This window comes from Notamacropus eugenii, chromosome 6, assembly GCF_028372415.1.
Source record: "Notamacropus eugenii isolate mMacEug1 chromosome 6, mMacEug1.pri_v2, whole genome shotgun sequence".
NCBI classification, from domain to species: domain Eukaryota; kingdom Metazoa; phylum Chordata; class Mammalia; order Diprotodontia; family Macropodidae; genus Notamacropus; species Notamacropus eugenii.
In genome coordinates, this window is record NC_092877.1 from 147,526,678 (window position 1) to 147,598,766 (window position 72,089).

A 72,089-nucleotide genomic window follows, 5' to 3' on the forward strand; every position below is an offset into this window, starting at 1 on the left:
AGAGAGAATTCATTCCCTCTTGGTAATGTAGGCAGCAGAAATTTCCACACAGAGTAGTTAGTAATTCTCAATTTAGGAGAATTTTAGCAAAATGAAAAGAGCAAAGTCATTGATAATGACCCAAAATTGCATTATAAGAACATCTTTAATTTTGGTAATCAGCAAAATTGTCTTTGTTCCTCTGTCCCTTTAACATTAAAATAAATTTCATGACTCACTCACATTACCTGGCTTTTCATATAATTGTTTTTACCACATATAATCAAAATAGAAACCTGAAGGGCCTGGAAAAATAGGAAAAGGTGAAGGAATGATATTTTTCCCCCTGAGCTATCTTCCCTCTTAAAAAAGGGGGGAAATATGAATTTATTAATATTTATAGAATAATGAAGAAAGGTTTAATATATTTCTATATTGTTACCCATGCCTCACTCCCCAAAAATGATTTGTAAAAACCATACAGTTAAAGATTTTTATGTGTGTAACCTAGACCTCTTTATCTACCTTCCAGCAGGGGCCCCCTAAAAACCACCCCAAGTTGAAGCTACTTTTGGGGTTATCATCTATTTAAAAGCACACTTTTGGAGCCCACACTAACATTCCTTTTTACCAGTCAACCAGCAGACACATTACTTCAAAACAAAAGACATTAATTCAAACAGCATAGCAAAATAAATGACAAACAAAATTCCTCCCTCATCATTTTTTCCCTGTAACTAGAGCTTTTATTGTATCAGACTGTGTAATTCATGTCTGGATAAAACTACGCACTGAGACCAAAAGCCATTCCATACAGGAATGACTCTCATGTACCTCTTTGTCCTAGAGGCTCAATCAGATATCCAGGATGCCAGTCACCTTTGTGAAAGCCATTCCTGTGGGCATAGGAAACAAAATATACCTACAAGAGGTCTGTGTACAAAACCTAAACCAGGGTCCCATCTAGATATGAATTTTGATTCAAAAAGCAGAAAAGAGCTAAATGGATGCTGGTCAAAATACACCCAAGGCTACCTTCTCCCACATATTCCACAAGTATGAAGGCAAAGATGTGTAGGATACATGTGAAGCCAAAGAATGTGAATAAGGGACCTCCCATGTATGAAAGACATGTATAGCTAGAGAATATGTAAGGGAGAGGATATATATATAGATATGTAAACAAGTACACAAGACAAATCATACTCCTAGGACCATATACCAGTCAGAAAAAATCCTCTGCCTCTGATGTTGACACTTGCTCCTTCCCAATTGACTCCATGTCCCAACTAACTTGAAAGACTCCATCTTCTACAGGATATAGAATAAACAGACCCATGTTTGTAAAAATACCAAAGCAAGGAATAAATTAATACATGAATAAGTAAAAAATCTTGTCTCAATCAAGAGAGAAATCTACAAAGAGGGTAAAATGAAGTTGCAGAAAAAGCAGAAAATGCTAGTACTGAAAGTTCAGAAAATGAAACATTTCAAAAGTTGTATTTAAATGAAGTGTTTTTCTCCTTTTTCTTTTTTTATTAATTTATTTGCCTTCAGTTTTCTACAATCACTTCCGTAAGTCTTAGATTTTCTCCCTCCCTCCCTGAGATGGCATGCAATCTTATATGGGTTCTACACATACAATCTTCTTAAACACATTTTCACATTAGTCATGTTGCATGGAAGAATTAAAATGAATGGGAGAAACCATGAGAAAAACCCAAACAAAACAAAACACAACACAAGAGAAAATATTCTGCTTCATTCTGGGTTCCAATTCAGTATTTCTTTCTCTGGACATGGATGGCATTTTGCCTCAAGAGTCCTTTGGGAATGTTTTGGGTCCTTGCATTTCTATGAAGGGCTAAGTCTACCAGAAAAATTCCTCGCACACTATGGTTGTTACTGTATACAATGCTCTCCTAGTTCTTCTCCTTTCACTCAGCATCAGTTCATATAAGTCCTTCCAGGCCTCTCTGAAGTCTTCCTGTTCATCATTTCTTATAGCACAATAGTATTCCATTACATTCATATACCACACACAACTTGTTCAGCCATTCCCCAGTTGATGGACATCCCCTCAATTTCCGGTTCTTGGCCACCACAAAGAGAGCTGCTATAAATATTTTTGTACATGTGGGACCTTTTCCTATTTTTATGATCTCTTTGAGATACAGTCCTAGAAGTGATATTGCTGGGTCAAAGGGAATGTATATTTTTGTAGCCCTTTGGACATAGTTCCAAACTGCCCTCCAGAATTAGGATTAGCTCTCAGCTCCACCAACAATGAATTAGTGTTCCAACTCTCCCACATCTTCTCCAGCATTTAAAATCTTCCTGTTTTGTCATGTTAGCCAATCTGATAAGTGTGATGTGGTACCTCAGAGCTGTTTTGATTTGCATCTCTCTAATCAAGAGTGAGCTAGAGAATTTTTTCATTGGACTATAGATAGCTTTAATTTCTTCCTCTGAAAACTCATACTTTGACATTTATCAATTTTTCCTCCTTTTTCTTAACCTACTTTTCCCCATGCTGCCTAACACAATAAAGAATGTTAAATCCTGACGTCTCTCAATTCATACTCCCCCAAAATAAAGGTTTGTTTCTTATCACCACATCTCTGGCTTCAGTATTTCTGAAACCTTTACCTCTCCAACTTGAAACTTCAGATTAAGACAGACACTAGCTAGCGCCCACTCCAGAGAAACAGACCTAATCCCAAATGCTAGATATCAGAAGGAAGTTATTTGAAGAGGTGAAAGTAATTCAGAAGTCTTTGATGATATATGGAAAAGCAAATGAGGAATCCTATGGAAAAGCTTCAGGTTGGAGGATATATGAACAGAAAATTCCACCACAGGACATAAGAAGCTTAAGAAATAGTAGAAAGGACAAATAATTCAGAGAGTCAAAACAGACCCTACATTACTACTTTAAAGTGATATTAATTATTACATGCCATCCTTTAGTTGTGACCATCATCCTGAATTATGACTGCACTCCACTAAAGTCCTTTACTGATGTCTTACCATAGTATGAAGTTGGTCCTGGGCCTTTTGAGACAGAAGGCAAATTCCAGCAATCTGAAGCTGAAAAATCTGGAACCCTATAGCTCCTAGTGCTTTTTTAGCTCTTCTGTGAGTCAGGCCTGCAGCCAAAGAACTAATAATAGACTCTGTATCTGTCACCCCAAGTGCCAACCTAGCTATGGGTGAAGAGGTAGAAGGTTATCTACCAAGTGTTTAAGTTTTGGGGAGGTCACAGCAACTCTAGAAGATTATTTACCAAGATGGGTAGGCTTTTTGATTTGCATTGGCAGAGGAAGTAACTGCAATGCTGAAATTACTGAACTTTCAAAGTGGGAAAATAGCCAAGGATATACATCGTCAACTTTTCGCCTTCCCTTCCCCAGTGCACTGCCCAAAAAACCTCTGGAGATTCTTAAATAACAAAGCTACAAAAAGAATAGCGGTCTTTGAATCAAATCCTCTCATTTTACAGATGAGGAAACTGAGGCACAAAAAAGTTAAGTGACTTCCTCAGTGTCACATAGTAAGTATCAGTGGCAGGATGAGAATTCAGGACACCATCCAGTATGCCATCTCCCCTCCTGGTTGATAATTTAAAGTTACTTGCCCCCAAATCTCACCAAATCATGGGGCCACATTACAAGTAAAATTCCATTAGATGAACTTCTGCTTGTTACTTCCACCAACTAAGGCCCTGAAATGGTGTCCAAGTCAAATATTCAGCATACAAAATTATGTGCTGTGTTATGTTAAAGTCAAATGTCAAAATAGTGCAGACAGTGCAGACAAATGGGTCATGTTCCAAACGTTTGTTTGTAAGTCAGTTCCTAGGAACTCCAAACACATTTTCCTAAAGAGACAATGGTGATAAATGGTTGTTAGGGTCTTAGCAGAGCCTCAGAAGCCTATCTAACTCATAATTCAACTGAGCTATGATATAAATGCTTTCAACTTAGTTCTGAGAAAAAGGGAGGGGCTATGTGATGTAGGAGAAAGAAGATCATTTTTTTCCCTCTTTTCTAGGCTCCAGGCCAGCTCAAAGCTAAAATTGAAATAGATGGTTTGTCTTTGGTTCCCCTCTGTTCCTTCCCTTTCAGAGCCCTTTCCCCATTCCTTTCCCTAAATCCCTAGTGGACTGCCTTACACTTCCCAGGACAGCACTATCCCCAGTTCTGTCCCCCTTCATCAAAGCTCTATTCTTTCAGAGTAGAGGTTTACAATTCAGTGTGAGGAGGAAATCAGATCTCTTGAAATAAATCATGTCACTCTGTGAATAACCGATAGCCACTAACGCTAGCAAAGGTATTTACTTAAGGCAGGGGCTCTTAACCTAGAGTCTCTGACTTTGTTCTTTACATATTTGGGTAATTGTATTTTTATAAAATTGGTTTATATTCTATAATTAAAATATAATTATATTCTTACATTTAAGGACATTATTTTGAGAAAGGGACCATGGTTTTGTCAAATTGTACAAGAGGTCTAGGACCTCAAAAGTCTTAAAGATATAAAGCCAAAATGAATTTCTAATCTATAGAATTATCAACAGTGAAAAAATTCAGGTAGTAGACAGTATAGAATCAGGGGTCCAGAACCTGTGGCCTCGAGATTACATGGGTCCTCAAGTGTAGGATTGAATTTGACTGAATGAATCCAAACTTCACAGAACAAACTCCCTTATTTAAAGGATTTGTTCTATAAAACTTGGACTCAGTTAAAAGGCCGCACCCAAGGACTTAGAAGGCCACATGTGGCCTCAAGGCCACAGGTTCCCCACCCTTGGATAGATACTGAGGGGTTGGAAGCAGAAAGAGGGCACATTGAGCAGGTTTCTTTGCCTAGCAATTAACATTCCTAAGATATTTCTGATTTTTAAAATTTCATCTTGTTCCAACAAACATTTATAGGATCATAAATCCATAGATTTAAAACTGGAAGAAACTTTAGAGGTCAACTAGTCCAAATCAGCATTACCCATTATATTTTATAGATGAGGAAATGAAAGCTCAGAGATGTTCAAGTGATTTGCCCAAGATCTCAAGAGTCAGAGAAGGGATTTGAACCTAGGCCTTTGTATTTCTAAATCTAGCACTCTATTAACCCCACACTTCTGCTTCATCATTTACTAAGGAACTGCAATGTGCCAAGCTCTTTGCATCTCTGGCAATTACAAAGACAAAACGGAAATATGTTCAGCCCTCAAGGAATGCATATTCTCCTGAGGGATGATAAGGGATGCACAAATAGATTCTAAATAATACAAAATTATTTCAAAAGGAAGGGTGCACAATCATCTACTTGAGAAGTAAAGGGCCCACTGCCATCCTCAATTCAAAAGTACAATGAGGAGGCTGCGAAGTAATTGGGAACAAGTACTCCGAAGCACTACAGCTCTCCAGTGAGTCCCTGAAATCAATAATAACAGAGCATCTTGTCTTCCTCCAATTCTGAAGACACAGATTCTCTAAAAGATTCACTTATGTTCATAACTGTTCTCTAGACAGCTGCTTGTGCTCCGAGTGCTTATAAGCCAAGGAATTGCCTGCACAGCTCTATTTGATTAGGAAACATGGGTTCTGTCCAAGGAATCTGATTGCCCATGACTGACTAAAGTAGCTTTGATTTTTTGTTTTCATTCAGGTGACAGACCAAGTTGATTGCAGTTCCTCACATCAGATGTGATTATCTATTTAAAGCCTGGAGAGACTAGACCATGAACTCAATAGGAAACAATGGGATGTGCCAATGAGAAAAGAGAATGTGATTCTAGGCCAAAAGTGCCCAGCAAGGACAGGGTAATTGTTCCACTACTCAGAATACATCTGAAGCACTGCATATCGACAGAGCTGAGGAACATACATCTCTGTAGAGAACCGTGATCACCATGGTAGATTATCTGGAAAGCGTATTGTATGAGGGGTATTTGAAGGAACTGGGAGTGTTTAACCTGGGGAAGACTTAGTGGAAAGAGAGGGCAAAAAGAGGGGTAGAGACATGATGGCAGCCCTCAAGTTTCTGAATGACTGGTGCATGTATGGATTTGTTCTGCTTGATCCCAGAGGGCAGAACTAGTAGGTATTTGGAAATTTCAAAGAGCCAAATTTAGACTCACATCAGGAAGATCTTCTGAACAGAGTAGAAGTGGCTAGTGGGGTGAGTAATGAGTTCCCTGTCATGGGAGGTCTGAAGCAAAGGTTGGATGACCTCTTGTCAGGTCAGTGAATTATAGTGTTGCATCAGAAGGGGTTGAGAGGAGGCTCTTTTTTCAGGTGTGACTAGTGGGAGTAGGTGGTCTCTAAGGTCCCTTAACTCTAAGATTATTTTCTGAAAGCAAACACTCCATCAGGTCTTAGGGATACTTGAACTTGGTTACTTCAGTGAAAATTGTACCCAGCCAACTGAAAACTGACTAGAATTCTAATTCATTAAGTATTTACGGAGCTCCTTCCATGTTCCAGGCACAGCGTTGAGCTCTGGAAAGAACAGAAAAAAAGGGAAACAGTCTGACAGCTTCCATTCTATTAAGAGGAAAGTAACATGTACAAAGATAAGTAAATACAAAACAAATTCAGAGACAACACCAAGTCATTTGAGGGGATATGGAGAATACTCTCTGGAGATTGTGCAAGACTTCCTATAAAAGGGGGCATTTAACCTATATTCTAAATGAACCTGAACCAGGAGAGTGCAGAAGAGTGGGGAAGTGATGTGATCTGGAATCAGAGAACTTGGGTTCAAATTTCTGTTCTATTTACCAGTTTTGTGACCCTGAGCAAGTCATTTAACCTCCAATTTTCTCATCAATAGAAGGCACTGGGCTTTATGATATCAAAGTCTCTTTGAGCTCTAAATGTTGGATCCCGGGATCCTAAGATACCTGGACTTCTTCAGTTTCTAAATCTCTCCTTGAAAATTATTCAGTAGTATAGAGCAAGTCAAGAGGCCCCAATCTCCTTTGCTCATATCCTTTTCCCTTCTCATGGAATTATCTGCCTTCAGAAAACTCTATCTACCCTCAATTCTCTAGGTAGCTTTAAAAAAAATCTTTATTAAAAAAACAACACATGAATTTGACTGAGGGCCAGTGCTATATATTGGGTGAGGGAGTCTGTGACCAGGTAAGATTACTATACATGTAAAACCTTTCATTCATGCCTTTTCACAGGGATCTGAGGAGTATCAAATGCCCAGTTATTCACCAGATGCATTTCATAGCTTTCCTCAGCCTATTTTATACCTCCGGGTCATGATCCAGTGCTGAGTCTGTCTAGAAATACAATGATTTCTGGAAACTGGAGAAATGGCGGGGGGCTCTGGTCACTCAGTCAATGTTATTTATGGACTGCCCACAGACTGCATAGCACTTTTGAGGGTAAATTTCCAGTAGTCTTGCAATTTCCATTATTTGGAGGCTATCAAATAAATACTGTAACATGAAGGAATGTTTCATTCTGCATGAAAGATGGGCCTTTGAGAATGCAAGACATTGGAACAAATCTTGCTGCTTGACAGCAGGGGGCACTGGAACTATACGTGGGAAAGCTTGCTGCTTAGAAAGGAACAGAAAACTGTTATTTGAGTCTGGAATTCCAAGGGCTTATTAGAACTGAAGAGGATATTTATATTTATGTATGTACACACATCCGTCTGTGGACCCATTAGTGTGTTTAGAGTCAAAATCTCTGTGTGACTCACTATGTCAACAGTGTTTGGAGAAGACACTTCTTAAAAATGCTTCAATAAAGTCATATTAATAGAATTCTTACAAAATCTCAGAATTGGAAGTCCCTAAGAAATCAACTAGTCTGAACCCTTCATTCTACAAAGGTGGGAACCAAGGAACAGAGAGATGAAGAAACTTGACCAAAATAACAGCTAATAAGAGGCAGAGTGACTGGATAGGTGGAAGGTAAGCCTTGGAATCTCCCTGGGATCAAGTTCTATGAGACCAGGGGGAAGCCACTTAACTAAGTCAACTCTCTGAGACTATAAAATTGCCAATCTGTGATGGTGGAGGGAGTTTTCACACTGGGAGTTTCCCAGACTGGCAAAATCCTAGAATCAATCAAAAAATAAGCCCATGGTGTTGGAGATTAACCTCTGTTTGTCTCTGTTTAGTTTACTGAATATCTTAACTATATTTTTAAAACAACTTATATTTACAACTTAATTGTATTGGCCTCAGTTTCCTCAAGATATCTTGGGGTTAACGGGCTACATTTCTTTCTTAAGGACCACACATTATTACTATCTTACCTATTTCCTAACTCCCTGAATAAAAATTTCTTTTTGTTCTACATACCTCTAATTTCTTAGATTGCTTCTGATTATTTGTTAAATAATAATGGACCTTTAAAGTTTGCAAATATTATTATGTTATTTTCTCCTTTATGCTATCTCATTTGATTATCATGAGAACTCTGTAAGATAGGTCATGTGATAGCAGATGAATAAGCTAAAACTTACCAAGACTAAATTACTAAACCAGGGTCACAGTGCTCACTAATGTCAGACATGGGATATGAATCAGCTCTTCCTAACTCCAAGTTCAACAATCTGCATTATGACATTGAAAATCCCTTGATTAACATTTGATCCTCTCTCCAAGGTTTGACCAAAGCTTGCATACGTGCCCTGATTTTCAGGTCTATTGAAATATAATAATGATGGTGGTAGTGGTGGCGATGGTATATGTCTAGGTGTCTGGGTTTGTTTTTGTTTTTGAATTCTTCCATTTGCTAGAGTATTTCATGGTTCTCCTTCCTTGAATAATGCAACTAACAGCCAACTGATCATCATCTTGCTCATCTTTCACATTTAATAACATTGTGAACATAAAATGTCAGAAATCAGAGATCTAAGGCTGAGAACCAGGAGTTGGCACCTGGAATTTTCAGCCTAAATAGCCTGGGCTCTGCTTTCTGTATTACACTTAGGCTAGTGGTTCATTATCCAAGAGAGAACAGAATGGTCTAGTCTTCTGAATGAATTGGAGGGGAATAGGATTAAAGGGTTTCATTAATGAAGTCTTCTTCAAAAAAAATTGTTATGATCAATAAACAGTCCATCTGGTCTATCTGACCCTGGACAAGCCATTTTTCACCTCTAGGTCTCCGTTTCCTTATCTGTATACTCAGGGAGTTGTTTTAAATCATATATCTAGGGTCTCTTCCCACTCTCAATTCTACAAGATTCTTGAGCTAAAGATCATTGTTGACATTTGTGCCATGTTTTTTGTCTTTTACAAATGGATTTGTAAAACCATTAGCCCCCGCTCTTTGCAGAATATACAGAGGTTACATTAGGATCCCTTGAAAAGGCAGCCCAGTTGACTTTTGAAAAAGCAGTTGACTCTCTTCTAAGCTGATCAGCATTGGCTAAAAATACCTCTGTTTTCTAAATAAATGCTGAACAGCCCAGGCATCTGGTTGTTTCTGCAGAGTTAGGTATTTGCTCCACTGGAGATGGATGTCTGGAGTATTCATTTGTGAAGTTATTTGATGATTTACCAAAATACAGTGGTTCTGAGGAGGAGTGAGTACTCTTATCAGAAACCTTTTAGGGATCTCGCTCTTACTTTTGTTCTTAGAAAAATATGTCAGCAGCTACATGTTGTAAGTCAAAATTTCAATTAAATATTAACTGCCATTCAGAGACTCCCTATCTGTCTCTAAAGTTGGGTGGAAGCCAGGGTGACTTCTTCCCTTATTTGGAATCAGCCAAGTTCAGAAACCAGACTCAAGGAAAACACAACACAGTTACTCACGTTCCTTATTCCTCAATACTGTTCTAAGTATTTGCCTAGTTAAAATAACATTTCCCCTAGGTGGTCTATTAGATTAGTCTAGTCAAGGGGTGGGGAACCTGCTGCCTTGAGGCCACATGTGGCCCTGGAGGTCCTCAAATGTAGCTCTTTGATTGAATCCAAATTTTCCAGAACAAGTGAAGTTTAGATTCAGTCAAAGAGTCACACTTGAGGACCTAGAGGACCATATGTGACCTCAAGGTTTGCAGGTTCCCTACCCCTGGTAGTTTGATAATTCTTTTTTTAAAAAAACATAGTTTAGTTATAGAAATTAAAAACCAAAAGGATATGTGCATATGTGACATAATTAATGTATATTTCTATTTCCACTGAATCACTTTCTATATATCTAGTGTACCAAACTGCTACCCTGAAAATCTATCAGATTCAAGGTTCAAAATATCTAATGAAAGCTTTCAGGATGTCAGAAAGTCACTGACTTGCTATGCTTTTCGATAAGTCAGGATTTATCACATGACCTCATATCACGGGTCTGCCTTTAATTACCAACTCTTTAAAAAGAAAAAAGTAAGCACAACACACTTGTAAGTTTAATTTGCATTATTAACATTTTCTCCATCACTTTCTTAAGTCTAGATGATAAATAAAGCTATAAATCAAGTTGTGAATTGTAATATCCGCCAATTTCCAAGGTATAAATACTCATGCTGAAAATATTGAACTATTGAAAGTCAGTAGGTGCTGGCTTCAGCCCTCTTTGCCTCATGAGATAACAAGAATAATATTAGTTTACTTAAAATAGAAAGCATTATGAAAACTATAAAATATAACAATAGCAAATGTAACACCAATGTCCCCAAGAAAACCATTTGTTTTCTCCCCAGTTCCCCAAGGACAGGAGAATCTGAATGTAGTCTTGTCTTGGGATGGAGCGCACATCTAGAGATGGAAGGGACCTTATAGAATGCCTTCGTCTTACCAATGAGGATACTGAGGTCAAAAGCTGTTATTTACTCTAATAAAATAGTACACGATGCATTTATAATTTGCCCCTAAGGACTTCCAGGAGCCAAGATGGTGCAGTAAGCAGTAATTTGCTCTCACTCTCCTATATTGACCTTGAAAAACCACTCCATGAAAAATCCTGGAACAATGGGACCAGTAGAAAGATGGGGTACAGCAGTGTTTTGGTTCTTGAAGCTGGGGAGATTAGCTGGAGGGGTCCTTCAGGGACCAGTATAGGACAAGAGGTATCCTGGAAAGCCAGAGGCAAGCCCCACCTTAGGGGAAACAGCAGGAGATCCTGAACCCCAGGGTGGTGGAGTGGGCAAGGACCAACACCAAGACCCCCACATACCTTGGCACAGCCAGGGGAAGCAGCAGATGCCAGCATGGAGAACCACTACTCGTGCCAGCAGACAGGTGTCCACCAGGAGCTTAACTTGTCCATGCTCTAGCTCAGACCTGGCTGAGGAAGTGATCTTTAGTAGCCAGACTACAACACACTGTGAGCTTCAGTGTAACCCCAGGGAAATGCAGAAAAACCTCACCTGGCCTCTGCACACACCAGTCACCACCACCAGCTCCAGCTCAACACCAGATAAGCTACAGCCTTTATGGACTCTAGCTGTCAGAACCTGAGGCTCCAGCATACAAAGCCAGTAACCAGGCACCTAGCCCCCAGCACAAGTAGCCTGGGATAGTGCTCCCTGTGTCCCAGAAGCACAGATCAACTTTAAAAGCCAGGAAAAAGGCAAACACCATGAGCAAAAAGCAACATAGAAAAATAAAAATCATAGATTCTTATTATGGGGACAGGGAAGATCAAAACACAAATTCAGAAGAGGACAGCATTGTCAATATACCCACATCTGAAATCTCAAAGGGGAATACAAATTGGTCTGAAGCCCAAAAAGACTTCTTAGAAGAGCTCAAGAAGGATTTTAAAAGTCAAATTAGACAAGTAGAAGAAAAATTGAACAATTCCTTTTAAAATACAATTGAAAAAAATGGGGGAAAAATAACTTGCGTCTAGGATGTCTATGGAAAGTATTGCATTTTGATGGCAGAGATTATGTTACTGTCTGCCCTTGTGTGTGTATGTGTGTTTGTGTGTGTATGTATGTATGTATATATGTATGTACATATTTGACAAAATATTCTTAACATTTTCTCCATTGTGAGGAATCTAATGCTTCATTTAAATTTCAAATTTCCTCTAATTTTCCTTAGTTTTCATATTTCAATTGCTCTTGTCCCACAATGACTACAATCACCAATAAGTCACACCCAATCTCTAAGCACAAACACATACCCTAAATCATATAATGACTCCAGAAAAATAAAACTGTTAGATGATACAACATTACTGGGGACAGTTTATCTCATAAGACAAAGCTGTTGAAATCTGCATGTCAAGCAATTAGACAAATATGACCAAAGAGGAAATCCAATGAAGAATAGGAGTAAAAGATATTATCAAGAAATTGAATGATAGGAAGAAGAAATGGGCTGGTTGCATAGAGAAGATGAGGGATGACAGGTGGTAGGATGACAGGATGACAACAAAATAGTCCATTAATGAGCTCATGAGGTCAGGAGAAAACAAGAAAGGCTTCCAACACCTTGCATAGACTCTCATGCTTAACTTCTCCACATAGGTTCCCAAAGTGGATGATACCACCCCCTAAGGGGTACTGGAACAATACAGGAGGGGCAGAAGTAGCATCTGGTAAAATTGGGGGGGCATTGAATAAAAATAAGGGGGTAGTAGAATCAAAAGGAAAGAAGAGAACTTTGAAAAAAACTATTCATACATGTTATATCTGTTGTGTAACAGAATAAAAGTCATAATGATTACATTATTTTCCAAATAAACAAATAAAATGCAAGTTATAACCAATTAGTGACCAATTCCTCTAACAAGTCTAAGCAAGTGTTGGCAGGTAAGTATGTCGCTCATTGTTGGGAAGTCTAGCAGATATCAGCAGGAACACGTGCATGTGATGACTTGTTTACAACACAATACCAAACAGTTGCAAGATGCAGTATTGCATCATCAAAATTTCTATACAGGAAAAAAACCACAAATTTGCAATATATTACTAAACTTAAAATGTGTCAAATATATTTTATATATTTTTTTAAATGACACAAATTTCAAAAAAAATTAAAGGGTTAAAGAAAGTAGATTTTCAGGGTGACACTGAGTAACTTTTTTTTAAAGGGGGTAGTAAGCCAAAAAAAGTTTGAGAACGTCTGCTCTAGAAGGAAAAGATGAGTTACATAGGATAGGCAGGCACGGATGCTTAGCAATCTTCATCTTTGGAAGAGTCTTCCAGATCAACATTACCATAGAGTCATCTGAGTATCTGAATATATTCATCGAAAATTGATATTACTGAGAAACTATATTGTCCGGGCAATGCAGCATGGAGGTATTGCTCAAGTTTGAATCAAATTTAAATCTATTTTTAAACGTCCTTCAAAAAAGTTTATGTGATTCTAAGAAATAATAGCATACCTTGGCAAGCTCGAATTTTGACAGTCTTTAGCAATATATATCAATCAGACATTGTATGTTATAGTGGAAGAGAGAAATCAAGATTTCACATCCCAATTCTGCCACTTGCTACCTTTGTAACTTTAGGTAAGTCATTTTACATCTAAAGTGCTGGGGACTTAAAGCCAGAAGGGCTATCAGAGGCCAGCTAGGCAAATACTTTCTTTTGCTAGTTGAGGAAACTAAGGTCCAATATCAGGGACATGCTGCTCATAGATAATAAATGCTAAATTGTCTGTGTGTGCATTTGCACCTGGGAAATCAGCAAACACTATGAATCAGGGCACAATTCACTGTTGTGTGGATGGTCAGCTCTAGGCTTAAAAAAGTGATGGAGAAAACATTAATAATGCTGTTTAAATTTTTAAATGTGCTAGTACTCTTTTTTTTTTCCAGAGACCTGGTTGTTAAGCATTTGCCAGCACATTCCTGCCTTAGGGGTATCGAGTGGTTTGATAGACTGCTGATTATGCATTACGCTGGGTGTGAAAAGTAATTTCTCTTCTATCTGAGAAGCTATGGGAAGAGGCGACACAGCATAATGGATAGAATACTGGAGTTGGAGTCAGAATAGATTTGGGTTCAAATCCCATCTCAGACATTTAAGTCTCTTCTCTATGCCTCAGTTTCCTCCTCTGTAGAAGAAGATTGGATTTGTTCAGGGGTAAGCTAGTAAATGTTTGACTATTGGGCTTTATGTGAGAGGGTAAAAATAAATATACATATATATTCATATAATATATATACATATATATATACACCATACACTTTTAAATGTTTTAAATTAAATACAGTTAAAACTGAAGATTTTAGATGCATTATTAGCACTTTTTAAAGCCTAGAAATCAATACAACAAATAAAAACTAAATCAAGCCAATATGTAGCTGATTTCAGAGACATCCACACTGAAAATTCAAAAATCAGCTCTAGTAAATGGTTAAAATTGCTGTTACCACATTCCTGCACTTTCTAGCCTTGGAGAATCCTCCAGCTTTTACATCTACAATACTATGGTGCTAGAATCATGTTAGAAGAACCTTGGTTGTGGAGAGGGGCATTGTTTTATTTTAATAGTTTATTAGGATTTCTGATTGTGTTGAAGCTTTTTTAACACTATTTGGAAATTTTCTTTAAAATTCAATGTGTTATGATATAAGCTATGTTTCTAGATGGTACTGATCAACTCATTTCAATGTCCTAGAGTCGGTCATGAATATTAATGTTATTTCCTCCTCCCCAAGCTGAGTATCCATCAGTTTGGTGCTGAAAGCAGATAATAGCCACTAGCCGCATTTTTTTCTCCAAGTGCAATTCAAGGAGATGATCAGAATCATTCCTTATGATTTGGGCCCTGGCTATTTGAGGTCATCATTCTTCCCTGGATGCTTTACAATCACAACAAAGGACAAAAGGAAGACAGAAAGAAGGTCAGAGAACTGTGGAACCACAAACAATTTAAGGAGTCACTGGAGGTAACTCCAACACGGTGGAATGGAGACCTGAGCTGAAATCCAGGCTCTGCTATTTCATGGTGTGAGTGTGAGTAAGTTGCCTAAATTCTTGAGTTAGATGCAATCCCTTCTAGCTGGTCCCTGCATGCCCTTGACCCACCCCTTCCTTTCTGACCAGTGGTGACAACGTTGAGTTGTGCTTTTCCCGATGATCCTCAGCACTTCCTAGGGTACTTCCCAAGGAGAATCTGAGCCCTTGCTCCTCCTACTCAGCCCTGATCTGAGAATATTTGGGCTTTACTGACCTTCAGGTCATTTAACTAGACTAGACTGTTCAATAATAGCATGACTAGAAATGATTACAGTCTTTAAATAACCACAGAGTGTCATCCATTTTGCTCACATGGATTCCTGACTCTTGAAGAATTTTTAATTGAGAGCTTACTTATGTAAAAATTTTAAAAGCCTTGCCATTACCCAAGGGCACAACCAGCTCTGTGTGTAGCTGGAGGAGAAAATCATATATATGATAGGATTTGAGTGGCATCAAAAGCCAGAGAGACTAAAAATGACACCCCACACATGTGATGATTTCCCACGACATACACAAAATTGCCTGTAATTCCCACTATTAGACCTATTCCTTCAGGACTTTTTGGAGACATGCATTTTAATCAGGTTAAAACATAATCTTACATAAAGATAAAATCTAGAGACAATACAAGTAGAAGGAACAGATTTTCAAGGTAATACAAAGAAGTGAAAATTCCAAAAGAGTGGAAGAGGTCACAGAAAGTATAACTGTTCCCAAAATAGTTAACAAGAGACGCTATTAATATCTGTGCAACAGTCTTTTCTCAGTTCTGTCCTTCCTGACTACTCTGCTATGTTTGAAACTCTTGACCAACCATCCTCACCCTCAGAACCATCCCTTTCTGTCTGGTTTCTGGAACAACCACTCTCCACTGGTTTTCCTACTACCTGTCTGACTGTACCTTCTCAGTCTCCTTTATTTATCATCACCCATCTCCCACCCTCTAACCATGAGTGCTCTGTTATCTTTTTCCTCAATATACCCTTGCTCTTATTGGGCTCATAAGTTTCCATGGGTTCATTATTCATCTTGACAAAGACGACTCTCAGTTGATCAATCCAACCTTCATCTTTCCTCAGTTTTTAATCCTGCTGCAATTGCCTGCTGAACATCTCTATCTGGATGTCCCATCTCAAACAGGTCCAAAAATGGAGCTCATCATTTCTCCAACTCTTTCAAATTGCTTTTCTGTTGAAGGTGCTGCCATTTTCCCAGTCACTTACAGCCTCCGTGTCAGCCCCTGTTCTTTCCTCTCCCTCCTAACCCACATTCCAGTAATTTCCAGGTCCTATCGATTTTGCTTCCACAACATCTCTCACATCCATCCTCTACTCTCCACCCTGTGTCCACCACCCTAGTTCATACCCTTATCATCTCTCACTTCACGATAGTAAGAACTTCCTGATTGGTTCCTCTGCTTCCAGTCTCTACCTATTTCAATCTATCTCTACACAAAGTTTCCAAAATAATAAAAAAATAAATAGTATGAATAAATAAATATAATATATAAATATACTATAAATAAATAAATAAAAGTAAATGATATAAGTAATAAATAAAGCACACACTGACCATGTCACTCCCCTGCTCAAAAACCTTCCTTAGCTCCCTATTTCCTCTGCTGGCATTTACATCTCCTCTCCCACTCAACCCTCCATATAACTCTAACTCACTCTTCCTGGTTTATTTTGCATTACTCCTTTTGACACGTTCTATCTTGTGCCCCCTGTGCCTTTATACAGATTTTTTCCTATGTCTGAAATATCCTCTCTCTTCATCTTCATCTTCACCTCTCAGAATCTTTATCTTTCTTTAAAGTTCAACTCAGAGGCCAACCCCTGCAGGAAGTGTTCCCTGCCTCCACCCCAATTATTACGACCCTTTTCTTCCTTAAATTATCTTGTAGCATATTTATTTGTGTACATGCTATATCCCGAAAGCAGGATCTAAGCCTTTTTAGGGCAGGGACTATTTCATATTTGCTTCTTTATCCCCAGTACCTAGCCTAGTGCCTTGCACCATCACACTACAAACTCCTTAAGAGCAGGGACTGGATTTTTATTTTATTTTACTGACTTTCTTTATAGCCCCTGTGCTTAGTGCACAGCCTGGCACATTGTAAGCACCTCATAAATACTAGCTGACTAACAAAATACTGGTTAGCTACCTGGGAAAAGCAAGCAAAGGCATAAAGCAGGAAGGCATACACTCACCTTTGTCATGGAAGGTGTCTTTAGTCTTTGTACATCTTGTGCAAAGTCCAGATAGGAGAGAAATCCACAATGGAAGTCAAGGTCTTCCAGATGACAGATGATGTCATCCATCACTTACAGATGACATTACACTGATGACATCAAGCCTCAGAATGCTACAGATGCTTCTCAATGAGAGCCAAAGTCACTGAAAAGAAAGAGAGGCAAAACAAGAAGGATCTGGAGTATACAAGGGTTGCCCTCAAGTCATGACACTTACATGGTTTGTTAGTCTCTCTAGCCACATAAGGTTTGCTCTACCCTGAGGCAATGGTATGATTTATGACACTCAGGGGCACAGGGCCCCTAATGAAAAATTCCCCAAGTCAGGAAACTTATAGCAGCAAAAATGGATTGCATGTTGTGGTTATTTAAAGTAGCATAATCGGTTCTAGGCATGCTATTATTGAACACTTTGGACTCACAAGGTGACCTAAAGGTCAACAAGACTGCAGCTCTGCAGCTGAAGACCCTGGGTAGCCAAGGAGGGAGGGGGGAGTATCAAAGGATTGGGAGTGCTCACAGAGGAGGGCTAAAGGGGCTGGCTGGCATCCTGCCACCTTCCTTCTCTTAACAGCTTATCCCTCAAAGCCCAGGCTCCTCTGGATATTCAGATTCTATTATGGTAGCACACCATCCAGGTTTAATACCTATGTAGAGAAGATGGGGTCCAGTGAACCAGGAATCAGAAAGGCCAGCCTCAGATAACTTACTGATTTTCTGACCTATGGACATCATTTAACTTCTCTGAGTCTCATTTTCCTCATCTGTAGAATGGGAATAGCAACGGCACCTACTCCCTTAGGAATGTTGTGAAGATCAATTGAAATCATATTGGTAAGCCGTAGAAGATTATATAAATGCTATTCATTATTATTGCTCTTTCCCTCCACCCCCACCAAACAAAGCCCTAACTAGCAGTTATGTAAGGCTAGCTTCACAAAATACACCTATTGTAAGTGGCACAAAATCAAATCTACTTGGTACTCCACAAATTCAGTTGGGTAGAGGAAGGGGTCATGGGGCAACAGGACACCAAAAGATTTCGACCGGGGAAGCTGAAGTGGGGGAAAAGGAGGAGCAAAATTAGGGCAGAGGCCAGGCCAAAGAAAACCTCATCTGAGTCTACTGGTAGGGGTGGAGAAAAGAGAAGCACAGCCTCCGTTAGCTTCTCATATTGTCTAATTAGTCTGGCTAACAACTTGCCGTGTTCCTTTGTTTCTACACTACAGAAGGGATTGGAAGTGCCATCAGAATTCCCTCGATTTTGGTGTCCTGGAGCAAAACCCGACTCATCTCCCCCACTAACCATGGCTCAGTCAACAGCACACTCTGAAATAATTCCTCTGCCCAACCAAAGCCATTTTATTATCCCTTGTGCATGAGGTCATCATCAGCAAACTCTAAGTAATACTTTGTATGTGTACACACGTGTGTGTGAACATGTGATATTTAAAACTCAACACCTGGAAATCATTTTTATATGTTAAAAGTTCATTTGGGAATTTGCATGGTCCTTTCAACTATCCCAAGCTGCTCTTTGACTCAAGAAGTCCAAGTTTTTAATAATCTGTATTCCCCAGAATATATGATGGCTATGAATCAAAGAATACACCAGCCTCTGAAGAATCACAGATCACATATCTGGAACTAGAAGGGATTTCATAGGCTGTCTAGTCCAATACCATCATTGTACAAACGAGGATACTGAAACCCAAAGGGATTAAGTGATTTTCCCAAGGTCACAAAGCCAATAAGTGTCACAGGCATGATTTGAGTTGAGGCTCTCTGTCCCCTATACTAGGCTGCCTCAATTATGCAAATGGTGATGGAACCATGCATGGTGGCTGGAAAGCCACTAGTGATGACTTGTGAGATCAAAGCAAGTCAGTAAAGTTGGAAGATGAAGATGAAGGGGGAAAGCATGAGGGAGAGTCAGTGAAAATGACCAGAATCAGGAACTGGAATGTCTTGTTCAAAGAACAGCTAGGAGGCTGGGGTCACTAGATTAAAGAATCCATGGGGGAGAGGGGGGAAGGAAGAGGATTGTAAAAGATGTAAGAAAATGTAATAAGACGGGAAGGGACTAGGTTATGTAGAGCTTTGAAAAACAAAGGATTTTGTATTCAGTGTTGGAGGTGATTGGGAGTCAATGAAGCTCAGTGGGTAGGAAGGATGACACGGTGCTTTAAGAAGCTCATTGACAGCTGGCTGGAGGATGAATTAGAGTAGAGAGAGACTTGAAGGTCTGTACCAAGATAGTAAGTGTTGGAGAAGAGGTGTATTAGAGAGACACAGTAACCCTCAAATTCTCTTAAAGTCAAAAGAGTAAATCAGTTGAACAGGAATACAATCTCCCCACTCACCATCTTACCATTTATGCCTCTGCTGATGTATTTCTACTCACATAACCAGCAAATCACCATTATGACACTTTTAGATCATAAAAGAACCATTTGCTAAAATATAAGGCAAAAGAAAAAATATCATCATAGATGCATATATTAAAACTAGTGCAAAAATGAAGAATAAAATCACAAGCCTTGCATAAACCAGGGTCACATTCTCCCACCAAGGTGCTCAGTATTTGTAGGGCCAGAATAGACACACTTAGCAGAAAACTGGAAGGGAGGCATGTAAAGGAGGAAGACCAGCACACAACTCTAGGCTACAGCTCTGATGTCATTACTCCACTCAGGAATATCTATGCTACATAAAACCACTTCTGTGCTAATTGCTTATTTATTAGTCTGTACTACTCCAGTTCTTCTGTACTCCAACAGCAAATTTGGAATATCCACCCCAAATATTCACATGGACTATCTGTGCCCAACCTGTGGTAAAGCATTCCAAGCTCATATTGGTCTGATCAGCCACAGTCAGACACGCTGAAATTTCACTTTACAATAGTGACGTCATTTTGGTCCTCTTTGAAGATGAAGAATAACCACCAGTACCACCACCACTCCAACAGACATAACATTTACCATTTAATTTAAATTTTTTTAAATAAGCAATTTAATTTCATTTACAAATGATTTAATGTAGCGATTAAAATCACCCTTAGAAGAGTATTTATAAAGTGCTAATTCTTTTTTTGATATCTGATTGAATTTAATAAATGCTTTTCAGAGGTTATCCAAAATAAATCTTAACAAGTTTTCACAGGTGTCATAATATCATAGATCTATAACTGGAAAAGATCTCAAAGGGCATCTATTCCATCCCCCTCATTTAACAAATGAGAAAACTGAGGCTCAGGGTACTTAAGTGATTTGTCCAAGGTGATAAGGCTGACAAGCATCAGAGGCAGGTTTCATGTAAAAGTTAAAGTGTTGATTCTTAATTTAGATAGCGGAACTGAAAAACTCCTCAGACAACTTACCTCTGGGCTATACAGACCAATAAATATTTATTCATCAGTGGATTGCATTGCCCAGTTAGCGCAGAACTCACAACTAACAGTTTAGATCAATTCTCCATACAAAGCAAAACAGTGTAGATAGCTCTTTTCATACCACAAAGCAGCTGCAGTACCTGTGTTTCCTTCTCTCTCCAATTAGAGCCAGGAGTCACAAGCAATTCTGAGACCACACCTCTCTTAAGCTCTAGGGGGCAATGAAGGACAATAACTGGAACTGCTGGTTGTCTTTAGTTAGCCAGTCAGGAACTAGTCACAAAAGCCCTCTGGAGAGCTAACTGATATTGTTCTCTTAAAATAGCTGCAAGAAGCTGCTTTTGTTTCTCTACTGTTTTTTCCCCTCTTCTCTTCTTCTCCAGTCTCTTCATCACACCAATCTTAACCTTTCTCTTATCTGTTCTATAATCTTTGAATGGTCTACATCAGATCGCCCTGGCTCTCAATAATTTTCCTTCCACTTAAAAGGTAATAACAACAAAATTCCCCTATGAAATCTTTAGTTCCTTTTAAAATAAACCTCAGTCTCTACTGCAAAATGCATGTTTTCCTGGAAAGAAAAAAAATTCAAATAAAAAGAAAGTACTACCAAGAGAAATAAATATCTCAGTCTCCAAATGCTTATATGATTTTTCTTTTTTTTGTTGTTTATCCTTATCATTAAATAGTTATATACAAATGAGAGACCTGATGCCTTGAAGTTCTTAAGTCCTAAAACAAGTTCACTATTTCATTTCGCATCCTTGAAATTGTTTCTTCAAAATTAAAATTGTTCCATTTTTTAGTAAAGAAGTTCTCTCTCTCTCTCCCCCATTATGCCATAAAATCATTTACACAAAAATGAGGGATCTTTCACAAGAAAAGGAAAAGCATCAACCAAAGAGAACAGTTAGTTTATTAGTTTTGGCAATGTTTAAGATAACACTTCTTCATAAAGAAAACTTAAAGAGGTATATTTCCAAATATTCCTTAACTGTTTTGATAAGATGTCCCAAGTTGTTCCAACTACTTTTCCCATTTATGCATCTTAAACAAATAATAGTTAACAGACCAGGCAAGGCTGTTTTCTTCTGCCCTTGCTCCTCTTCCAAATCTCTCAGGTCTTTGTTCCTAAGGCTAGTATAAACAGTTTTAAATCCATTTTTGTGCTGTTAGCAGAAAAACTAATCCCACTAGCCTAAATCCCACAGCTCTGACCATTATGTGCAGGGTACTGGTTGGGTCACTTGGGGGAAGGGAGAAAAATTACTGAAGTGATTTAAGTCTTTATATTTATATCACAGTTGATTTTCTGTCTAAAACTTTTCAAATCCCATTTGAAAGCTATGTTTCTTCATATATATATATATACATACTTCATATATATATATACTAAAATATGTACATATTTTAGCAGTTTTATTAAATTAAATTTCCTTCCCTCTATTCAGGTTTCAAAATGTTCATCTGTAGCAAAATGCTTATCAGTATTAACCTTACATACTTCAACAGTTGATTTAAATTTTCTTTCTTTATGTACGAGTAACTTTTCTGTCCTTTTCAGCACTAAACTGCTCCATATGAAAAAGGTCTTAAAAGGACTGGCTGTACCTTACATTTACATGAAAGAAGTATAATAGAGGCATCACCCATGAAATATATGATCAGAAAAGGACCATGGACCAGTCATTCACAACAAGAATGAAAGAGAACAAGCAGTAAGATATCCATTGAGATATAGCATTGTACCATATTCATAAAATATTTAAAGACCCCAAGAGGAAGACTTCCATCACTGAGAGGAGGCCATCTCCCTGGAGAATCAATGAAAGGTCAAAGACAAGAATTTTCAGGATAATAAGGTTGGGATGAGTTGTAATCTGAATAAATGGAGAGTATAGACATGCCACTGATATCAAAGATTCATTAAAGTCATGAAGTTGAATAAATCAAAAATAGTTTTCTCATGTTGGATTACCTTACCTTCCTTAAATCAGAAAATTCTCAAGCCTCTCTTATTTCTATTCAAATCCATTCATACATCAAAATCTAATTAGGTAAGCATTTTCTTCTTGTGAGTTCATGTTCTGTTTAATTGATTCTTTAGGACTGACCTTTTTTCACTGAGAATAGGACAAAAATTCCTCCAATTCAGTATTTAAGAACTAATTCCAACAAGTTACATTTAGAAAATTGAAAAAAAAAATAAGTTCAAAGCTATGAATGAGGACAGAAAGGGAGAGGTTTGCAGTGCAGAATGGGGAAAGGAGAAAAAGGGGGACAAGAAATAGGATGAGGTGGCGTAGAGTAAGGGCAAAGAGAGATAGAGATACAGTGCCTGAGAAAAATTTGCGAACAAGGAGAACACTTCTAGCTAGGAAGCAGAAGAATGAACAGAACCTGAACTGGATGAGCAGAATACCCTGGGAGAGCATTCGCATCAGCCCTCACACTTTCCCCCTCAGGCAATAGGAATGTTCCACCAGGGTATGAACACTCTGGGACACACACTCAGCCCAACCTTTATCCATATCTGTACCAAGCAGGATGGCAGCTAGGTGGCTCAGTGGAGAGAGTGCCAGGCCTGGAGTCAGGAAGAATTATCTTCCTGAGTTCAAATCTGGCCTCAGACACTTACTAGCTATGTGACCCTGAGCAAACCACTTAACCCTGTTTGTCTCAGTTTCCTCATCTGTAAAATGGGCTGGAGAAGGAAATATTTTTGCCAAGAAAACCTCAAATGGGGTCACACAAAGAGTTGGACACGACTGAACAACAACAACCAGTTGTTGTAAGGATTGCATCAGCATGGATTACAGAAATCTTCATGAAGGAGGAAGTCATCCAAGCACAGTCCTGAAGGAAGAGAGTGGCTCATTAAGCCAGAGATGAGGAGGGAATGCATTTCAGGAATAGGAAATGACCTTGTATCCTTAGCAGCTGATTTAAATATTTTTTTCTTTATATACAAGTAATTTTCCTATCCTGAATTTTCAGCACTAAATTACTCTATATGAAAAGGATCTTAAAGGCACTACATTATATTTGCATAAAAGAAATGTCCTAGAGGCATTATCCATGAAATATGTGATCAGAGTAGGATAGTGGACCAGTATACAGCAAGAGTGAAGGCTGGAGATGATAGACCCAGACATGAAAACACCTAGTGGTCCACTCTGTCTAGAACAGTAGTTCTCAGTGTGATTGAAGAATCTCTGGGGGTCCCCAAGACCCTTTCAGGGATTCCATGAGGTCAAAACTATTTTTATAATAATACTAAGATGTTTTCATTTCTCTTATGGTAAATGTTGATAGCTGAAACCCACATAAACAAAAGTCCTTGGGGGGGGCTCCTCAAAAACTTTTAAGAGTATAAAGAGTTCCTGAAACCAAAAGATTTGAGAGCTCTGCTATAGAAAAAAGTAAAGAGGAAAAGTGTAAAATAACACCAGAAAGGTAGATCAGAACTAGATGGTAGAGGTCCTTAAATAATGGGCTAAGGAGTTCATATGTTGTCCAATATATTCTATAGAGCCATTTGATGGAGGTACCACCTTTCTCTTCTTTGCTAAACTCCTTCCGACTGTGACTTAATTTTATCCTTTACTTTGGTAGCAACTTGCTTTTTCTTCATCTATTCCTTGTATCACACGGCACCATTCTTTACCGCACGGCTCCTTCCTTCCACTAAACAATTAGACCACCATTTCTTAAATGCCTATTATTATGTGAAAGGCATCAGACTCAGCATTGGGGATACAGAATGAAAATGACATTCTGAACCCTTGAGGTCAAGAACTAACAAGGGAGACAGAACATGCAAAAGTAAGTTTCATGTAAGGAAAACGATCAGAACAAAAAAGAGGAAGTGCAAAGTGCTCTAGGAAGATTTGAGGAAAAAAAGATAATTTTCAGATGGAAAGATTGTTGTTAATATTGCTGTTTGTCCTTCATTTTTAAGGGGGCCAATGACATAATGCAGTGATATCTTGACTTAAAAGTGGATTGGAGTTAAGTGAAGCTGAGTTGCACAAAGTAATCAACCTTACTCTCTCTTTCAGAGTCGTCCAAGTCCAGGGGCAGGACAAAAGTCAAGTCTACAGAAGGATTAACAGGGGAGGTGGGCCCTGAGTCTTGGAAAAAGAGAGGATTTAAACAGATGGATATTTGGGGGGAAAACATTCTAGGTTAGGGAAGAAAAGAAAGGTGGCCCAAATTCACAGAGGTGTAAGAAGCCAGGAGAAGATAAGGGAATAACTAAAAGTTCTGTTTGACTAGAATAAAGCATGCAGAGAAGAACGTATTGGGAAATGAGGCTACAATAGTAGGCTCAGGGTCAGAAAGTTAAAGTTCTAGTTTTTAATTCAATTAACAAGAGTTAGAGAGAATTGTGAAATATAAAATAGATCATCTTGATTACATTATATTTATAAGATTTTGTACAAATAAAACCAATATAACTAGGATTAGAAGGAAAGCAGAAAACTGGGGCAGGGGGGAATTTTATAGATGGTTTCTTGGATCAAGGTTTCACATCTCATATTACAGAGAGCTTTGTCAAATCTATAAGATTATAAGTCATTCCCCAATTAACAAATGATCAACTGATAGAAACAGGCAGTTTTTCAATGAAGAAATCAAACTACATATAGTTTTTTCCTTTAAAATTTTGGATGCTATAACATTTGGTGCATATAGGTTTCATATTGACATTATTTCATTATCTATGGTAGCTTTTATCATAATATAATGTAGCATCTCTGCTTATCTCTTTTAATTAAGTCTATTTTAGATATAACTTCATATGAAATCATGATTGCCACCGCTGCTTTGTTTTTGCATCAACTGAAGCATAATAAATTCTAGCCCAGCCTTCAGTTTTATTCTATGTGTAGCTCTCATTTTAATATGCATTCCTTGTGAACAGCATATTGTTGGAATCCTGATTTTTAACCCATTCTGCTATACATTTCTGTTTTATGAGTGAGTTCATCCCATTCACATTCAAAGGTACAATTGCTAGTTGTGTATTTCCCACTATCCTATTTTTCCCCATTGTTTATTCTTCTCTCCCTCTCTTTTTACCCTATCCCTTCTCAGGCAACTAATTAACTTCTGACCACTGCCTCCCTAATCAGAACACCTTCTAAGAATCTCTACCTTATCCTCTCCCTTTAACCTTTTTTTCTTTAATCTACTCACCTTTGTAAGAGTTCCTCTTTTATCCTATCTCCTCTCTCTCCTTTTTCTAAGTTAAGAAGACTTTTATACCTTTTTAGATGTATGTATTATTCCCTTTTTAACCTAGTTCTGATGAGAATAAGGTTCTAACACTGGCAGCCCTCTCCTCCCTCCTGCCCTCTACTGTAGCAGTTCTTCCACTTATATTTCATTTGTATGAAATAATTGCTCCATTTTACCTCTACCTCTTCTCCAATTTTATTTCTTAGGATCACCCCCATCATATTCAACTTAACCCCAAGTCTTCTATTAATGTATGCTTTTTCAAAATACCGTAATGATGATAACATTCTTAAGAGTTACAAATAGCATTTTCCCATAAAAGAAGTAAACAGTTTGACCTTATGAAATCCCTTCTATTTGTTCTTTCATGCTTACCTTCTTATGTTTCCCCTGATTCTTATGGGTCAAATTTCCCATTCAGTTCTGATCATTTCCTTACAAATAACTGAAAGTCCTTTATTCATTCAACATCCATTTTTTTCCGTGCAGAATACTGCACTCAGCTTTGCTGAGTAAGTTTTTCTTGGTTGCAGATCTAGCTCCTTTGCTCTTTGGAGTATCCTGTTCCATGCCCTTGGGTCTTTGTTATAGAAGCTAGTAAGTATTGTGTTATTCTGACTGTAGTTCCATGGTTTTTGAATTCTTTTTTCTAGTTATTTGCTGTGTTTTCTCCATGACCTGAGAGCTTCAAAACTTAGCTGTAATGTTCCTGTGAGTTTTCATCTTGGATCTCTTGCAGGTGATGATCAGTGGATTTTTTTCAATTTCTATTTTACCTTCTATTTCTAAAATTTCAAAACAATTTCCCTTCATAATTTCTTGAAATATAATGTCTAGACTTTTTTTAATCATACCTCTTAGGTAGTCCAACAATTCTTATACTGTCTCTCCTCAATCTTTTTCTAGGCCAGTTGTTTTTCTAATAAAATGTTTCACATTCCCTTCATTTGTTATTCTTTTTATTTTGCTTTATTATTTATTTATTCATTTATTTGTTTGTTTGTTTTATTATTTATTTGTTTGTTTGTTGTGAAGGCGTTAGCTTCCCCTTGCCTGATTCTAATTTTTAAGGAGCCATTTTCTTCTCTAAGTTTTTGGATTTATTTTGCTAATTGGCTGACTTTCCTTTTTTAATTATTGTGATTTCCTTACATTTTCTTACATTTTTTCCTCAAATTTTCCTCAGTCTCTTTTATTTGATTTTTAAAGTCCTTTCTAAGCTCTTCTAAGAACTCTTTTTAGGCTTGTGAGCATTTGAATTTTTCTTTGAAGTAGAAGTAGATGTTTTAACTTTATTATCTTCTTCTGAGTTTGAATCCAGTCTCTATTGCCATAGCAGCTATCGATGCTCATGTTCTTTCTCTTTTTTTGTGGTTTATTTCTTTGCTATTAACTTTATGTTAGAGTTGAACTCTACGTCCCAGATTTAGGGGGAAAGGTCTCAAGCTCTTGGTTTTTTGTGCTGTTGATTTCTGAGCTCTCTCTGGGGGACTAATCTCAGGTACTCCTCCCGTAGCAACACTGTCGCTGCAAATGCTCTTCCTCCCTCAGTTCCTCCTGCAGTTGTACCCTTCTTTGTCTTGGTACTGAAGCCAGGGACTCTGCTCTCCTATGAGTGCCCAGAGTTAGCAGGGTCCCTGCCTCTCTGCAACCACATTCACCAGATATGCTTGTTCTTTGTCACCTACAGCCAGAGTCTAGGTCCAGCTGATTAGTGCACACAGGCCCCACATTCCACACTTGCCATCTGAGGGTCCTGCAATCTTCCCCTGATCAGCTCTCCAACCTCCACACTGTCCATGGGGCAAAAGTTCCTAAAACTGAAGTTGCTGCCTACACAGTTGCTTCCAGAGTTATTTGTTTCTTGGTATGTGCACCTCAATCAGGCCAAACCACTGCTCAAGGAGGTCAGGTCCTTCCTAATGTCCTCCCAAGTTGTCTTAGGCTAGACACCTGCTTTATCCTGACTTTTAATTATTTCTCCCACTCAAAATTCACTTTGAAGTATTATTTTAAATTGTTTGAGGTGAGGAGGGGACTGGAGAAAGCCAGGTAATTTCCTGCTTTATTCTGCCATCTTTCCAGAATCCTCTCCCAAAGTTCTTAAATGCCAGGCCAAATTTGCGTTTTAATCTAATGGAGATATTAATGGATTTTGAGCAGTGGAGTGACATGGTCAGAACTGAGTAGTAAGGAGATTATTTTGGCAGCTGTGAGAAAAAGGATGAATTAGGGAAGACGGAGAATGGAAACACATCAGTTATGAAGCTATTATGATGTTTTAAGGGAGAGTTGATGAAGACCTAAATTAGGACAATATCAGCAAATCAGTGTGAGGGGAAAGGAAAGGATATATATGAAAGAACCAGCAGGAACTGGTCAATAAATAATAATAATAGAATCTATGCGGGGCCTTAAAGTTTGCAAAATGCTTTAACAAATGGTACTTCATTTTATACTCATAACAACCTTGGAAGATAGGTGCTATTAGTATCCCCATTTTATAGATGAGGAAACAGAGGCTAAATGACTTGTCTAGGGCGACACAGCTGCTAAGTGTCTGAGGCCAAATTTAAACTTAGGTCTTAGTCAGGATGACTTCATCGCTCTATCCACAGCACCACGAGAGCAGGTGAAGTGTGAGGATGGTGGTACCAGTAACAGAAATAGAGCAACTGGCAGTTTGAGTGGCAAGACAATGAGCTCGAGGTATGTTATGTTTGAAATTCTACTGGGATATCCAGATGGTGATGTCCAGAAGTCAGCTAAAATGGCAGAATTGGACCTCAAGGGAAAAACTGGAGCTAAAAGGAGACCCTGGGGAAGTACCTGCTTAGCAATAATCATTGAAGTCACAGAAGTAGATGAGATCAACAAAAGAAAGAGTGCACAGTGCAAAAGTAAGCATGTCAAAGATAGAGCCTTGTGGAACACCCACAGGTGGGAGAAGAAAAAGGAGAATAAACCAATGAAAATGATCAAGAAGAAGAAAACAGGAGGTAGGAAGAAAGATAGGAAAGGGAGGTGGCAGAATCAAGAAAGGGTTGTCTATAGTTTTAAATTCTGCAGAAAGATCAAGGAAAATAAGGAGTAAGAACAGGCGATTGGATTTGGCAATTAAGAACTCATTGGTGACCTTGGAAAGACAAATGTCAGTAAAATAATGAGGTCAAAAGTCAAACTGCAAAGCTTTGAAGGAGACTGTGAGTGGTGAAGTATCAAAGAAAGAGGAAAAGGTCCTGTGCATATAAAAATATATATGTGTAGATATACACACAGCAGTATTTTCTTTGTAGTGTCAAGGAACTGGAAATTAAGGAGGCACCCATCAATTTGGGAATGACTAAACAAGTTATGGTACATGAATGTAATGGAATACTATTATCCCATAGGAAATGATGAAAGGGATAATTCCAGTGACTTGTGTGAACTGATAAACTGAAGTAAGCAGAACAAGGAAACCCAATTATACAGTAACAATAACACCGTAAAAACAAACTACTTCCAAAGCTTTAAGAGCTCTGATCGCTGCAATGACCAGTCAGGAGACTGATGGTGAAACCTGCTACTGACTCCCTGACAGACAAGTCATAGCCTCAGGGTACAGAATGAGATAGATAGATAGATAGATAGATAGATAGATAGATAGATAGATAGATAGATAGATTGATTGATTTTGAACTTGCCAACATAGGAATTTGTTTTGCTTTACTATGAATATTAGTTACAAGAGTTATTTTTTTTCACCCCCAAGGTAAATGGGAGAGACAGTCAGTTACTGTTCATTGAAAAAACAAATTTAATTTTAAAAAAGAATCAGTAGTTTATGAAAAAATGCAATTAGGTAAGGTAGACTACTCTGTTCAGATATTTAGCAGTCAAGAGACAAAAACATAAGAGGTTAGCACCTTCAAGGGAATGTTTTTAGGATAAGGAAAAACTGAGCATGTTTGTAGGTCATGGATTGTGAGCCAGCTACTGTGAACCAATAGAAAAGGAAAAAATGAAAATTGGAGCAAAAGAATTATCAGTGGAATAAAGTTCAGGAGGAGCTCAGAGGTACAAATGAAGGGGTTAGCCTTGGAAAGGAAGTAAGCCAATTCATCCTCTGAGACTGGAGCAAAGGAGGTAAGAATAGAGAGGTTATTAGATGTGGAGAATGAAAAATGAGGGAGCACATGATGGATGATATCAATCTCAGTAAATTAGGAAGTGAGGCCATTTGCTGAGACAGAAAAAGGTAGAGGAAAGAGCCAGAGGAGAGAGGAAAAGGTTTGGAATACTCAGAGTGTGGAGTAGAATAGGAAATCAGAGGTGGATAAGAGGATTGTTATCCAGCAATGAGCACCCAGTTAGATTCAGGGATGGGGAGCCTTGACCTGGAGGCCACATCTGGCCCTCTGGGTTCTCAAGTGAGGCTCTTTGACAAGAATTTGTTCTGTGAAGTTTATATTCAGTCAAAGGGCTGCCCTTGAGGACCTAGAGGGCCAGATGTAGCCTGGAGGCCACAGTGTCCCCACCCCAAGTATGAATTTGTAGTAGACGTAGACAAAGCAATTTTATGATTTCCTGTAGCAACTCTCAGTGGTTGGAGGAGGCAGGGTGGATAAGGAATGGGCGAGGCAGATGGAGGCAGTAACCCAAGGTTGTGGATTACCAGCATAGGGAAGGACAAGAAAAGGGGATTCAAAATAGTAACACTGAAATACTTAATTGTAGGACCAAAGGGATGAGAAAGGAAAGGAAACAACTACTTTTTAAGCATCTATTACGTACTACTGACTGTGCTAAGTGGTTTATAAATATTATCTCATTTTATCCTCACCACATCTCTGTGAGGTAGGTACTATTGTTATCCCCATTTAACAGCTGAGGAAACTGAGGCAGACAGAAATTAGATGACATTTCCAGGATAATATACAGCTAATAAGTGTCAAATCTGAACCCAGATATTCCTGATTCCAAGGCCATCACCTTCTCCATTCTACCACATTGTTGACCAAGAGTTCAAAGAAAATGTAAACAATATGTAACAAGAGGTTATGGACCAGGAAAACATGGAAGGATCCTTAGACAGGAGACTGAAACGAGAGTAAAGAGTAGATTCAGGAAAAATTAGGCAGATAGAAATTCAGAGTTGAGAAACTTGGAGGTAGAGCAGTCTGTAGGGTAACCAAGCTCAAGGCATGACCAGTCTTGGAGAGAGCTAAGGCACAGAGAAGATGGAGGAGATTACAAAACTGATGAGTTAGGAGTCCAGGGTGTTGCAAGAGTCAGGAATATGACTATGAAAGTCATTAGGGGTGAGAGCAGAAAGAGAGGCTGGGAGCTAGTAGCTGAAGTCATTGAGGAAGGTCGTAGAGTCATTTTTATACATCTCCTCTTCCCTGAGTTACCTCTCATAAAGTTTTATCAAATCTTCCGACTTCTCTTGAACTTCTGACCTCTCTTTCATTTCAATTCTTTCGCTGTGATTATTTTTTCATTTCATGGCAGCCTACCTAGCTATAATTACTACATATTTCAGCAATTCTAACACAGTGTTTGCAAAAATCCATCACATTGCTCAGACCACAAATTCTACAAGCATGTGATTTAAGGGTTTGGGAGGGATCTCCTTCTATTTCCTCTTATTACCCTTAGGTTCAGTGTGGCTATTTGGGGTAATCAATCACAAAGCTCGTGGCTTAAATTCCCATCCAATCTATTCTCTATTGCCGGATCATACAGGGGACACATCAATTGAATAGCAAAAATCATTTAAAAAATGAAACTATCTTAATAACAGGGAAGGGAATCGACTTGTAAAAACACTCTCAACACCTGTATACAAATGTCAACAATCTCCTACACCACCAAGGGAGTTGTAATCTAATTCCTCTTTAATCCCTCTGATTCCCCAGCTGAACAAGAGGACACATTCATTTCAGAACTCGTGGTTAAAATGGTAACCACTTAGAGTGTAATGCTAGCTGTCCCTTGGAGAAACAGCTAGGTGGGGCAGTACATCCAGCTGGACCTAGAGTCAGGAAGACATAAATTCAAATCCTGTCTCCTGGTTTTTTTTATTAAGAATTCTAAATATCCTAGCAAGAGTTTTCAGATATCTCTGCTACCAAATATTTGCAACTTTTGACTATGATAAATTGTGAACTGGAATCCAAAGAAAAATGTACATAGCTTTCCAGCATACTGGAGTGTAGAAGCCTCCATATAATCTTAGAAGCCTATTTAGCCTAAGAAGTAATGGTTTTATAAATTGTTTCCTACATAGCGGAATGAAGCCTGATCTCACAAATATCTAATGAATAATATTTGGGATTTCAAGAGGTTGAGGGTTGTGGGGTGGGGGTAGGTAAGTGGAGAAAGATTAGAGTGGGAGAGAAAGTTGAGAAGGAGACTGTTTCAGCCCTACTATGTCCAAAACACTATTAAGCAGGATAAAGATGAAGTGTGTATAAAATATTTTGTGATTGAAGAGAAAAAATATTTTCCAAATCTTGTTTGTATACAAAATAAAACTGTAGACTTTTCTGTCTGAGATCACTGGAGTTCCTGGAGTTTAGAGCTGGGAGGGGCCTTAGAAATCATCTCATTTTTTCAGAAGATGAAATTGATAAACTACATAAACCCAGAGGAGAGCAACCATACTGGTAAAAGACTTTGAATTCATAAGAAGGAATTCTCATTCTTAACGAGAATCAGTTGAAGAAACTGAGGATATCCAGTTTCAAAAAGGGAAACCCCAGGGGGCAAATGATAGATATCTTCAAGTATTTGAAGAACCATCTTGTGGAAGTGAGGTTATTGTTGTCCAGTTGTGTCCAACTCTTTGGGATTGCATGGACCATACTATCCCTTGAGTTTTCTTGGCGAATACCATTGGCAAAAACCATTTCTTTCTGCACCTCAATTTACAGATGAGGAAACTGAGGCAAACAGGGTGAAGCCCAAGTTTACACAGCTGGTGAGTATCTGAGGCCGGATTTCAACTCAGGAAGGTGAGTCTTCCTGACTCCAGGCCCAGCACTCTATCCTCTGTGCCACTTATCTGCCCTTGGACCATATTGTCCATAAGGTTTTCTTGGCAGAGATACTGGAGTGGTTTGCCATTTCCTTCTCCTGTGGATTAGGGTAAACAGGGTTAAGTGACATACCCAGGGTCACACAGATAGTTAAGTATCAGCCAAATTTGAGCTTAGCTCTTCCTAACTCCAGACCCAGTCTTTTATCCATGGAACCACCTAACTGCCTCTAGAAGTAAGATTAGACTTTTACTTGACCCTTGAGGAGCAATGATTGCTGAAAATTACGGAGAGAAGGATTTAAGAAAAACTTAGCAATGATTAGAGCTATCCAAAAGTTTAATGGGTAAAAAAACCCAATACTTTCACTCAGCATTGCCTGCATGACCTGCATTAATCAATAGCTGCATTAGAGAGACCAAGATCCACAGCCAACTGAATGAATTGATTACTGCTTATTCCAAATGGGAAAGCATTTAGGGATTGTGTTTCCCCCTGGAGAAATAGATTTTAAAAAATCCAACTCCCCTTAGTTTCTTCCCTGTGTAAGCCTCTATTCAGTGTGGTTTTTTTTCCCCGTAGACAAACAGAAACCACAGTAGGGGAAGGTCTTAACCTCAGGAAAGCACATTTAAGAGGTTTAAAGCTGCCACCTTTTGATTCAAAGGAGAAATCAGGTGGCATGTCTGAAAAGATGGACCTCCAAGCATTGCTAAGTAAATTTAAATCTCTCTCTCTTTACAGTGTCTGCCATTCTGAGGAGGGAAGTGAGCTTTCTTAAAGTGGATGCTACACTCATTCTCTACCTCCTTGTTCTAGTATTTCTACACTTAGCAGGAATGGCCTGTATCTTTTAAAAATAATTTTCCGTGTTTTTTCGGTCCCTTCTGTGGTTCATGCAGAGAATTCCAGTTGACCTCATTTTAGAGATGATGTGAAAATACAAAAAGACAACTTTGCCTTTAAACATGCAAGCAAGAAGTAAAGGCTCACTTTATTGTAGCAGAAGAGTTTACAAAGATCTCCACTGTTCACGTAGCAACTTTGCTACTTATAGTCCATTAGCCAGCTAACTGATGAACATGTATTAAGTTCCACCAGGCTTTGGACTCAGAGGACAGAGGTTCCAGTTGTACCACTGACACGTTTTGTCCATGTATAAGTCATTTGACCTCTCTATGCCTCAGTTTCTTCATCTGTAAAATAATTAATAAAATAGATGACCACAAAGGATCCTTCCAACACTACTTCTATGATCTTATAAAAGCAACATTTTCTGGGCTAATGATATTTAACATAACATATTTGTAAACCTCTAATATGTCTGGGATCCTGGGGGTTAGAGCTAGAATCATAGAATTTTAGAGTAGAAAGAGACCTTCATGACCATCTGGTCCAACTCACATCCTTCAAAAGAATCCCTATTTTAACACACCCAGAAAATCCTATACAACTTATAGATCACCGCTGATGGGGAATCCACGCTCTACAAAAGTGGTAGTCCATTCCCCTTTTGGATATCTAATTAGGAAGTTTTTTCCTGACTTCAAGTTTAAATTTGCTTCTCTGCAATTTCCACATAGAAGCTGGAGGTACAATAATACCTACATCACAAGAGTACTCTGAAAAGCAGATGATATAACAAATATAAAGTGCTTTGTAAACCCTAGAGCATAATTAAATGAGAACTACTACTTGTAGTAACAACTGTAGTAACAGCCCAATAGTATTGGTGGCAGTGGTGGTGGTGGTAGTAATAGTAGTAGTAATAGTAATGGTGTAGTAGTAGTAGCAGTAGTTGTGGTAATGGTGATAGTGGGTACTAGTGGTGGCGGTGGTAGTGGTAGTGGTAGTAGTAATAGAGGCAGTGGTAAGTAGTAGTAGTAGTAGTAGGAGTAATAGTAGTGATGGTGGTAGTGGCAGTAGTAATGATGGTGGTGTTGCTAATAGTAATAGTTACAAAGAGTTTACAAAGAAAATGGAAAGACAATATACACTCAAGGAATAATCAGCAAATTGAGACAGAACAGGTAACAATCAAGAATGACCAGAGTTGAAAGAGGAAGAGAATATATCCAGCTGAATGGAGATTTTAATATATATTTTATGTGCATACATAAAATATATGCATATATAAAATAATACATATTTTATGTATACACTTATATATACTGTAGTTGAGAAGAACTTTTTTTTCTGACCGAATTCAACCTCTTCTCTATCAATCCTTACCTACACCACCTTCTCCTCGTGGATAGCCCTGTCCTTTCTCTAGATACCTCCACTCCCATAGCTGAAATATTTTATTCCATGCTAGAAACTTCCAGTTTTCTTGATAATGGGTGTCCCTCTGCCTGATTTTGTAGGAGGAGAAAATGGACACTATTTGTCAAACAGAACAGGTCCCCTTCCCTTTCTCATCTGTGATGGGTGAGTTAGCAGCAGCTCCTTGCTAGACCTCCAGCTAAACCAGATGCTCTGACTCTGGAGCTGCCCTGAGTCATAGACTCAGAGGACTCATTGAGAGCTTGGTGTAATCATGCACCCTGGGGAACAGTTCCAGCTAGACCATCATGGGTCCCATCTTCTTCCTATGGCCTGAAAATGAAGACAAATATTTTCTCCTGCCAACAAGACTAAGCACACAAAACTAACCCTCTGTGGGCCCATGGCCTGATCTCTTGGATTTTAAAAAAAAAAAATGAATTTAATTGAATCACCCTAATATGGTTAGAGATGAAAAACAAGGACTTCCTGGTTAAGAAGCAAAAATTGTATGTTCTTAGAAAATGCCTGATTGGCCCTTTTTCATGCATGAGTGGGTGGGACTGAGGCCAAATGAACAATAGACCTGGAAATGTTGGGACTAGCCCTAAAGCACATTGTCTCCCTCTAAAAAGAGCTGACATCCTGAAGAATCTGCACCTTCAGCTACATCAGCTAGAGAGAGAAAAGGAGAGCCATAGATTAGCTAGAGAGCTTATTTATGTTCACCAACAAGAGAAGCAATAGACAGGATGCTTACAAGTTCTGTGAGAAAGACACCCGAGAAGAGAAGCTGCATGAAGAGGTGAGTTTCATTCCCAAGATCTATGGTATAGCAAATGTTGACCTTGCCCTTTCTTGGCTCTGTTAGCCATATAGGCTGTGAAAGCCCTGATGGGAGGTGGTACCTTCCAGAGGAGAGAGTTACTGTCCTTCCTAGCAACCCCAAATTCTCGTTCCATCTGAGAAGGTGGGGCTCAACTTCAGAATGGTGTTAAATCTATAGTGATGGTAAAGACCCCTGAGAAAGGTAGGGATCAAAAATCAAACTATGTAATAGAGATGGACAGTTTCATATAAAACCTTTTTCTGTTGTTTTTATATATGCAAAAGTTCATGGTGTTTGTCATATTCAGAACAATCAAAAATTAAAGGTTTTGTTTTGTTTACTTTTTCAATGGGAAAGTTATAACTTTGGCTTACCAAATGGGAAAGTTTTCTTGACTAGAAATAGATACAAGCAACTTTGATTTTCTTTATGACATGTAATAAACTTATTCTATGTTCCATACCTAATTAACTTACTGCTTTCAATGAAACTAGCAATATCTAATATGAGAATTTTAAATGAGCTAAAGTCAGAAGATCCCAGGAGAACTCTGTATATATGTTAAGTTCCGTCCAGCTCTTTGTGACCCCATATGGGCTTTTCTTGGCAAAGATCCTGGAGTGGTTTGCCATTTCCTTCTCTAGCTCATTTTACAGATGAGGAAACTGAGGCAAACAGTGACTTGACTTGCCTAGGGTCACATAGCTAGTAAGTGCCTAAGGTCAGATTTGAACTCATGAAGATGTCTTCCTGACTCCAGGTTTGGTGCTCTGTGTACTATGGCACCACAACTGCCCAGGGGAACTCTAGCGGGGAGCTAGAGTCACAGAGTATGATGCCATTACAAATAGTTTTTCCAGATTGAACCTGGTCTCCCTGCCCTCAGTTGATGCATGCTTCACAACAGGTTGACCCTGCATGGAACAACTAGAGAAAAAATATATCCAAGACATGATAGAAGTACAGCAGACCCACCTGAAAATGCTGAATTGTGAACTGAGCTATAACAATCAAAGCTCATTTCATGATGGAACAAACCAGAGTAGGGAGAGTCAGAGAAAGTGACAAACCTTAGTAGAAGCAATTACCTTCAGTGCAGTGGGAGTCAACAGGTGAATGTCCCAGAGGAACATTCACAACAAAAAAGGTTCAGGTAGGTAAACAGTGTTCATTAGAGAGGTTTATCAGTGGCACCTACTGCCAGGTGGTCAGATCATGGAGCCAAAGCATCAGACAATTCGTTTATCTGAGCAACCAAGAAACTAGGGGTCAGAGTAGGACTCCAGTTTAGAGGAAAAAATGGGACAAGATTGACCCCAGTCCCACAGTGGGTAAGCTACCAGACAGGAGGCCAATTACTAGGAAACTGGAATACCAGCCATGGGACTTGATCCCAAGGTATACAACAGACCTTAATTCCTGGAATTGAGCCAGCAGAAATTACACTTATTTCCAAACACCTGATTCATATACTTCCCTTTCTCAAATGGGTCCCAAAACCTGGGACAAGAATAAGCCACCAGATGAGGCCAAAATGCCCTCATCAGTGAAGGCAGAAATTTTGTAAACACTAAGCCTATATGGTCATTACACCAGCTGCTCTTGGTTTCGTTTACAGCTGGCAGACCACTAGTAGCCTAGAGAAGAGAATCTTATCAGTACTGTGTAAGCAGTATTATCGAGCTTTTTAAAATTATATTCCACCACAGACTTGCAAGTATCACCAAATGTTCACTGCCTCTCCTTGTCACCTCTCCCATGTTTTCTCCCATTTACCCCACAACAGTCTATCTAACCAAAGTGTGGAACTGTCTCTTGTAATACCCCTTATTCACCAAACTTCTCTCAGGGATATCATATATGTGGTATACTCCTCTAACTTCCTCTGTCTTACATTGCTAACAGCTCCCTCAGATAATACAAATGACTTTTTTTTGCTCCCTTCTTTTTCCTCTCTCTCTCTCCTAACTTGTATACAGCTCAGAAATTCTCTCTCTCTCTCTCTGGTCAATCCATTAGCCAAAAATTAAGCCCAACCCTGACCATATTTTATGCTAATGATACATTTGTATCAAGAAAAAGGAAATGTCCCCAACCCATTATGGGTTGTTGTTTTTTTAGAACAAAATAAAATAGAAAATAACAAGCAAAGTTATTACCCAAATTTCAGTAATAAAAAAAAAGGTCATTCTTGAAGGTATTGGTTTGATGAAGCAGCAGAGAGACATTATGGTATGATGGAAATAATGCCAGATTTGAAATTTCAAGGCCATCTAGTCTAATCCTCTAATTTTATGGGGATGGCTATGTGGCTCAGTGGATAGACCACTGGACCTAGAGTCAGGAAGACATGGGTTCAAATCTAACCATAGACATCTACTAGCTATGTGACCCTGAGCATGTCAGTTCACTCTGCCTTAGTTTGCTCATCTGTAAAATGATCTAGAGAAGGAAAGGACAAACCACTCCAAAATCTTTGCCAAGAAAACCCCAAATGGGGTCACAAAGAATCAGAAACAAATGAACAATAGCAAGATTCGTATAGTAGAGAGGGGATGTGAACACACAGAAAAGTGAGAGAGAAAATTTAAACTCAGCACTCCTCTGCTTCTAACTCTTGTAAGTCTGAAAGTGAAATTAGCCAAGAAGAAAAGTCATCTTTCTCTGAAGCTCACGGACATCTGAAATTCAGAATTTCCACAGAAGTCTCCATCTCCCTTTTTTTATGTCTGTCTGCTAACTAATCCTGCACAGGCAAGTCAAGATCAATTAAAAAGTCATTCCACTGAAAATACATAAATAATGTTCCATGACTTACTGGCAAAGATAATGGAACCAGGGGAACTATAAAGTAGCAAAGTTCTTGGTATGTGGCCAGTTGTATTACTTGAATTCAAGCCGTGTCTGAGGTTATGTGATACTAGAAAATGACCACAATTTAGCCAAAAACTGGAAATAAAATGGGGTGCATGGATGGGCAAACAGCTGAACATATTACTTCATAGGAACATAAAATAATATTTTATTACACCTTAAGAAATGATGAATATGAGGAATTCAGAGAAACATGATGAGGCTTGCATGAAGTGAGGCAAAGGGAAGAGAGCATAGCACGGAAGGGGTTATCTAACACAAGTCTCTAACTTTACCAATGAGGAAACTGAGGCCCAGAAAGTGTCTTGCCCAACATTACATAGGGAGCAAATAGCCGAGCCAAGTCCTCTGACTCCAGATCCAGCATATGAACGGTAATAACAATAACTAACATTTGTATTGCTCTACGTGCTAAGCACTGCACTAATCACTCTGCAATTATCATCTCATTTGATATTCACAGCAGCCCTGGGAGGTAAGAGCTATCATCCCCATTTTACAGATGAGTAAACTGAGGCAAGCAGGTTAAGAGACTTGCACAAAGCCTCATGGTTAGTAAGTGTCTGAGGCTGACTTTGAACTCAGGTCGTCCTGACCCTGAGCCCCTGCTATTGCTACACCCAATATATTCTCCCCGATGCGACTCAGTGATGACAATGATATAAATAATAACACTAAAAACCGATTGATGAGCTACAATGAAGAACCTTGTCTTGGAGAGTTGAGAGGGAATACATCTCCCTCCCGAGCAAACTGAGGCAGAGAGAGTGAACTGACATGATCAGGATCACACAGCTAGTAAATGCCTATGGTTACATTTGAACCCAGGTCTTCCTGACTCCAGAGAGAAGTGGAGATTATGGATGTAGAATGTGGTATACACTCATGCAGACATGATCACCGTATTGACTAGTTTTCCTTAAATGTGTTTCTTTGTTACAAGGAAAAGTTCAATGTGTGTGTGGAGGGGGAAGGGGGCAGTATTAATGAGAAATAAATGTGTTGAGAAAAATATCGTGTCAATAAAACTTTAATAAAAAGAAGTAAGCATGGAAAGTCATCATATATCATTTAATAAATTACTTCCTTTAAGTAAAGAAATTGAATGTCTGCTGTGGGTGTATGTGCCTATACACCTAGAATGTTCATCCTCCCCGTCTCCCACTTCTGGCTTCCCTGGCTTCCCCCAAAGCCTGGACTAAAATCTCACTTCTACAAGAAGCCTTTCCTGTTTCCCCTAATACTAGTGCCTTCCCTCTTAGAATATTTCCAATTTTTCGCGTATAGATTTTGTTAGGACCAGGTTCTTTGCAAGTAGTCTTCCCAAGAAAGATGGATCTGTAGAAGCTCCCCCCACCATAACCCATAAAATACCTGTAAGGAGTGACTCTAAACAAATTCTAGAGCAGGAGAAGGCACAAAATGACATAGTGAAAGAGATTTCCAGCCCAAGGCAGCCTGGAAGACCGACAGGAAAGGTCTATCACACAGGGTGCAGAGCACAGCCCAGCATGGGTGTGCAGCATGGCAGGGATGTGACCTGGAACAGGCTTCAGGGCAGCACGGGCAGCTGCAGCAGTTCCCAGATTGCTCAACCCATAAACACCAAAGACAGCTTCAAAGGTCAGTGAGAAAACTCTTTCATTTGGCTGAGAAGGGAACACAGTCTGGACCTGCCAGCAGCAGCATCCATTTTTTGAGCCCTCCGCCTAAAGACCCTGGGAGAATTGAGCCACTGAGTGGCTCTCCTGGGTTGAGGAAGAGTGCTGGCAGTAGAGCTGGTGGAGACTCTGGAGAGGGAACCTTTCAGGCAGATCTTGGGCAGAACTGAGTGCTTGTGGTTGCTCCCAGATCAGAGTGCAGGCTAGGAGTAAAGTAAACTCCTCTCCCTTGGTTGTGTCACCTTGGAGAAACTGAGAACTTACAGACCCCCAGAGTATCCCCTCCTCTTGACAAAGGACTCAAAAGTTAAGTAACTCACTGGGAAAATGCCCAAAAAGGGAAAAAAATAAGACTATAGAAGGCTAGGATGGAAGGCATACCCTCAGAGGAAGACATAAAAGTCAAGGCTTCTGCATCCAAAACCTCCAAAATAAACATGCAATAGTCACAAGTAGTTTTCCCAATTAAATCCCTTAAGGTCAGGCACTCTTCTTGTCTTTCTTTGCCTCCCCGGTACTTAACATGATACCTAGCAGATAGTAAATGCTTAATAAATATTTGCTGATAAATGGCCTCTGTGTATGTGGTAAACAAAATTACAACAACACCTAAGGTAACTTTACAAGAAATTGTAAAAGTGTTGCTGAGCACTGTCTGCAGTATATCCCACATCCCTGACTTCACTGGTCACTAAACACCATGAAGAAACTTTCTTCTCCAGAATATTTCAATCTAGGCCTCATTCATCTGAAAAATAAAGAGAGAAATGTTACTTATACAATCAACTATAGGTTATGATCAAATAATTTCTTCAAGTCAAATAATCTGCTCACCTCAGGTTTGGGTTTTTTTTACATTTCTATTTTTCAAGAATCCCCCAAATGTCTCTCTGTGTTGAAAAAAAATTTTTATTGATGATTAAGGTAAGGTATGTAGGATATATTCTTTAAGGTTTCCATGTTTTATTAAATGCATTGTTCAGTCACTTCAATCATGTCTGATTCTTTGTGACCCTCAGTTGGGGTTTTCTTGGCAGAGATACGGGAGTGGTTTGCCATTTCTTTCTCCAGCTCATTTTACAGATGATGAAACTGAGGCAAACAGTGTTAAGTCACTTGTATAGGGTCATACAGCCAGTAAGTGTCTGAGGTCAGATTTGAACTCAGAAAGGAAGATGAGACTCCCTGACTCCAAGCTCACCCCTCTATCCACTGTGCCACCTGGCAGTTCCTTTGAATATATTATTCTATCTCTTTCTCCGGTTTCTCTTCATTGCAAAAGAATGCTACGTTATTTGAATTTCCTTTCCTTCATATTGTTTGTCAGTGACGTTGTTCACTTTCACTGCTATGACACCAGGACTTTGAAGGGCACAGTTTCTTCTCAGGTGATGATATATAAATTCTTTGACTGATAGATAATTGTTAATATTCAGAAGATCTGAATACTTTTGTCATTTCCTGCATTACAATTTATTTTTTAGAAATATGTCATATTTTTTCTGGAAGAACTACGATCCTTAAATTTTCCCCATGCATTTCTTGTCTTTGTGGTCAGTTACTTCAGCTTATATAGAGTTTATGTGTTCTTTTAACATTGTTCCCTTTTGTGTCTTTTCCACCAAATTTTCCTCCGCTTCAATATTTTTGCATTCCAGATCTATGAATCTCTTTTATTTCTTCTTGAAAAAGATTTTCTATCATGGATTCAATGGTTCCTAAATTGCTAATTGTGTTTTAAAAACTCTTCATCTGTGGTCATTTCCAGACCCTGAATTGGCTTTTGATACTTTTTATGAACTCTCTGGAAATGACAAAGACAAAGCAGAAATTATCACATGTACTGGACAGTCTGATTAAAAGTGACAAGGAGCTCACTTGGAGCCAAATGAAAGAGTCAGCGGAAGAAACAAGGGGATGAAACTGGACTTCTGAGACTGAATAATTAACTCAGGGTTCACAGACCGACATTCACCATTACTTTGCAAAAGGCATCTAAAGGGAGTCTGGGGAATAGACGGAAGTCAAAACAAACACTGAGGAGAAAGGAAGTGTGGAGGCCTAAGCTCAAAATAACATTCCTAAGTGCTACTGCTAAAAGCACTGTTAGAGCAGAGCAAGTGAGGAAACGACAAGATTTGAAAGCTATTCCCAAAGGATGTAAGCCTGTGAGTTAAAAGTTGTCAAATGTCACTGAAATAAAAAGAAAAAAAAACAACAAATGACTAGCTTCTTGGGAGTGGGATTCTGCCTTTAGATGCAACCAGAGTGCTGGAGGGAAAAAGAGGGCCATTGAAAAGCTTTTTAAAAATGAACAGACAAAAAAAGTTCAGAAGGAAGCACTGACAAGAAGGGCAGTTTTGAAAATAATCATGTAAAATGTATTATTTGCTTTTTTAAAAATAATAAGATGGAAATTTGTGCTCTCACTAAGAATTCTTTTTGCTTTCTGCTGTATTTATAAAATGCCCTTTTTGTTGTTTAAGTGCAGAATTAAAAAAATAAAAAATAGATGCTTGAGAGAAACTCACTATTTCGATTATTATTAGCTCCTAGAACCATCCCCTAACATCATCTGACAGCTGAAAGCAGAGACAAAGATACCCATGTTCAATGAAATGTGATTTGTGAGCTAAGTAGAATAAATAAATCCATCTTTAAAAATATGCCCTTGAGCTCAATTATTTGGAGGTCTGTGTACTTAAGAAAGAGAAGGAAAAAATGTCATTTTCTCTAGAATATGATTAATGGTTTGAAAATCATGAGGAAATGGGAAATAAAACACAAAGCTGACACCCAAGGGTATTTTTTTTTAAGAACTGGAGGTCATTTCAGAAGGATTGTAATGAAGAGAGCCCTGTAATAAGAAGGTGTTGATGTGACCTGAAAAATAACTGCCTTTAGACACACCCTGATCTAATTTGTGTATGCAAATAAAAGTGACTCTCTGGGTAACCTTTTGTAAAAGGAGGCCAGATTTGCAAATACCGGCTCTAATGGCCTGCCTCCCAAGAAAGGACCTCAGAGCACTGAGCTGGATCAGCCTGCCAGGGAATTCTGAATCTTCACAACAAATAAGCAAAGCAAGTGCTTATGAGCATCCCATTTTATCATGACCGAGAAGCTATATCAACTTCTCCTACACCTATCACAAAGCTTCATCCGTGGCAACATTTCTGGAGCCTTAATCCCCTGGGCCAATCAAGTCTTGGGAATAGCTTCTCCTTGACCCTTAGGAAAAGCACTACCCAAATCTATGTGGGAGTGGGGGAATCTACCACACCAACAAAGAGAGAAACATTGAAGTTTTATCTGTGTAAAAAAGTAACATGTTCAGATCAGTTCATAAGAAAGATCTCTTGAATATTCTCTGATGATGAGACTTTTCTGTTTATGTGTACTCCCTCAATTAACAGTGAGGTAACATGGAAGAATGTACTACTGTGGAGATGGGAAGAGCTTGTCTTACTATACTAGTTGAAAAAATTCCTTTTGCTTTGAACTAATATGTCCTTTCTGATTGGATTAATAAAAGTCAACATAGGTGAGGGCTGGTGAGCTACAGTTTCAAGAGCTGTTTTTCTGCAGAGTGCCTCAAGTACCCCTTCTGGAAGCCCACATGTGTGGTTGAAGGAGAGGTGTGTGTGCAAATACTGCATTTCATAAATAAAAATTAACTATTATATTGACATAAAAGAGATAAAACTATAAGAATATTGGACTTACTTCTGAAGTCCAGAGTAGAAATATCACATAGAGAACTGATTCTACAGTTCTGTAGAGCAATTTGAAACTATGTTCAAAGGGCTATAAGATCAGGCATATCCTTTGAGCTAGCAATACCACTACTAGGTCTGCATCCCAAAAGAGATAAAAAACAAAACGGAAAAGGACCTCTATGTACAAAAATATTTATAATAGCTCTTTTCTAGAGACAAAGAATTAGAAATTGAGGGGATGCTCATCAATTGGGAAATGACTGAAAAAGGTGGGGTATGTGATTATGATGGAATACTATTTTCCTACAAGAAATGGTGAGAAGGATGCTCTCAGAAAAACCTGGAAAGACTTGCATGGGTTGATGCAAAGTGAAATGTACTGTGTACAAAGTAGCAGAAATATTGCAAGATGATCAGCCAGGAATGACTTAGCTATTGCGAGCGATACAATGATCCAAGAAAATTCTGAAAGATTTATGATGAAAAATGCTATCCATTCCCAGAAAAAAGAACCGATGTTGTCTGAAACAGATTGAAGCATACTCTTTTTTTTTTACTTTATTTTTCTTGAGGTTTTTTTGGTCTATGTTTTCTTTCACAACATGACTATTATGGAAATATTTTGCATGACTACATATGTATAATTTATATAGGATTACTTGCCTTCTCAATGGGGAGAAAGGGCAGGAGGGAGGAAGGGAGAGAATTTGGAAGTCAAAGTTTTAAAAATGAATGTTAAAAATTGCTTTTACTTGTAACTAGGGAAAAATAAAATGCTAAATAAAAAAATTTTAAAAAGAAGAAATATCATATAGGGTCACAGATTTAGAGCTTTTACAAAGGATCTTGGAGATAGATTATATAGTTCAACCCCATCCCCATCCCCCACCCCTCACCTTCCTTTTTACCGATGAGGAAATAGACCTGGAGAGGTTAAATGACTTGCCAAGTTTCACACAGTAGCAGAGCTAAGATTCATACCCAAATCTTCTAATGCTACATTCTCCCAATGAGACCTCCAACTTTCACCCTGGGGTCACATGAAATAGTGAGACTTCTCTACTTGTAACCAGTTAGAGCCCTATGATGTTAATGTAAGATTAATGGTGGGTGGGGAGAAGAATTAAAGATCTTCCCTGCCCATTAATAGACCTCAGACACCTTTTGTTAGTTTCTGATGAGGCACTGGGTCACAAGGGTAGTGCCCTCCAGCTCTGAAAAGTGTGTATATACTCTGAGATGAGCTTTTATTTTGGGAGTTTACCCTTTGGAAGAAGGTTCATAAGCCAGATGAGACTCTGGACAGTGGCTAAGGAGCCCCCTCCCAGCTTTGAAAACCCAGATGTTGGTACTTCTCTCTCTGGTAACAATGTATGTATTGTCTACAATCAGAAAGTTGGAAGCCCTGTCTGTTGGTCTTTCTGTATGTAACTTCTGCTTATAATTTCTGTTTGTATTTTCTCTGAAGTCAGGGTGCTGACTTTTTCCCCTGAACTAAGTTTTATACATATGTGTGTATATATATATATGTATATATATATATATATATATATAAAATCTACATATATATACATAGACATATATATACATATATAATATACATATATACACATACATATATACATAGACATATATTACATATATATATGTATATATATGTAATATATATGCTTGATTAAAGTAGAATTCTTCTGGAAAAGACATGACAATCAATTGCGGTATGGCTCCACTCCCTATACCAGTGATTTCACCCTTTTCTTGACACTACTACTTGATACGGGGTGTTTCAAAAGTCTTGGTGACATTTTAAGCTTTAATATCTTCTTAAAAAGTTGTATGTGTTAATAGCTTCAAATGGCACTAAGACTTTTGGAACATGCTGTATAGGCATTGTCTCCTCCTATTAGAATGTAAGTTCCTTGAAGGTAGGAACTTTTTCTCTTTCTGATTTTTATTTCCAGCACTTAGTGCAGTGGCTAGCATGTTAGTTGTTCAGTGTTTTCAGTAGTCTCCAACTCTTTATGACACTGTGGACATCTGTCCATGAGGTTTTCTTGGAAAAGATACAGAAGTGGTTTGCCATTTCCTTCTCCATTGGCAAATAAAGGTTAAGTAATTTGCCCAACATTACACAACTAGGAAGTTTCTCAGGCTGGAGATGAACTCAGGTCTTCCTGACTCCAAGCCCAGCACTCTATCCACTGCACCACCTAGTCACTTCACCTAGCATGTAGTAAGTCCTTGATAAATCCTTTTTCGTGTATTCATTCATTTGAGCTACAAATCCAGCATTGTTCCCACTGTACTGTGCTGTCTCTGATACTCCAAAATGGAGCCAGGATTAAAATGTTTAAAAACATGGCAGGTGCCAAGACGTGTGGGTGTATTTATTTGAACAGAGGGAGACAATTCTCCTCTTTGACAAAGAATCATGGAATCTTAGAATGAGCATGACTCAGATCAAATCCACAAAGTTTGAATTGTGTTTTATTTTTCATCTTTTAGCAGAAATTATTCATTGTCTATGCCCAGTGTTGTTGAAGTCAGTTTTCTCATTGGTGAAAAGAATCTAAATGAAGTTTTTGGCAGTCTCTGTAATTTTAAATTGTTCCAACAAGGATTTTGCAATGGTAATATATTCTGTCTTGTCATTCTCTTGACAACCAAGGCTGAGTGGATACAGTTTTCTGAAAGGGCATATTAGCTGCAAATGTGAAATATTTTTACTCAGTTACCGTCTGTGAAGGCCCTATTCCAGTGCCTACCTCATCACGATTTGGAGGTGACTGAGCTCTCAAATGTTATACCAGTGGAATACAAGTTCTAGCTGGTTGGTGCCAAGTTAAGAAAGGTTTCAACTAGGATCCGGATGACAATTTGTGTTTCTTTTATCTGAGGACCAGTCTGGCAAGTCTGGAGATGCTCACACTAATGGTCAAGTTACTTACTATCTTTGAGCTCAGTTTCCTCATCTCTAAAATGGGGATAATAATACCTAAAGAAATCCAAATGGGATAACGTATATGAAATGTTTTGCAGTATGTAAATATCAGTTCTTATGATCATTATCTCCACCAAAGGGTGAACCACTGGACGGGGACATTTCTGGGACACAGAAAATCATGAAGACTGTCTACTAATGCTATAGTTCAAAGAGGGACTGTCTCACTTTTGAATTTATATCCTCAGAATTCAGCACAGTTCCTGGCACAAAGTAGGTGATTACTGTTGTTCATTTGTTTCAGTCGTGTTCAACTCTTCGTGATGCCATTCGCGGTTTTCTTGGCAAACATCTTGGAGTGGTTTGCCCCTTCCTTCTCCAGCTTATTTTGCAGATGAGGAAACAGAGGCAAACAGGGTGAAGTGACTTGCCCAGGGTCACACAACTATTAAGTATCTGAGACCAGATTTGAACTCAGGTTCTCCTGGCTCCAGGCCTAGCATGCTTATCTGTACCACCTCACTGTCCCACAGGTGTTTTAATAAATGTATATTAATTGGTCAGTTCATTGTTTGACAAATAGAGATCTTTATCTTTTTCTTCCTATATGTTTTGATAGCAATTTCACTTTAATTTTCTTTTTTTTTTTTTTACTCTATGGACATGCAGCGTATCATGAGTTACAGATGCATTACCAATTGGATCCATAAAAGGAGTTTCCATGCTGGGCATTAATCACACTTATGAAATATCAGATCTGGACCAAAAGAACAAAATCATTCATTATAGAGGCAAGCATTTCGAAATGTTAAACCTCATTTAAAACAGATGGAGGTTCCTATAGGCTTTAATCATTTTGAAAATGTGGATTTTCCATAATAAGGATTCAAATACACAAGTTTTCATGTAGATGTCTCTTCTTCTATTGTCTCTAAGGCATCACGAAACCATAAGTTAAAAGCCCTTCCTCTCTAGATTTCCAGGTTTCAATGACAAGAGTGCTGTGGGAGGAGGGGTGATTTTCTCAACCACTGATTTGTCTGCTATTCTGGGACACGGAGGTAATCGGGTGAAGAATCGGGGTCATTCAAGAGTCAAAGTCCATACTTACATGGCTAGCTCAAGCAAATCTGAGCTCATCAAATCTGCATAATTTTTCATTTCATTGTCAACTAATTTTCTTTTCAAAAGCAAAACATATTGCGTGGCAAAGTGAAAGTGGTTAGCAGTTCTTTTTGCTTATGAAGTGGTGGAACATTAGGAAGAATGTTAGACATTTATCGAATATAGATGTTAAGTCATCCATGGTAATGCTCAAATTCTCCAACATTTTAACATCTTAATTTACTCTCTTGTGGCTTTGGGCACTCTTTGAAAGGGTGAAGTTGACTAGTTATATATAGAAATTTAAACATCATATGATATTTTTTAAAAAATGTTTAATGTTACCTTTTCTTCAGAGTTATAAAAAACAATTTTAGTTTAAAACAAATCAGAGGTTAAATATTATTGTAGAAGGAAAATTAGACCAGGAACCAAAAGTCCTTGATTCTGAGCCTGTGTCTGACAATGCACAAACTCAAATTTATAATCCCTTTTTTAAATCCAAGACCAAATAGATAGACACTTGCTCTGCTTAGTAATGGGATAAATTTATTGCAGGGATATGCAGGGGAAATTGAGACACTCACTGGTTCCCTTTGGGAAGGTGGGGAAAGCCCTATTTGGCAGCCCTTGTAACATAGTTAGCCATAAGCATGCTTCTAAGTGTGGGACGAAGGATACTTTGTTAGACTGGACCATAGGATGGTTTGTTTTGGATTAACTATTGTTTTTTTACAGTGATGTCTGACTCTTAGTGACCCCATTTGGGGTTTTCTTGGCAAAGATCCTGGAGTAGTTTGCCATTTCCTTCTCCAGCTCATTTTATAGACGAGGAAACAGAGGTAAACAGTGTTAAGTGACTTGCCCAGGGTCACATAGCTAGTAAGTGTCAGAGGCTGGATTTGAGTCTTCCTGATTCCTAGCCTGGTGCTCTATCCACTGCCACCTGGCTGCCCTAGATTACTTCTACTTTCTTACAAAGTGGGGCAGGGAAGAGGCAACAAATATAGCCCTTTAAGGTTTGCAAACTGCTTTTTTGATCACCACAACAACTCTGTGAAGAACGTGCTATTATTACCCCCATATTACAGGTGAGAAAATCAATAGCAATAAAGATAATCAGTGATATTTATACAGGGTTTAATGGTTGCAGAGAGCATTACAAATATCTCCATTTATCCTCGCAACACAGCTGGGATGTGGGTGCTATTATTATTTCTGTTACAAATGAGGAAACTGAGGCTGAGGTTATATGTGCCTACAGTCACATAGCAGTTGGATGACACAGTGGAAAGTGTCTCTATGGAGGCAGAAAGACGAGTACAAATTCAGCCTCAGATATTTAGTGCTGTGCAAGTCACTGAAACTGCCTCAGTTTCTTCATCTGTAAAATGGAGATAATAAATAGTTCCCAGGGTTGTTATGAACATAAAAGGAGTTTATGATTATAAAACTCTTAGCACAGTACCTAGCACATAATAAGCACTATATAAATGTTAGTTATTATTTTTTGTAATTGTTGTTATCATACAGTTGGCAAGTGTCTAAAGCAGTATTGAATCTCAGGGACTCCTGACTCTCAAGTCTAGCATTCCACTCATGTTGGCCCCTATCTGCCTCAAAAATGACAATAATTTTTTAAGAGCCAAATTAAAGTATTTAATTTTTTTAAAAAGAATTTACAGCATCTGGAAAAGCGTAGAGTACAGAAAACAATTAAATGTTATCCTCCAATTATAATGGAAGCCAATGTAGCTCACTTTCAATCTAATAAACATTCCTCTTGTTGTCCAGTCATTCCAGACGTTTTATGGTCTTGGCAAAGATACTGGAATGGTTTGCCATTTCCTTCTCCAACTCATTTTAGAGATGAGGAAATGGTGGCAAATGGTGTCTGAAGATGAATTTGAACTCATGAAGATGAGTCTTCCTTACGCCAGGCCTGGCACTCTATCCCCTGGACCAGGATACTGGAACCAGCCCTGCCTAACACATATGGTGTGGAGTCTTTACCTCAGGAGATACTAAAGAAGTATATCATCTATGCCAATGAGAGGGTCCACCCAAAATTCAACCAGATGGACTAAGGTAAAGTTGCCAAGATATATAGTGACATCTGGAAAGAATCCATGGCCACAGGCAGCATCCCCATCACAGTTCAGCACATTGAATCAATAATCCAAGCTGCAGAAACCCATGCTCACATCTACTTTTGGGACTATATGCTGGAAGATGATGTCAACATGGCCATCCAGGTGATGCTAGAGAGCTTTATCAACACCCAGAAATTCAACATCATGCATGGTATGCACAAGACCTTCATCCGTTACTTATTATTCTGGAGGTATAAGAATGCACTATTACTCTTCATCCTAAAGCAGCTAGTGGCAGAACAGGTCTACCAGCACAGCCACTATGTGGTCCAGCAAGACACCATCAAGGTACCTGAGAAGGACCAGTGGACAAGGCTCATCAGATCAACATCCACAGCCTTGCTGTTTTTTATGGCAGTGAACTCTTCAGGATGAATAAATTCAGCCATGACCTAAAATGGAAATTGATTATCCAGCAGTTGTAAGACCTCAGGACACTGTAGCTAATAATGAATTTTGCTTCTGCAAGGTCAAGTCAACCTTGAGCACCCTGTTTGCTTTGTGCCTTAGGGAAACCTCACTCAAGAGCTTTGTTAAACCACCAATGGACAAGGGAAAATGGTGGAGGCCTATTGTTCAGGGTTCAAACACCTTAATTTGTCCCCAAGGGCACCCTTGGCTGTGATTCTAAAGGTCTGAAGGTCACTATGGTTGGGGGCTGGAATGGACATTTTGTATGTTCTTTTTTTTGCTGCTTTAGATGCCTTTCTCTGTCTCTCTCTTTCTCTTTGTAAGCCCAAGCAAAGTGAGATTTTTTGTTGTTTTCCTTCTGGAGTTCAGGTTCCTGGGCTCATTGAAAACATCTGAAGGACTGATCTCCTTTGAACCCAATGGTTCATAACTGTGCTGAGTCACTTAGGTGCCATGCCTACTGATTCTGAGCCAATCAGGAGCCAAGTCTTGTTATAGATACTGGGAAATTGGTATTTTGCTTTGGGAATTCACTTATGAAAAGGACCGTTTGATTCCCTGGTGGAGACTCTGAGTAGCCATATGTTCAGGATCCCCCTGACTGCTCAGATGTGAAGACTCTCTCTATCCAGTGGTGTATGTAAAGTGTATAGCCATATTGCTTTGATTCAGAGCCCTGTCTGTTGATCTTTTTGCTAATTTCTCTACTTGTATTTTCTCTTATGTTAGGAGTGCTGACTTTTCCCCTGAACTAGTGAGTGTAATTAAAAAAAAATTGTTGACCCCTTAACATTTGCTTTTCTTTAAGAAAAGCAGATCCAAGAACCTGTGCTAACAGGTCATCCTGGGTATGCCAGGATGCTTGCTGTTACAGGATGGGGGGAAGGTGCCCAATAAATGTTCTATTTGGGGTTTAAAAAGAAAACAACATAGGCATTCACAGGTGGCTCTCTACCTATATCTTTCCTACTCTAGTGGGTATACTGGGCCCTGGACAGCCAGGAAACTTGGAGACCATTAACAAGATATTTTATACTTTATTCTCAGAGTTGCTCATACTTCTCTGCTACAGCCACACCCTCTAGGCCTGGCCATCGGCTTTTTTTTTAATTGACCTGTGATGTCATGTGATGACGACAGTGTTTTTCTACCATTGAAGATCAGTACCAGTTCTACAATTTATTTAGCTTAGAATCTTAGGGAGTTGCAAAGGTCACTGAGAGTCTCAGTGACTTGTCTTGGGGGCAACATGTGGGGGAGGGCCTCTGAGGCCACACGTATTTTTGTTAGGACCAGCTATAAAAGTTGGTGTGTGATTTGAGAGAGGTACTGTGGCGTATTGGGAAAGTCATGGGATTTGGGATCAGATGCCCTGACTTAGCTCTACTACTTCCTCCCTTTGTGATATTGGGCAGAAGGCCACCAATGGGGACTTTTCCCACCTTTGTGACTCTTCCTCCTGAGGCTCCTGATACCTCTGATGTCAAGTAAATAATTTTTCAAGTTACTTCCAGCTCTAAACACTATTATCCTTCTATTAACCTTTGCTTACACAAGCCAAGAAAAGAAAATTGACAAAATGATCTGGGTACTTCCACCTATGCTTTGGAGTGGTTATCTGATAATTATAAATCAAAGAGGTTTGGAATGAATTGTGCCAGATAAAGGGTTGAAGACTGGGTGTGTTAGGGATGCAGGGTCGTGGTCACAAAGGAAGTTCATTGGAATAAGAAACCTCATTGCCGGCTGTTCAACATGCTTTTGTCTCCCCCACTGGTATCATGTTTGTCAGTTACTTTTTACTTCCATTGTAAAAATCATCACTTTGTATCAATTCATGTCTTTCCACACTTCTCTGAATTCATCATATTTCTTACATCACAGTAATAGCCTTAACATTCATGCACAACAATTTGTTTAGCTATTCCCCTGTCAATGGGCATCTATTTTGTTTCTGCATCTTTACTTACACATACATTCACACACAGATGTACATACGCACACATACATGTATGTATGTATGTATGTATGTATGTATACATGGGCAGCTAGATGGTACTGGAACATGAATTCAGGAAGACTCTTCCTCCTGAGTCTAAATCTGGCCTCAGACACCTATTAGTAGTATGACTCTAAGCAAGTCACTTCACTTTGTTTGCCTCAGTTTCCTCATCTGTAAAATGAACTGGAAAAGAAAATGGTAAATCACTCTTCACCAAAAGAATGAGGTCACAAAGAGTAGGACAATGACTGAATAATGACTGAATAACAAATATACACACACATATAGATGCTGAAATATTTTGGTATGTATAGGGGCTTTCTTTTTATCAGTTACCTCCTTGGATTATCAGCTAATACTGGGATCTCTGAATGAAAGAACGCGGACATTTTAGTCACTCTATTTGCTTAATTCCAAATTGCCTTCCAAACCGGCAGTACGACTTCAACATTTTCATCAGCAATATAGTTGTGCATCTATCTTTCTCCAATCCCTCCAACATGTTTATTCCCACCTTTGTCATCTACCACCATTTGCTGGGTTTGAAGTGAAACCTCAGGGTTGTTTTGATTTGCATTTCCCTTATCATTAGTGATTTGAGGCATCCTTTCATATGATGGTTAATAGTTGGTAATTCTTCTGAAAATATCCCTTGACTACTGATACACTAAAGAATGATTATTGTATTTTAAGACAATTCCTAACTATATATACACATATACTTCATGTTCAATGAAAACCTAATTCTAAATTATGGATTGCAAACTTGCAACACAAACTGAGTGCTTCTTGATATTTTCAGGGCTATCTGGACATTCCCTTCAGGGCTTTGACAGTATGATAATGCCATCTCATTTTATTATGTGTGGTGAAAACTTTCCCAAATCAATTACTTTTAAAATATATCTTTTGTAAACAGATTTGCAATCTGGAGAATAATTTTATTTTATTATGATAAAGTATATATTTTTAAAGTTTTAGTTATTCTTTTATTGCAAAAGGTACATACGTACCTTTTTTTACATATTTTGCCAGAAAGAACTAATTTATTTTTAAAATGTTATTTACCATATTTTCTCTTTTCAAATAAACAAGAGCTCATGTCAAAATTATAAAAATTTAAAATTCAACATTCTAGTGCAAACAAATAATTATATTTTGTGAGTCATTTTAATTAAGCTACATTATATAAGTGCTGTAATTTGTAAGGTTGATGATAATATGAATTATGTTGTATGTGAGTCTGATATAAATTTTTATATGTTCTTTAAATTTTATATGTTCTTTAACAATAAATGTTTTCTTTCCCATTCCATGGTCAATTGTGTATCAGGAAAGGCTTTCCCCACCCCCTCACATCAATGCCAATTAGCTGGTCCATCGCCTTACCACTTCCTCTCTCCTCCCCTTCCCTCACGTCTTCTCTCTCTCTTTTTTTGTGCTCTGGATGGGAGCTGAATTTTGTTGTGTTTTTTTTTACTGTGCTCTGACCATGGGAAAGAAGATCATTTAACGTCTGCACCTGTTTCCTCATCTAAATGCTCTCAGTTATTGTAAAAATAGGGTTGCTCCTAACACAGGGTTGTTGTGAGACTCAGAGGAACTAATGCATAAAAAAGACTTCGCATACTAAAAATACTCAATACTAAAAATGATGTAAAAATATCATTTATTGTTATTACCTCAGTTTTTCACTTGGAATCGCAAGCGAAGGAAAAGACTTAGGCTGTCTCTAATCAGAAAGCCCACTTATGTCTTCTCTTTGCTTTGTCCCAATGGTCAAGAAACAAATAACTAAAACTACAGCACAATAGAAAATGAAGCAAAAGAATTGTACAATTGCACTTGGTGCCGTTTATAACCTCTAGCTTTTAGGACAGAATATAACTGACTGTGCCTTTATTCTGACTGCTCTTGGTAACAGTGTGGCTTCAAGAGCAGGTGGAATCTGCAGTGAGAAATATCCCACTGCCATTTCACTCTCACACCAGTTTTGTGAAAAAATATCCTTTGTTCTGGATTATCTCTCTTTTTTTACTGACCTAGAAGATGAATCTTTTATTGTATTGTAGCACGTGTAGCACATATGTAAGCTCTGAGCATCACTCTCTTACCCATGTCTGCCCTGCTCTGGTCCCCAGAGCTTACTTGACTATATCTCCCCTCAGAGTTCTAGGAATAACCCCAAGAGATGGAGGATATAATTTCTAATACTCTTCCTCACAAACCTCCATCCAGTCTGTTCTCCCTCTTATCAATCAAACCAATTACTGTCTTTTCAATATAACCTAACCTATAATTACTACCCCTATGTAATTTTGACCAATTAGTATCTCTTTGATACCACTGACAATCAATTAACTTTTATAAAGGGATATTTCCTCAAAAGGTACGTATCAAAGTACACTGCTGTACAAACCTACTTGGTCCCTAGAAGGGAGAAGTCAGGCTTAAAGTGGTTGCTACAAGAATTTCTCCCTCCAAGTTTATCTCTGGGTAAGGTTAATTTCTGGGTAGCAGCTACTAAACAAGTTATTTCCTTGCTTCCCAGAACTCAGCACTGCTTTACCTGATTGGTAGGCAGGATCAAGCAGGTTTACCTCAGGGTTACCCTAGCTCCTCACCTGTCTTAGCTGTAGAGCTTGCAGACAGACTGCTATAGATTCTACTTGCTGGATCAATGACCTTTCCAATCTCACAAAGTTGTGATCTTTTCTATTCTGTCTCTAATATCATTCACCTAAGATCAGGAAAGAAGAAACACAACAGAGAAAAAAAAACTAACTGGCGCATTGCATTCAGCATTTTTTCCATCAGGGAAAGAGAAAGAGCTTTCATTTTTCTGTCTTTTGTATTCACTTTCAATTCCAGCTTAGGAGCCAATTACAAGGTTTTTCTTGAACCATGCACTTAGCAGACAGGAAAGAGTCACAGAATTAATTGGGATAGGACTTCTCCGTTACTCATCATCAGGCACTTCTAAAAGCAGGCTTAGAAAATTCAGTGAGGGAATACTGAGCGTATTCCAAAGGCTGGACCCATATCAGCCAGTTATCCATTACATATATCAGTACAAAAATGCTTGGAAACATAGATATTAGAAGGAACTTCCAAGGTCATTTGTTTTTTAAAATCTTATTTTTATTTTCTTCTTACATTTTAAGTTCTGAATTGTCTCTGTCTCTCCCTCCACACACAGCACTAGAAAAAGGCCACTATTTGACACAGATATGTGTGTATATGTCCCTTTACATACATATGTGTAAAATCATACTATGGGTCCTTCTATTTATGAATTCTTTCTCTAGAGATGGATAAGATCTTCCTTCATAGGTCCTTTGTGGTTGATCTGAGTATTTATAATACTCAGAATAACTTAGTCCTTCACAGTTATTCTTTGAGTAATATTGCTGTTACTGTATACAATATTCTCAGTTCTGTTCATTTCATTCTTCATTATCTGACGCAAGTCTGTCCATATTTTTCTAAAATCAACCTGCTCATCATTTCTTATAGCACAGTAGTATTCCATCATGTTCATATACCATAATTTGTTTAGTCATTCCCTAATTGATGAGTATCCCCTCAATTTCCATTTCTTTGCCATCACAAAGAGAGCCACTATAAATATTTTTAAATGTATAGGTTCTTTTCCTTTTTTCCTGATCACTTGGGGAAACAGATCTAATAGTGATATTGCTGGATCAAAGGGTATACAGAATTTTGTGACTATTTGGGCATAATTCCAGATTGTTCTCCAAAATGGTTGTATGAGCTCACAGTTCCTCCAACGGTGTATGATTGTTTCAATTTTTCCATATCCGCTCCAACATTTTTCATTTCTTCCTTCTATAATTTAGCCAATCTGAGAGATGTGAGGTGATATCTCAGTTTTTAAATTTGCATTTCTCTAATCAATTGTGATTTAAAGCATTTTATATGACTATACATAGCTTTAATTTCTTTATCCAAAAACTGACTGTTCATATCCTTTGACCATTTATCAGTTGGGGAATGACTCATATTCTTATTGATTTGACAAAGTTCTCTATATATTTGAGATATGAGATCTTTATTAAGAAATTATCTATAAATTTTCCTCTAATTTCTGCTTTCCTTCTAATCTTGGCTATATTGGTTTAATTTATGCAAAATCCTTTCAGTTTAATGTAAATAATATTATATATTTTATTTTTCATAATGCTCTCACTCTTCTTCATTGATAAATTCCTCTCCTATCTAGAAGTCTGATGGGAAATGCCTTCCATGTTCTTCTAATTTACTTATGATATCTCCAATTATATTTAATTCATGTATCCATTTTGACCTTATCTTAGTAAAAGGCATAAGATATTGGCCTCTACCCAATTTCTGCCAGACTGCTTTCCAGTTTTCCATGAAAAATTTAACAAAAAGTGAATTCTTATCTCCAAAGCTTAAATCTTTACATTTGTCAAACACAAGGTTACTACAATCACTTGCTACTGTTTATTTTATGTCTACTCTGTTCTACTGATCTACCTTTCTATTTCTTAGCCAGTACCAGTTTAGATAATTACTGCCTTATAATAGAGTTTAAGATCCAGTACTGCTAAATCTCCTTCCTTTACATTTTTTCATTAATTCCTTTGATATTCTTAATCTTTTGTTCATCCAAACGAATTTTGTCATTTTTTTCTCACTCAAAATATCTTTTGGTAATTTCATTGGAATGGCATTGAACAAATAGATTAGTTTAGTTAAAATTGTCATTTTTACTATATTGATTCTGCATGAACAATTAATATTTCACTAATTATTTAAATCTGACTTTTTGTATTAAAAAGTGTTTTATAATTATGTTTGTATGGTTCCTGAGTTTGTCTTGGCAGGTATACTCCCAGGTGTTTTATACTGTCTACAGTTAATTTAAATGGGATGTGTCTTACTATCTGTTCTTGCAGGGTTTTGTTGGTGATACATAGAAATGCTGATGATTCATGTGGGTTTATTTCATATCCTGATACTTTGCTAAAATTATTAATTGTTTCAACTAGCTTTTTAGTTGAATCTCTAGAATTTTCCAAGTATATCACATCATCTGCAAAACTATATAGTTTTATTATTTCATTGCCCATTCTGATCCCTTCAAATATTTTCTTCTCTAATTACTATTGCTAGCATTTCTAATATAAAATTGGTAATAATGGACATTGTTGTTTCACTCCTCATCTCACTGAGAAGACTTCTAGCTTATCCTCATTACAAATATTGCTTGCTGATGGTTTTAGGTACAGACTTCTTAGCATTTAGGGAAAAAAACTTACACCTATGCTTTCAAGTATTTTTAATAGGAATGAGTGTTGGATTTTGTCAAAAGCTTTTTTTTGCATCTATTAATATGATCATATAATTTTTGTTACCTTTGTTATTGACATACTCAATTATGTTAATAGTTTTCCTAATGTAAAATCATCCTTGCATTCTTGGTATAAATTCTACATGGTCATAATATATGATCTTAGTGAAATATTATTGCAATCACTTGCATAGCATTTTATTTAGGATTTTTGCATCTATATTCATTTACAAAATTAGTCTATAATTTTCCTTTCTGTTTTTGCTCTATCTGGTTGCTCTCCCTCCTCTATCAGGACCATATTTGTTTCATAAAAGAGTTTGGTAGGACTCCTTCTTTGCCTGTTCTTCCAAATAATTTATTTAATATTCAAATTAGTTGACTTAAATATTTAGTAGAATAAACTTGCAAATCCATCTGGTCCTGATGTTTTTTTCTTTTTTTCTTAGGAACCTCATTTATGTCCTATTCTATTTCTTTTTCTACAATAGGTTTATTTAGATACTCTATTTCCTCCTGTTTTTCTAGGCAGCTTATATTTTTATAAGTATTCTTCTATTTCACTGAGATTATTAAATTTATTATCACATCAGTGGGCTAAATAACTCCTAATAATTGCCTTGATTTCATCATTATTATTGTCATAGTCACCTTTTCATTTTTGATATTGGTGATTTGATTTTATACTCTCTTTTTAAAAATCATATTAACCAATGGATTATCTATTGTACTGTGTTTTTTTTTTTTCAAATAAAAACCAACTCCTAGTTTTATTTACTACTTAAATGGCTTTCTTTTATTTTTAATTTAATTTTATTAATTTCACCTTTAATTTTTAGGATTGCTAATCTGGTGTTTAATTGTGGATTTTTAATTTGTTCTTTTTCTAGTTTTTAAATTGCATATCCAATTAACTGGTCTTTCTCTTATTGATGTGAGCTTTAGAGATATAAATTTTTCTCTGATTACTACTTTTGCTACATCCCATAGGTTTTGGTATGTTTTATCATTATTATTATTCTCTTTAACAAAATTATTTCTACGACTTGTTCTTTAACCCACTCATTCTTTAGGATTAGGTTTATTTAGTCTCTAATTTTTAATCTGTATTTCCATGGTCTCTCCTTAAATATAATTTTATTGCATTATGATCTGAAAAGGATTTAATATTTCTACTGTTCTTTATTTAACTGTAAAGTTTTTATGCCCTAACATATGATCAGTTTTTGTAAAAAGCACCATGTACTGCTGAGAAAAGGGTGTGTTCTTTTCAATTCTCTAAAGATATCTATCATGTCTAGTTTATCTAAGATTTTATTCCTTTCCTTGACTTCTTTCTTATTTGTTTTTTGGTTAGATTTATCTAGTTCTGAGAGGAGAAGGTTGAAGTGCCCCATTGTTGTGGTTTTGTTATCCATTTCCACCTGTAATTCATTTAGTTTTTCCTTTAAAAATGTAGATGCTATAGTATTTGGTACATATACACTTAGTATTGAAATTACTTCATTATCTATGGCGCCTTTTATCACAATATAATGTAGTTTCCCTGTTTATCTCTTTTAATTAAATCTATTATAGTTTTAACTTTGTCTGAGATCATAATTGCTACCCTTGCATTTTGCTTCTTTGACCTCTAGAATATCATATCCCAAATCCTTCGATCCCTCAGTGTAGAAGCTACTAGATCTTGTGTTATCCAGATTGTGTTTCCACAATATTCAAATTGTTTCTTTCTGGCTGCTTGCAATATTTTCTCCTTGACCTGGGAACTCTGGGTGTTGGCTACAATATTCTAGGAATTTTCCTTTTGAGATCCCTTTGAAGAGGCAATCTGTGGATTCTTTCAACATCTATTTTACCCTCAGTTTTCCTTGATAATTTCTTGAAAGATGATGTCTAGGCTCTTTTTTTTTATCATGACTTTCAGGAAGTCTAATAATTTTTAAATTGTCTCTTCTGGTTCTATTTTCCAGGTCAGTTGTTTTTCCAATGAGATATCTCATATTTTCTGCCATTTTTTTCATTCTTTTGGTTTTGTTTTATAATTTCCTGATTTTTCATGAAGTCATTACCTTCCATTTGCTCCACTCTAATTTTTAAGGAATTATTTTCTTCAATGAGTTTTTAGACGTTCTTTTTCATTTGGCCAATTCTGCTTTTTAAGGCACTCTTCTCATTGGCTTTTTGGATCTCTTTTGCAATTTGGGTTAGTCTATTTTTTAAGGTGTTATTTCCTTCAGCATTTTTTTGTCTCCTTTAGCAAGCATTTGACTCATTTTTCATGATTTTCTTGCATTATTTTCATTTCCCTTCCCAATTTTTCCTCTACTTCTCTCACTTCATTTTCAAAATCCTTTTTGAACTCTTCCATGGCCTGAGACCAATTCATATTTTTCTTGGAGGGTTTGATTTTAGAAGCTTTGACTTTGCTGTCTTCTTCTGCTTGTATATTTTGGTTTTCCTTGTCACCAAAGTAAAATTTTGTAGTCTGATTCTTTTTCCAGTTTTTGCTCATTTCCTCAACCATTTTCTTGACTTTTGAATTCTTTGTCAAGGTAGTTCTCTGCTTCCACTGCAGGTGGGAGGATTTACTGTCAGCTGCTTAATCCCCCCACAATTTGTGGGCCTAGAGCTCCAGAAACAGCCACTGCCCTGCCCCTGATTCTGCTGTGGCTGCTGTGGGTTCCTCCACCCCGCTCTGCTGCCCTGGGGTTAGGGCCAAACCACTCTACCCTCTCAAACAAGTCCAACAGGCTTTTTCCACTTACCTTCCAATTTGTCCTCAGTGTTTTGGGGTTGTGAAGTCTAGAAACTGCCATAGGTCCCAAAGTTTAAATTTCCCCTCCCCAGGTCTGCTCAGGTCCTGTCTGTGCTGGTATGACCCATGCTGGACTGCACTCTACCCCCAGTGCAGCATGAAAGATGCTTCCTGTAGACTTTCTAGGCTGTCTTGGGCAGGAGATCTGCTTTACTCCATCATTCTGTGGGTTTTGTTGCTCCAGGATTTATTTAGAGTCATTTTTTACAGGTATTTGGCTGGGTTTGAGGGGAGACCTCTAGCAAGTGTCTGCTTTTACTTCATCATCTTGGCTCTGCCAGGAAATCCAACTTTCTAATTGGTTCTAATTAATTCTAAATTTCAATAGATTGTTAATTGGGCAAGGAAGAGAGTGAACAATTTCCAAAACTGTCATAAAATAAATAAATGCCTAGCCCCAGTTCTAGTTCTAACATTAACAGACTGAGCAAATTACTTCACTTTCCTGGGTCTCAGTTTCCCACCTGTAAAATGAGGGAGTTTACCTGGATGATCTCTAATGTCATTCTAATAATTTAACTAACTAGTGCTTGGAGATCTTAGAAGAAAGAGAAGTTGAACAATTGGGGGTCATTATAATTATATGATGGTATAACTACAATTTAACATATTTATTGTGTCTACTAAGTACAAAAACACTGAATTAAGTCCTGCGTAAAGATAAAATTGACAAGGTGCCTGACTTAAGGCAATTTGTGGGCTATGGTCTCCAATCACCAAGTCCAAATTTTATATCTTAGCTGATAAATAGAATCTCATTTTTCTGGAGCTACAGAAACTAGGTAACAAGTGTGGTAATTAGAAGACATACAATAATTACAGAGGTAGTAGAAGTATGGTCTTATAACATTCAAAGTCTGTGATTACCTAGTCCCTTAAACAATCCTCATCATGTTGGGGATATATGCAATTAAGTGTGTAATTAGAACATTTGTCACATCAGTACATGGAGAAAAATAAAGTAAGATGTCTAAGAAGGTTTACCCTACAATGCCATGATCCCACCTCTCCACGCTGGAGGGGAGGATTGGGGAAAAAATAGGAGGGGATGTCAGGCCTTTAATCTAGACAAAGAGAGAGAGAACAAAGTAGGGATGGGAAAGGCAGCTTCATGATTTGCTTTACCTCTCTAAGGTCTTTGCCCACTCCTGAAACTCAGCTAGGATACACAGGACATTCCTAAGTGGCTAATCCATTTGACTAGGAAAAAAAAGTTTCAATAGATTATTAAGGTGTTTTTTTTTAAGTCAGACTTTTAGCTATCAATCATTACTATTTCCTAAAATAGGAATGTTTCTCTCCTAATTCCCAGGTCTGACCACTTTATTGCCCTGTTCAAAAGCTTTCAATGGTTCCCTGTTGCCTACAGGATAAAACACCAACTCTTCAGTTTGACATACAATGAATGCTTAATACTTGTTGAATTAAATCAAAATGAAAAGAATTGCCAGAGATTCCAGGTTCAGTTAGTAATCTGAGATACCAAAGCCAAAAGTCTGTTGAAGAGGCTCAGTTTAGCTCCAATGAAGGGTTTGTATAAGGATGTAATGGAAAGATTGATCTGGTCAAGAAAGGTCTTGAAAGCCATCCTAAATTCAATTACACTATTAAGTATAAATTATGCATCAGGCACCATGCTAGGCTCTGAGAATACAAAGAAAAAATTAAACAGTCCCTGCCCCTCAAGATCATTTGAGAATAGGCTTAGAGCTGGAAGAAATGTCAAAAGTTCAGCTAGTATTCTCTTCCCTTTTCCTTTTTTTTTTTACAGATAAAGAAACTGAGGCCACAAAAGAGTAAACCGTTTGCCTGAGGTCATATAGATAGGATCACGACTTGAAAGCAGGTCTTCATACTCCAAACCCACTACTCATTCCACCACAACGTGGTACCTTATTCTTGAGAGATTATAGGGAAGTAGCATGGTATACTGAAGAAAGAAACCAGACTTGAGGTTAGAAGAAATGAGTGTGATGGTAAATGTTTAATAACCAGTTCTCTGGAAGGAAAAAAAAAACATGAATATACAAAATACTTTAAAGTTTAATTTGCATTAATAACATTTTCTACATCACTTTCTTGAGTATAACCAATAAATTAAACAATAGATCAAACCCTAATTTATAGGTTTGCTGATTTCTGAAGTATAAATGCTCACGCTGAAAAATTTAATAACCAGCTATCTTGAATCCAACAGGCATGAGCTGGCTCCAGCACACAAGAGAAATCAAGTTTGAAATTAGCCCAAAGGTACCTGACATATCCATGTCATCAGAGGTTTATTGCTAGACTCAGGTATGATAATATATTTAAAGCACTATGCCAAATTTAAATGGTTATACATCAGTGATGATTTGGTAGGCATTGGAAAGCAATTCAAGTTTTCCAAACTAGGGAATGACATAAACAGAACTGTATTTTTAAGTATTAATCTCAATAATGTTCTCTAAATGGACAGGAGAGAAGAGAGCTAGAAGGTGGTAAAATTAAGATGTCAGTGCATTCCTAAAGATGAGCTATAATGAGGTCAAGAACTACAGTGGTAGTCAGTGGGAATGGAAAAGCAAATTCAAGAGACATTTCTAAATTCAACAGAACTTTTTGACCAACAGATGTGAGGGGTGAGTGTAATCCTAATGAGATTTTAAAACTTCCCCACCCATTAAAGGGCCTGTCCCTTAAGGGGAGTTTGATTAGGGGAGATTTGTGGGAAGGCCCTTATCTTTTGTTAAAGAGGCACTGGTTCTCAAGAGTTGTAATCCCCTCTGGCTCTAAAAAAGTTATAAATCCTCGGAGTTGAGGTTTTACTTTGGGGCTTATTCACTGAAAGTGTTTTGTTTTCAGAGGAAGAAATTAAAGCTATCTATAGTCCTATGAAAAAATGCTCTAAATCAGTTTTGATTAGAGAGATGCAAATCAAAACTCTGAGGTACCACATCACACCTATCAGATTGGATAACATGACAAAACAGGAAGATGATAAATGTTGGAGAAGATGTGGGAGAGTTGGAACACTAAGTCACTGTTGGTAGAGCTGTGAGCTGATCCAACCATTCTGGAGAGCAATTTGGAACTATGCCCAAAGGGCTGCAAAAATGTGCATACCCTTTGACCCAGCAATAATGCTTCTAGGACTGTATCTCAAAGAGATCATAAAAATGGAAAAGGGTCCCACATGGACAAAAATATTTATAGCAGCTCTTTTTGTGATGGCCAAGAACTGGAAATCAAGGGGATGCCCATCAATTGGGGAATGGATGAACAAGTTGTAGTATATGAATGTAATGAAATACTATTGTGCTATAAGAAATGATGAACAGTCAGATTTCAGAGAGGCCTGGAAGGACTTATATGAATTGATTCTGAGTGAAAGGAGCAGAATTAGGAGAACCTTGTACACAGCAACAGTGTGTGAGGAATTTTTCTGGTAGACTTAGCCCTTCACAACAGTACAAGGACCTAAAAAATTCCCAGAGGACTTTTGAGTCAAAATGTCATCTACATCCAGAAGAAAAACTATGGAATTGGATTGCAGAATGAAGTAGACTATTTTCTCTTGTATCTTGTTTGGGTTTGGTTTGGTTTTTCTCATGGTTTCTCCAGATCATTTTAATTCTTCCATGCAACATGACTAAGAGGAAAATATATTTATTAAGAATGTATGTGTAGAACCAATATAAGTTTGCATACCATCTTGGGGAGGGAGCGGGGAGGAAGCAGCGAGAGAAGGGGAGAAAATCTAAGATTTATGGAAGTGATTGTAGAAAAGTGAAAACAAATAAATTAATTATTATTTTTTTTTTTAAAAAGTGTTTGGCTAGACAAGACTCTGAAAAAATGCTAAGGAGCCCCTCCCCACTTTGAAAACCCAGATGTTGGTGCTTCTCTCTCTGGTTACTATGTGTGTATGTAATGGCCAGACAACTGGATCTGTCTGTTGATCTATGATGTATGTATTACTTACGTCAGACAGTTGGAAGCGCTGTCTGTTGGTTATTATTTCTTTCTATTTTCGCTGAAGTTCAGTGTGCTGACTTTTTCCCCTGAAGTAAGTGAATCATATATGTGTTTGATTAAAGTGATTGCCCCTCAAAAGTCACTTTCCTTTTAGAAAAACAGATCTAAGAACCTGTGATAGCAAGCCCTCCTGTGTATGTCGGGGTCCTTGCTTTTACAGTGAAAGAAAGGGAGAAGCTAAAGATTACTACAAGATTGTGAGCATGGGTAACTGGGAGAACGGTGAGGCCATGAACAGAAAATGGGAGGGTAAGAGCAGGAGCTCATTTTTAGAGTGACTACAACAATTGTGGTTCTAAATGTATGAAGCTCAAGGGGCTGGTGGTATCTTTTTTCTATCAGGTAGAAAAGTAGAAATGTAAGAGTGAGATCCAAAGGAGAGATTAAGGTTCACAATATAGGTTTGAAAGTCAACCTCATAGAGACTGTGGTTGAAACCATGGAAATTGATGAGAACACTGAGATCCTATTGAAAGACATAGAAAAAGAAGGTTCAGGATCAGAACTTTCAATGCCCATTTAAGGAATAGGAGAAGAAAGAGGAGGAAGAGAGACCCCTAAATCTAATATCATGAAAATAATGCAAGGAAACTATTGAAGGAGGTAGTGTTGGTCAAAGCTGAATTATTTTATTTTTTAATGACCTTCAGGAGAGCATCCCATGGGTACTAAATGAGACAAAATTTAAGGGAAAAAATGGGATAAGGATCCTTCTTTTTCAAGGATTAAGACAAAGTATTTAAAATTTGCCTACTGATATTTCAAATCACATTTTCAATATTAAGAAGACTTTCATAAGTCATCTGCAAGCAATTTTTTTACATTAAAACATTTTATGTGGTTTACTTGAAAATTTCAGCAGACATTTGAAACTATTCATAATAAAAACATGCTAGTATAACCAGAGGTTGCACAGATCATTCACAGGTCAGTTTGATTCACCAGCTGACCCTGAGTAAATAATCACTGAAGGGCACTTTGGAGATTATGAAACAATTCCCTGAAGGACTCCAGGAAGAGCTAATGTCTCCGAGGTTCTCTAAAAGCTGCCTTTCCCTTATCTCCTTCTCTTCCCATTGTATTTAAAAACTCTTCAAGTCTCTTGTTCAAAAGTTAATAACTTGAGATTCATAGGTCCATCTAATGTTAATGTGATGTTAATGAGAGTTAAAAATCTTCCCCTCCCCCCATTGATAGGCCTCAGGTGGAGCCCATTAAGGGAAGCTTGATTGGGGAGGCTTGTTTTGTAGGAAGATCCACACCTTTTGTTAATTGTTAATGAGGCTCTGGGTCATGAGGGTCATAATGCCCTCCAGCTCTGAAAACTGTATATATTCTCTAAGGTAAGGTTTTGCTTGGGGGATTGCTCTTTGGAAGAAGGTTTGTGTGCCAGAGGAGACTCTGGGTAGCTGTTAAGGAGCAACCCCCCTTTTGAAAACCCAGCTGTTGGTGCTTCTCTCTCTGGTAACTACGTATGTATATAATGGTCAGACTGTTGATCTGTGATGTATGTATTGCTTATGGTCAAATAGTTAGAAGCCTCGTCTGTTGACCTTTATTTCTTTGCCTGTATTTCCTCTGTTAATATATGTAATTAAAGAAGATTGTTGAACTCTCAAAAGTTGCTTTCTTTTAGAAAAGCAGATCTAAGAATCCGAGTTAGCAGACCATCGTGGATGTGTCAGGGGGCTTGCTGCTATACAGGGGAAAGTTTTCCTTGATTATATCTTGAAATATGATGTCTAGGCTATGCAGTAATTCAGGTGTGAAATGAGGAGGTGTAGCAGCCCATCAATAGATTTTATGTAGTCAGTGAGCTTAGATGGGGAAAAAATTTACATTTTTATTTTCACTAACTTCTAACAGATAGTTAACATTTCTTTCCATTGTGAATTTCAGCAACAAAACATAATAATATTAAGTTTCATCAAACCACCGAAGGAACCAAGGTGAAGGACCCATACTCTAGTGGAAGGGGTAGGAGCTGGGGTTGGTTAACCCTCCTCTAGTCCTGTTCCCATGAGGCAGATAGAACAGGAAGGACTCAAATGGATGAATTTGAGCTTATGCCTCTGATTGCCTCTTTTGCTTTATGGGCTTGTTTTTTTGTTTATTTGTTTTTGCCTGATTTTAGGCAACTGAATAGTGATTCTGAAATGGATACATCCAGTCTTAGAGGTAGCCTATTGAATTGGAGAGATTGAAGGTCCTCAGTCCATCAGATGAAGCTGAATGAGGACATTCTGGCTTTCCAGAAGACATGGACCTAGAATGCAGACCTTGGACAGTTCATGGTGGAGACAAAATGAAACACTGTAACTCCAGACTGTTTTATGTTCCCATGTTTAAGTCCCGGCTCCCGGCAAAGTGTAACAGTACTTAGCTCTGATACTGATGTAGCTTGTTTAATTTTCTGACAATTCTCACTGCATATAACAGAAGTTGTAAGTTACTAAATCCTGTTTTAAGTCTTTCTGACAATGCCAGCCAGTGAGAAAGTTTTATGTGTATCTTTTGTGTATAGGTAATAAATACTTGCCCCATAGCTGACATACGTTGTATGTTGGATATATTGAGTATACAACAACCCGGCCCTTTGAGTCCCGTCATGATTCTTATTGTTAGACTGGAACGTAAAAGTAACAATAATCATTTTTAATTTATTCCCTCTGTAGGCTTTTTTGATTATACACACACATGTATATAGTTGTATATGTGTATTGTGTGTGTGTGTGTGTGTGTGTGTGTGTGTGCGTACATACATTCACTGGTAGCAGAGGTAGAACGCAGGTATCCTGAATCCCAGCCCTGTGTGCTCTTTACCACATCATACTACTTCTGTTCTCTGTTTACATGTTTCAATAGCTAATCCAAGCTTGAGATAAAATACAATAATAGATTAAACAATGATAAAGAAGAATGAACATTTATCACTTAAATAATTATACATAGGTTTTGCATTCATTTTATTCTAATTTGGTTTGTAGTATTGTTATAAACATGCTGATATATTTATGATATATTATCATATTATATTATAATTCATTAAGGATCTTTCATTATCCTTTCTGATCTTTTCCTCCCTACATTTCTTCCTGCTCCTTCTATATCATTCTACTATGGACAAAAATGCTATCTTATGAATCCAAAGCTTTAGTGAATTTTCATTTATGGATTCTCATTTACATGGCCTTGTCCTTACATACTCATATAAACAAGTTCAATAAGATGAAAGCCATTTTTAGACCAGACAAACCACAAAGTTTATCTTAGCTCAAGGCATTAGTGAAGAAAAATCATAGCAACCTGTTATATTCTATCTAAAAATGGCATCCAAGCAAGTCTTACTAGCCAATTGTAATGGTCCCTCAGCACATCAGGAAATTACCATGCTGAAAAATCAGAATGAAGGGCTGAGCTAGAAAGTGGTGGACAGAAATATTAAACTATTCCAAAGCCAGGAAGAAAAGGAGACTAAGGTAAACCAAAGTTAATAATGCTACAAGAGTTACCTAAATGACTTCTTGGAAAGAATATTTAAACTGGGGTGGCATTGAGGGAGGAGGGGAATCTCCAGTCATCCTGATCTATATCTGACCACTGGGCCTAGATGGCTCTAGGGGAGAAAATGAGGCTGATGACTTTACACAGCACTGCCTCACTTAAATTCCATTCACTTGCACGTCATGACATCACCTTCCTGATGTCATGATCAGGGAACAAAGGACCATCACCATCACCGCTCCTACCAATTTGAACCTGGATTCAAATTTTGCTTGCATCACTTAGAACCTGTGTGATTTGAACAAATGACTTTACCTCTGAGTGTAGGACTTAGTTTCCTCATCTGTAAAATGAGATGAATGGATTATATGGCTTCAAAAGTCCTTTCCAGATTGAAATCTATGCTCATATAATCTAATGAAAGAAAAAGAGTTCGGGGTAATCCATAGATTTAACACTGGCTATGCTTGACCTCCAAGCAGCTAGGTGGCACAGTAGATAAAGTGCCACAACTAGAGTCAGGAAGATGAATCTTCCTGTTCAAATCTGTCCTCAGACATTTACTAGCTGTGTGACCCTGAGCAAGTTACTTCACTTCAATTTCCCCATCTGTAAAATGAGCTGGAAATGTCAAACCACTCCAGTATCTCTGCTAAGAAAACCACAAACGGGGTCACAGAGTCAGACACAACTAAAATGACTGAACAATAATACTTGACCTCTAGTACAAAATCCTTCCTTCCATCAGTGTACCAATATATTCTAGACCAGAGCTTCTTAAACTTTTTCCACCAGTGACCCTTTTTCACTGGTAGCATTAGCTGGCTGTTGCTTGGCCTAAGAGCATGCACAGTGCAAAGTAAGCTTGCTTTGTGCTCAGAACCAAGGCTACAGTGAAGTTGCTGCCAGAAACACTTTGAATTCATCACTCATTTGATGTTTAATTAATTTTTGGCCATTGCATATTCAGAAACCTTTTACTGTTGCCAAATTTTTCATGACCCCATATGGGGTTGTGACCCACAGTTTAAGAAGCATTGTGACATTCCCCCTTCTAATAATCTTGGAAGCACCCCAGTTGGCCACCCATTCCATATACTACCATATTTAGAAGATCTTACTTGTAATTATAACAACCAAACCTTGTCTCGGAAGAGTTAAGAAGATACCTCTTTCTCTTCTCTACAGAAGGAGATTGTGAGGGCTGACTGTGGGTATAGAACGCTGCAACTGATATGCTTGTTAGTTTTGCTGAACTAGCATTTTCCTCTTTCTCTTACTCTTTATTACAAGGGATAGCCCAGTGGGCAGACAGATATAGTCAAAAATAAAGGTAATCTGAAAGTTAAAAAATAACAGTTTTAAAATCATCATGGGCACGTTTCACTGCTTCTTCCTTAGACTTAGTATTCTATTTCAGTATACTAAGATATGAATCATCCCTTCTTATTTACCCACTTTAATTTCGTTCTTTATTATGTGTTCCAAAGATAGTATGGCATAGAGAAGAGTGTACTGTGTTTAGAATCAAGAAGTCCTGCACTGAGTCCTACCCCAGACATACATTAGCATTTTGAGAGACTCTGGGCAAGTACTTAACCTCTGTGTTCCCAGAGCAACATCCTAGAACTATGAATTATAGCTAAGTTGCTGGTCTACTTTGGGTAGAAAGAGTTAGTGCCCAAGGAACGTCCCAACCCACTGAAATCACAGATCTGGCCCCAAATTAATGATTATAATGTGATCGATTGCGACTTCCTGTGAGTGCTGTCTTGTTTGCCAACTATTTAAAAATTGTTTAGTAATATAATTAGCTATGTCTTCAGTTGCCCATAATTAGTCACACATTATTATTTTAATCCTTTGTGAACTAAAAATCTATTTTAATATGCCAGAAGATTTCATTAGGAATTGAAAGAAAAGAGAAATCCAGATTTAGTTCATCCATTCATTCAACAGACATTTATTAAATGTCTACAACTGTCCTAACTATTGGATATACAAAAACAAAACTGACAGTTTCTTCCTTCAGAGAGCTTACTTGGGCCTGGATGGGGGTGGTGGAATAATATTGACTCAGACAAATAAATTCAGGTGATTTGAGATGGTGGAAAACTGTAATTGTTGGAATCCAGGGGATGCAGTAGGTAGAATATTGGGTCTGGAGTCAAGAAGACTTGAGTTAAAATGTAACCCCAGACACTTGCCACTATCAGTGTGACCTTGGACAAGTCACTTAATCACTGTTTGCCTTGGTTTACTTATCTGTAAAATGGGAATAATAATAGTACTTACCTCCTAAGATTGTTGTGAGGATGAAATGGAATATTTGTGAGAGGATCTGCAAACCTTAAAGCGCTATATAAATTCTGGGGCAGCTGGGTGGCACAGTGGGTAGAGCACTGGGCTTCAAATCAGAAAGATTCATCTTCATGTGTTTGAATTCAGCCTCAGACACTTACTAATTGTATGATCCTGGGCAAGTGACTTAATTCTGTTTGCTTCAGTTCATCATCTGTAAAACAAGCTGGAGAAGGAAACGGCAACTCATTCCAATATTTTTGACAAGAAAACCCAAAAACAGGGTCACAAAGAGTCAGACATAACTGAAACAACTCCACAAATAAATTCTAGCTATTATTATTATCCAATCCAGTCTAGCAAGCATATATTAAGTACCTATTATGTGCAAGTCAATATAAATATATAATATAAAAGGAATATAAAATATGAATTATATATGTATATTTAGAAGAAAATATAAAAGGAAAAATAATCTTTGCATTCAAGAAGCTTAGATGCCATGAGGAGGATATAATTTGTAAATAGATATGGTGAGGACGGTCTGGCTCATCATCCTACAACTGGAAAGCCTCAGGATTCTAGGGGTGCTGTGAGGGACTTGGTTATATCCCTTTTCTGCTGCCATCAGATCGAGCTTCCATCCCTCATATTTACCCCAGTTCTACTTATCCACTCTATATCCATTTGCTTTTACAATGGAATATTTACTTTGAAGATAGAGAAAGAACACAATACAAACATTCCCCCACTCCCAACTCCTTAGGGATATTTTCTCCTTGAACCTTGAACTTGAACCTAGGGGAAGTGGGCTCAATTTAGTTCAATCCCTATGTAGCATCAGTCCCACTATGTTCAGATCCAAATACATCATTGCTCATTGAAGTCCTTTTTCCAGCTACCACAAGCCTAAGTCCTAAAGGTCACACACACACACACACACACGCACACACAGACACACACACGTACACACTGGAAATCATTCCTTATTTCTAAAGGCATCTATGCTGAACTGCACCAAAATCTGGATGTTGAGACAGCAGGATGTTAGAACATCGAAATGATAAGATTCTTCCAGAGTCTCACTCTCCTAATCTTTCAAAAACTCACCACATCAGAGTCTCCAATTCCTTCATCTAAAATGGAAAAGGACATAGAATAAGGCAACAGGACTGAGCCACATTTTCAATGGAGGAGGGAGAAAGCCCAGGCTCTCTCCCTTAAAGAATTGTCTCACAGTAGGGTGCTATTGGTAGGGAGCCATATCAAGAGAGAGTGGCCAAAGAGAATAATGGCTGGCTCTCTGTCACCAGTGCCTTTTAAAGGTATCCTTCCTTCTCCAGTTCTGGCT

General features: G+C 37.9%; 1 long non-coding RNA gene and 1 pseudogene across 1 annotated transcript; both read left to right on the forward strand.

Moving 5' to 3' along the window:
• The first annotated feature begins 35,787 nt into the window (after positions 1 to 35,787).
• On the forward strand, positions 35,788 to 50,772 carry LOC140512159 (DNA replication licensing factor MCM2 pseudogene; annotated as a pseudogene).
• A 15,512-nt stretch (positions 50,773 to 66,284) lies between these two features.
• Positions 66,285 to 67,483, forward strand: LOC140510667 (uncharacterized). The gene is made up of 2 exons (XR_011969329.1): positions 66,285 to 66,397; positions 67,068 to 67,483. It is a non-coding gene; the product is annotated as an uncharacterized lncRNA (long non-coding RNA).
• The last annotated feature ends 4,606 nt before the right edge of the window (positions 67,484 to 72,089 follow it).